The 60264-nt window shown below is 42.6% G+C and overlaps 2 protein-coding genes across 2 annotated transcripts; both read left to right on the top strand.

The window, feature by feature from the left end:
* The first annotated feature begins 3516 nt into the window (after nt 1–3516).
* On the top strand, nt 3517–17281 carry IBSP (integrin binding sialoprotein). Its single transcript, NM_001444466.1, has 7 exons — nt 3517–3588; nt 5953–6020; nt 6113–6163; nt 6270–6347; nt 10333–10398; nt 14742–14915; nt 16223–17281. Exons 2-7 carry the CDS (start codon nt 5967–5969, stop codon nt 16748–16750), a joined length of 951 nt encoding a protein of 316 aa, NP_001431395.1. The 5' UTR covers nt 3517–3588; nt 5953–5966; the 3' UTR covers nt 16751–17281.
* Nucleotides 17282–27151: 9870 nt separating this feature from the next.
* MEPE (matrix extracellular phosphoglycoprotein) lies at nt 27152–38949 on the top strand. Its single transcript, XM_021101771.2, has 4 exons — nt 27152–27205; nt 30717–30770; nt 31750–31842; nt 37213–38949. The coding sequence occupies exons 1-4, from the start codon at nt 27152–27154 to the stop codon at nt 38674–38676; spliced, it is 1665 nt and encodes a 554-aa protein (XP_020957430.2). The 3' UTR covers nt 38677–38949.
* Nucleotides 38950–60264: the final 21315 nt, after the last annotated feature.

Here is a 60264-nt window from a genome sequence, read left to right as displayed (position 1 = left end):
AACATGCCTCCCAGGGCTCCAGAGACACTGCCTATTCTGTTGTGCCATAGTGGGAACTCCTAACAATAATTTCTTAAATCCAGAAGCCATCTGGTCAGCATTCAACATTTCTCCAGTTGTTTCATGATTTCTCTAGATATGTCTTTGACGTCTTCTGAATCGACAGTTTCCTTTTCCTTCTTTCTTATTTTTCCTGCTAATAAGAGAGAAGCCAGGTCATAGGTCTGCTAAAGTTTCCCCCTTTGGGATTTGGCTGAATGCATCCCAGGGTGGTGTTTGACATAGTCTTCTGTTCCCTGACTTTTCTCTCATCTGGCAAATATAGAGGCTTCGTCAGATTCAAGTACTATTGCTTGGAAAGAATGCTTCACAGGTGATGGAGGCATGCAATGGTTGGTTCCTTGGCTTGAAAAATCCTCTTGTTTTTAAAAGATGGGTTAAATTGAAACCTCTTTGGAGTGAATTGGTTCACATACTGGTGGAACAAGTTTTCAGTCTTTTGATTCTCAGTTCTCTACTCCTTTTATTATATCACGTACTGTTAACGCCTTGCTGGGTGATTGTAACGTACCAATTCCTCTGTTAGGTGCTGCATGAGTTATGGCTGCACTGCTTTCAAAATTACTCAAGCCATACATCCAGAAATCATCTTATTCTTCTCCACTTCTCTTGCTTCTACGAAGGCCTATTACTGAAATCTATTTAGCATGGCTCTCGTTGGTTCCATCCTTTCCATCCCCACGGCTACTGCTTAGTTCAGACATTTATCACTGCTTTCCTGGACCATCGAAATAGCTGCTTGAAGCTCCCCTCCTCCATCACAACCTCGCCTTCCTCAACCCAGACAACAAGAGGTTTTTCCAAACTGCAGATCTATAAGTATTGTTTTTCTGCTTTAACCCTTTGAGATTGTCTCATTTCCAGGATGGAATCCATACACCCTAGTGCAACCTAAGCCCCTCCTTCATCTCGTCGTGCCCATCCGACCACTCTCCCCTGTTCCTGCTTCATTCCATCTATTGAATCACTAAAGTCTGCTGAATGGGCCAGCAAGGGGATATAGTGATTAAAAGCAGACTTTGGAAGCCGATTTGACTTTGACCCCTAGATTCCCCCACTTGCTAGCCATGCAAACCAGAGCATACGTACCCTCACTGTGCCTCACTTGCCTCACCTGTAGAATGGGGATAATCTCATAGAATTGTTTTCCATCTGTGAAGGAGGAGTGAAGAAGCACAAATGAAGAGCTAGCATGAGAACCCTCGGTGAATACTAGATGCTGTCAGTATGTTTTTTCATACATTTTCATATCCTTTAAACTCCTTCCCAAGAATGCTTTTCCTCTTCCGTCTTGATAACCTCTTCCCTGTCGATAACCCAGCAAATTGCTCTCCTGATGCCCAGTTCCACTGTGGTTTTGTCATTTAGAATTCTCGCACGGCACCTCTCAACCTTGTAGATGTTTTGATTGAGGTGCTCTAGGTCTGTCTATACAACTGTGAACATTGTAAAGACAGGTTCAAGATCCATCTTATGTTTGAGGCTCTACCTTGGAATATTTCGCTTTCCATTGTCCTCGGTCAACGGGAAGCTCAATAATTCAGTTTGATAAATTGAACTAAATTGATGGGCTCAATTTGAATTGCAAGAGCCTATTCAGCTTCCTTTTTATGAGTCTATATATATATATATATATATATATATATATATATGAGTCTATATATATATTTTATGAGTCTATATACATATATATATATATATATTTTTTGTCTTTTTGCATTTCTTGGGCCGCTCCCACGGCATATGGAGGTTCCCAGGCTAGGGGTCAAATTGGACCTGTAGCCACTGGCCTACACCACAGCCACAGCAACGCAGGATCCGAGCAGCGTCTGCAACCTACACCACAGCTCACGGCAACACCGGATCCTTAACCCACTGAGTGAGACCAGGGATCGAACCCACAACCTCATGGTTCCTGGTCGGATTCATTAACCACTGAGCCATGACGGGAACTCCATGAGTCTATATTTTCTAAGCAACGTTTCTGAAACAAAAGATGATTTATCCAAAGCATATAACAAGGTGACTGGCACACACAACTAAAAATAATATTTATTAACTTTGGGTTTCTCAGGAAGACATCCCAGTTAGAGGAAGAATTAAATGACTGGACAAGGAGAATATGCAAGCTATTAAGCTGTATTTCCCTGAAAATTAAAAAATCCATACTTTACACAGTAATATAAGATTGTAATAATAAGGGGAATTGGTGAGGGGAGAGCTTTCATATAATCTCTATGTACTGTCTCTGCAACATTTCTGCATATCTAAAGGTATTCCAAAAGACGGAGTTTATTTCTTTATTTTTGCTTTTTAGGGTTGCACCTGCAGCCTATGGAGGTTCCCAGGCTAGGGGTCAAATCAGAACTGTAGCCGCCAGCCTACGCCAGAGCCACAGCAACGCAGGATCTGAGCCACATCTGCGACCTACACCACAGCTCATAGCAATGCTAGATCCTTAACCCACTGAGCGAGGCCAGGGGTTGAACCTGCAACCTCATGGTTCCTAGTCAGATTCATTTCCACTGAGCCATGACGGGAACTCCCAGAGTTTATTTTTTTAAAACCTCAAAAAAAAAAAAAAAATCAGGACTTTTGTTATCAATCAGTTCCTTGTGGGTTTGGTTTTCATGAATCATTTCAATAACAATGGATCGCTTTTGCCAGCTTTAGTCATTTTTTTCTCCCTATAACCACAGGGAAAAAACTAAATGTGAAAACGGACAGAAAAGAGGTATACACAAGCCCAAGAAAGTACAAGGTGATATCATTTGCACAGCAGAAAAGGACCATATACATGGATAGTGTAAAGAGATTTATTTTACAAAGTAAAAGGTATATACATGTAGCACAGTAGCACAGTCCTCAAAATTTCTAACTTTTATACTCAGCAGTGTTTCAGGAAATACAGCCTATAAATTCTTACATTTAATTATACCAATTTTACTTTATGAGTCAGTGCAGCGTCGTTCAGGAAAAATATAAAATAATCGTCATTAAAATGTTCATTGTTTATCACCTCTTTTCTTTATTATTTAGTTTCTTCTTCCTTCCTTTCTTTTCAACTAAACTAATAATGTAGGATTGTATCTGATTCCAGTAAGCTTTCCTTCCTTTCAACATGGTAAAAATTTGTATAATTATGACCATTTTAAATGGTTAAATCTTTGGCTATTTATTTTAATTCAAATCCAGTATATTATTATACATATTCAGAACTCAAACTATTCATCTTCCTCTAAACCTTCAATTAAATTCCACAATGCAAACCTCTTGGCACTCAAACCACAGTTCATGTTTATTCAACTGAGCCAGTGTCTTGAAAATGTGTTGAAGTTTGGGGGTTTTCTGGTGAGAATCCACATTCTGACATCACCTTGGCCATGGCAGTGATTGGCTGTGGGAAGGCAAAGAAGAGTTTATAGCCCGCAGGAGCAAGTGAATGAGGGAGTGAGAGAGCAGAGGAAATACTCAATCTGTGTCCCTCACTCCTGGGAGCCTGCCTTCTCACTCCAGGACTGCAAAAGGGTAAGATTTAATACAACTTCATCATCTGAGAGTCAAACACATTGTATATCTCTGGACTTGGCTTTGAATTTTTTATTTAAATACAGATATTAACAGATTGTATAGAATGGCTATGTGATTTAACACTTGTTTATCATTGAACTAAGACCTCAGATTTTAGATTCTCTCCAAAGGGCTAAGTTTATTCACCTATGCGTGTAAACATGTCCTCCTTATTATGTTTATAAAGTAGAAAAGTATGCTTTCTACTTTGTATCTCTGCACCTCATAGGTAAATATTTGTTTACTCATTCTGATGCATTTTAAACAACCTGACTGAAATACTATTTTGCATTTACAAACCTGCCCCCGTGTGTGTTGATTCCTCCACCAATTATGCCTAATCTGTACCTGAGTTAGGAACAATATCTTCTCAGGATGCTCTATATTTGGTTTCAAAGTGTTAGTATCCTCAAGCTCTCAAATCGGAATGGGAAAATGTAAAGTACAAGGGAAATAAATAAGGGTGTTGGTTTATCATACTCTTCTCAGTAAAAACTTGCCCTTGGATTCTCAAAACGATCCTTTAAGAACGTTAGAACTGTTGTCTGGCTTAGTGGTGGGCACTCTAGAGGTCTTTGCTTTTTATGAATCACAGAGGAAATAAAATGAGATTTATGTAGGCAGACAATTGCCACCTACATGAATCACTCAATTCTTCTTATATTATTCTATGTTTTCTTCTTGTTTTTATGGTTTGTTACGGGAAATTTTACGCTCAGAATTCTTTCTACAGTCCTATGTATTTGTTATTGGCTCTTTAAGTTATTATTCCAACTCTTTTCATAAAGCTGCAGAGGAATAATCTTCCTGTTTGTTGGTGGGCTCCGTGATGGGCGGCCAAGTTCAAAAAGTATTGTTGGGAGCACCTCAACAGCAACAAAACTTCTTAAATAGATGGGTCCCCTTTAGGAGAAAGCCGCTTTATCCTTGTGTAGCCTTCAAGAACTTTTACTAAAATAGATGGGACTGTGAGCAAGCTTGCAGGCATCAAAATCAAAAGACCCACAGCCACACATGAAAAGCGAGTGAGGACCCATGCCAGGCTCTCCCGGCCTGAAGCTTACCCTGTGTCATGTTTATTTTAGTGTCAGATACTCAATAAGGATGTGATAGTCTTGGCTAGTGGTGATACAATACAGAATCTACCTTCAGATACAGTATATGATAGAGGTGTCATATATTTAAAATATTACTTTTCCAAGTGTGTTTATGGGGAAATTCCCATCACCATTGCCTAGTGCTTCTAAAATGTGGTCAAAGCTGTCACGCTATAGGAGAAAGCACTCTCAGTTCTATGTGTTTGTCAGTGCAAGTGCTGGGTGTTAGTGGCTTTCAGCTAAGCTTGTTCAACTTCTATTAAAATAGGCTTTTATCAAACAGAATAAAACAAAGATACGATTGGCTTTCATGATTGTTCTCCTTTACCTGTGAGGAATCCCAGGTGGAACTGAGATCTTTGCATGGCTACAGACCCCAGGACTGTTCACAAAATATTCCTATTCTGAGAGGTGCAGCTTCACTTCTTCCTTGAATCGATGTCTCCATCATGACTGTCCCCCTGTCCCAGGAGAGCCCCACATGCACCCATGACAATCTCCCCCATCAGTGATGGAAAGCTCACATGGAGCTGGAGAATAATATAACTTGAGGAAATGTGTCCCTCATATCCCAAGATGAACTCTGATCACTCTTCTCATAGCATCATCCTTAAATACGGATGTTGGGTCCTACGTGTTTTGAGGATGCTATTTTACATATCATGGATCTTTTCACACCCATAGAAAATATCAAATATCCTACGATATTCATGGGAAAATGACTCTTTGTCTCCATTTTACAAATGAACTTTTAGTTCAAAAGCTATATAGAAGCTAGAAAGGGGCTGTGGGATAACGGGCATAAAGGGAATCATTTGAATGTATTCAACTTTTGCTTAGTGTTTAATTACAAGCAAAACAAATAGGTCCCATACCTACAGCAACTGATGTTCTGTGTCAATCATATTAGGAGGCCTCCCTGCCCCGTGAAGCAGTGAAGCCCCTGGCAGTGATGGAATGGCCTTCCACTGACGAGTCAGAGTAGACAGGTTAAAACCAACTAGGAAACGCATCATTATTCAAATAGATGGATAATGGGTGAGGGCTGTCTTCTACCACTTAAACAGAAGAAACAATTTTAGAACAAAAGCAGAAATTTGGTCCCAGGTAGTCAAAATTGTAACTGGACAGAAATGAAAACAGATCGAATTCTTCACCTCCTCGTATGAGAAAAAACTTACACTCTTCGTTTTAGTCATTGACTTTATCACTTCATTCATTCCAGAAGCAATCCCCAAAATGAAGACAGCTTTCATTTTGCTCAGCATTTTGGGAATGGCCTGTGCTTTCTCGGTATGTTCTTTATTAAAAACCTATAGTTACTTCCATTTTTGCCTTTTTGCCTGAAAGAGAAGATGTAATAACTAAATGTGTTTATTAAACAGATGAAAAATTTCCATCGAAGAGCCAAGTTAGAGGATCCTGAAGAAAATGGGGTAATTCATTTTAGTACACATCCTTGGCCTGACTGCACTTATGCTAGATTTGTTGCACATGAAATATGAATATTTATGGCACATATCATTTATTGTGTTCATGCAGGTCTTTAAGTACAGGCCTCGATATTATCTGTACAAGCACGCCTACTTCTACCCTCCTCTAAAACGATTTCCAGTTCAGGTAAGTATGAAAAAAAGGAATTTTCCTTCTCCCCCATTGCAATTGAAAGGGAATCAAATTTGACTATAAAACACCTAAATTCAACTCTCACTGAAATTCAGCCAGAAAGACCGCTCACTGCAGTTCAGTTTTAATGTAATGATGTGAAATTCACTCCTAAGTTTTCCTGTAAAGTAGAGCTACACATGCAAAGAGTGAATGCACTTGGGACTGGTCTAGAATGATAGGATGAAAGAAAACCCTAGAGCACAGTGAGTTTGGGTATTTTGGTTAATTTACTAACAAAAAGAGTGGCAATTTTATCAGTTGGGACAATTAAGTCAGCGAGAGGGCCACTAATTGCCATATTGTATTGGATTCAATACTGTCACGTAGCTGTTTTTCATTCCATAATTTAGAGTTCCTTTAATTTGGGGGGGGGGGAAACTGACTTTGTAAACAACAGAAACTGTTTCTTAAAAAATGTTCTCGATAATCAATGGTTTGCAAAAGATTTCCTGAACCTTCGACCTGTGTAGTTCGCTCAAACAGTGTATCATACACTGGGACATAACTACAGTGAAAATAAGGCTCAAGACCTGCAGAGGAAGACGAGAAATTCATGAAGTAGACTAAAAGGCTTGTGAGAGAAACAAAACATCCTTAAAATTTGTAAACAAACAAACAAAAATAACTAAACACTAAAAATAAGAGTTTCTGGTTTTACTGACTTGCCTGTTAAAAGCGTTCTGAAAACTGAAGGGTACGGTGCTGATTATAAATAGACCACAAGCCAGAATTGTGCTATTTTCATTACTATACAGTTTGGGTTCAGGGCACCAATTATGTACCATTTGACCCAGCACTCCTGAGACACTGAAAGCAGTTAGGATACTGAAAACGATGCCTCAGCCCCGCGGCTTGGCACAGCATCCTGCCATATGTTGGGCTAACCCATCACCCCATCACTAACTCATACAATGATAGGAAATGATTATCTTAAAGTATTTCTAGCACCATAATAATTACGGGGAATGTGTGTGGCCACAGAAATATGAGCACAAATGATACAAGCGATGTGGGTTTTCAGAGTTGCCTTCTATTCTTTGGTTTGCCCATAAATAAACAGGGCTCATTTGAAACACTGCTGTCTTTCTCAGGCTACATGGAAAGGATAAGACATTTAAGCTTCTGACCGCCTCTTCCACTTTTCTAAAATATCGTATACTGGAACTTTTTATAGATATATGTATGGTCCAATTCAAATGTCCGTAGTGAAAAGATATTCAGAGAGGTTATATTTCTCTTTATTGATAAACCCCAAGCTCATAGATTTTTAAGCCGATCTTGAATATACAAAATTCCCTACAAATTATAGGCAGATAGGTCTATCTCAACCAATGTAGAATCTGGAAATAAGAGAGTTGTTTTAAAAGACAATCTGATGAAATATATCTCCTGACGCAACAGTCCTATCTAGTATTAATGATCTATTGTCCCACTTTATGAAGTTTGATTTCCAAGATTTTTCTCCTGACATGTCTATTTATAAGTTTCCATAGCTCTTTTTTTTTTTTTTTGTCTTTTTGTCTTTTTTTTTTTTTTTTTTTTTTTTTTTTATTTTCCCACTGTACAGCAAGGGGGTCAGGTCATCCTTAGATGTATACATTGCAGTTACAGTTTTTTCCCCCACCCTTTCTTCTGTTGCGACATGAGTATCTAGACATAGTTCTCAATGCTATTCAGCAGGATCTCCTTATAAATCTATTCTAGGTTGTGTCTGCCATAGCTCTTTATTATTATTTTCTTAAGTCTATTAAGTATTTAACAGTAAATACCTAATTTCCAACTGCCTAGATTATCACCCCAAAATGTATTAAGCTGATTGGTTTGAAAATGCATGTATTATTCAAACAAATCTGTGTTTATATATGATCATTTCTAAAATAGCAACTTGCATGAAATTGTTATATTGATTGCAAGGCTATGAATCTGTTGTAGCTTATCTGCTCGCTATAGAAGTGGACGTATAAATAAGCTTAACGCCCTAATCATTTTTAATTGAGGAAACTGGGTTTTTTATGGTTAAAATATTTGGTTAGTGTATGAATGCTTAGATGGCAGGCTTTATCTTCCATTTCTTTTATCAGACTCATCTCAGTTATAGTGAAACACACAGGGAAACTGCCCACATTTCCAGCTTTTTCTCTTGCTACAACCTTCATTTTCAGTACTATGCCTGGAATATATATTCGGGGATTGAATAAATGCAGTAGGGATAGAAGGTGGAAGGAGTATATGAAAACACTCCAGAAGAATCAATAGGACTTAGTGATAACTTGGTAGTAAGTTATCACTAAGGAAAGTAAACTTACTTGGCAGTAAGTAGTAAGGAAAGTAAACTTACTTGGTAGTAAGTTATCACAGGAACGAAAATAAAATGCCAAGGCTTCAAGGCATTTCATGCAGTTTTACAATTGTCCTTACTGCAGCTACGAACTGAAGAGTGACGTGATTGGAGCAGGACCAAAGCTAGAGATGAGGAAGCTTGTGAGAGGATTAAAACACTCCTACTGAGACAAAATACACTGCAGGAATATGCGGTCCTCTCCTATAATTTAACTAACAAATAGAAATAGTTCCAATAGAACCTTATGCTTCAGTCACCTCTGGGCTAGGGAAGGCACAACCCTTCAGGTCATGGCAGTGGAAGAGCAGGTATAATTATTTTCTTTTCCATCCAAGGTTATTCTTGGCTCAGGGGGACAAATAGTCCCTTTCCTTGGGTGGATAGCATGGCCGCCTGAAGAATGAGCCCAAGGAGAGCCTTGAGCAGGGTTGGGATATAAATACTCCCTCACGTCTGCTCTCCAACCCTAACCCTCTTCTGCAGCTATGTTTCCTAAGACCAGGGTACTTAACGGAGTCACCAAAGATCAATATGCAAGACAGAAAATGAGAGAATCTTTAGTTGGGTATCTCCTTGTGTATTTGGGGTCCATAAGGAGTGGTTGCAAAAAAAGAAGGAAATTCAATTTGGGTTAACATGGGGGCAGGGGGGAAATCTCCTCCACTATCTTAAAGGCTCAGAGAGCAGATGTTTGGACAGACACTTACTTTTAAACAGTAGCAAAGATAATTAGCATAGTTTTATTTTTATATACTGACTCCTTGGTTTGATTTATTCTCTCAAGATTGAGATTTTAGAGGAATGGTACTCATAAATTTCCTGAAGGAGTAAATTTTTCTCATATATAACTTCATGTAAATACATGTGCACACACACACATATATATGCATCGACTTCATTTTGGGGATTAGCTTTAATTCAATTAAAAGATTAAAAATCATATGCAAATTTAATTTCAAGGCAAATTCTAATGTAAATTCCCCAGGAGAGCTCATTATTTAAGAAACTCATCCATAAACAACTTATAATAAGCCTAGTCATCATTTCACTCATATTTTATAAAGAAAATAAAACAATGAGATCTGTTTTAGCCTAAGATTTGCCTTGAACTAGTTGGAGAAGTCACAGATTCCAACTTTATAAAATAATCCTCTCATTCCCTCACGGGTAAGCCAATCTGTGACTTGTTGCTCTGGGTTCTTTGCTTCTTTGCTTGTTTGCTTGTTTGTTGGTTTGTTTGCTTTTGTCACACCCATGGCATATGGAAACTCCCAGGCCAGGGATGGAATCCAAGCTGCAGCTGCAACCTGCGCCACAGCTGCAGCAATGCAGGGTACTTAACCTGCTGAGCCACAGTGACAACTCTGTTGCTATGGTTTTTCTATATAAAATGTTTCACCATATGGTCAATGCTTTCAGGGTCGAAAGTGGAGTATTTCAATGTACATATTGATCATTGTAAAATGCCCCTTTCTCTCTAACCTCGTTTTATGTGTGTCCAATCTGCTTGTATCTTTCTCGCAGTAGCGTAAAAACGATTCAAAGTAAATAATCTACATGTACATGTATATTCATAGGTGTATGTATTTTTTTTAGAGCAGTAGCGACTCCTCTGAAGAAAATGGAAATGGTGATAGCTCAGAAGAGGAGGAGGAAGAAGAGGTAAGGGGTTTCTGCAGACTTTCATAACAAACTAAATAGCCCAAAAAACACATAGGAAACTAGTCTCCTGCAGTCTAGACTCGGCAAACAGCACTGCCAGCTTACCAAATGCTCACTGTCTTCTATTTTTGACAAGGGGAAGGTTATTTAAATCAGAATTCACTAAAATGACTGTTTGAAAACACTATTACAGTTTGGGGTTAAAGTTACTTGTAAGTGGTTCACAAATATAAAAGTGCCTTTATTTTAAGTGGAAGAAATGTAAATTCTGATTAAAAAGGAAAGAAAGCACTCTTTATTATTTAGGTGGATAGAGCATGATGGTGGAAGACAAATATATAATAATCCCAAACTCAGGGCAATACTTATTTTAAGAACAGAACTTTAAAAATTCAATTTAATATGTGAGTAGCCTATGAAACCTAATTTTATATCCTCTACAGTATTACAATATTACTGCCTTTCTTGACTCACAAGGCAGGGTTTTTCTTTGTACCTGGAATTTCATATGTCTTTTGGCCCAGTAATAAAATTTGTATTTTCATGGAAATGCAAATACTCAGGATGTAGAAATACCTTCCTATATATAATATTACAAATTAGTGGCTAAAATTTATCCACATAACCTGGAAATTGCACTCACGTATTTATAACTGACACTCCTGCCCATGGAAACATAATAATTAGGTACATTTTTCCTGGACAGCCAATTATAGCCATCCACTGGTTTGGGCACTTTCTAAATTCAGATGTTCTTAGATGCTATTTATGAAGGGACAATGACAACCCCAAATGGATCATGGATAAAAGTCTGCCATCTTGAAAATAAAACGGTGTGGCAACTTTGAAAGTGACAGATAATTATTTGGATTTTTTTTTTAATCGTAAAAGTAACATTTTCAGTACTATGATTTACCCTAATAGCTTTTAAAGGACAACCCTATAAGAATGTCAAGCCAGTACCAGGAAAAATGCCACCTACTGAATCCCACAAAATTCTGCCTGCAGTTCCTTCCACATAGTAATCTCACACAAGAACTAAGCTAAGGTAATCCACTTAACTACAACCCTTTGCTGTACAATGATTGTAAAACCGCCTTGCCAGCTAGATTTCCCAGTTAGACTGCATGCCTTTTGGCCATGGTTCTTCATTTGTTGTGATGGTGGTTGGGAATGGAGGACGATCAAGACTCCTTTAGGACTCTGATGAAATCTCACATACTCAACCTTTTGCCAATAATCCCTGAACATGTAGGGGTCCTTCTAGAACTTATCTGCAACTTCCCCATGACCCAGGAGATGAGAGACCATAAGGTACAATCCCTGCTTTGAGGAGGAACCATGCTGGACCCCCTTTTGCACTTCCTCACACTGCCCAGCCCAGGTTCTCATACACACATGGTGCCCAGTCAGTATTTGGAGGTGTGGTTTGGAAACTTCAGAGGAATGAATGCTCCAAAGACCATTTATTCAAAATGATAACGGAAAACTGGATGAATAAAACTGAGTCTTCTCTCCAGAAGAGAGTTTAGAACTTCTTTTTTTTTTTTTTTCATTTCTTCCCTAAAATATCATTAGCAATGCAGATTAAATACAGAGTTTTTTAATACAGGGATGGTATTCCTATGAGAAGGTGTCCTGGCCTATTTTCTATTTGATGATCATACATTCTTTTGTCTCTCCTAGATTATCCAGTCTAATATTTAAAAAACATTTATTGAAATATAATGTACATAACACAATTATCATAAGTTTATAGGTGAACGAAATTTCAGGAATTGACCTCGCCAAGTGTTACCAGCACCCCTATACAAAAGCAGCACATGCCTTGTGCTCCGTTAATTCATAAACCGATCCCCGCCAAGGGCAGCTGCTATGTTGACTCCTAGCACAGAGTTTGTTTGGGGCTCTTTTTGTGTATTATGTATGTGGAATTAAGCAACGTAGACCCTTTTGCGTGTGTCCTCTTCCACTCTCAGCTCCAGAGGTTGGCTGTATAGTTCTGTAATTGTAGGTCGTTCATTCTCACGGTCAATATTTCCTGATGAGAAGGTACCGCGAGGTGTTATCCTTCTGCTGATGGGCACGAGGGCAGTGTTCGGGTTTAGGCCAGGACAAGGAGTAGGGCTGGCATCATTCTAGCACTCCTTTTGGCACACGTATGCATTTATTTCTAGAGGTCACTTTACCTAGACTTGAAATGTTTGCATCGAAAGGTCTGCTTATGTTCACCCTGAGAAGATGCCACCCACAGAGTCCCAAAGCCGACGTACTAATATCAACTCCCACTATCCGTCTACACGCGTTCCAGGGGCTCTACGTTCTCACCAGTGCGTGTGTCTTTCCGTCGCTTAACCATTCTAGTGGGTTAATAATATTTTTTAAGCAGAACCGATTGCTAATCTTTCTATTCAAAAAGATATTTGAGGCTTAATACCTGTCAAAAGATGGGCCCATTTTCCTTTTTAACGCTGCAGCAGGACAACCTCAAAGTACGAGGATGAGAGAGGGTGCTATGGGAGAGAACGTCAAAGCCTACGAGCTGGGAGCTTGGGTCTGTGGTCGTGACCCTGCTGCCAATGAACTGCCGTGTCTTTGACCTCACACGAGTCACTTATCCTACTGGACCAGGTGTTTCACCTGTGAAACAAGGATATAGGACACAACGTGTATCTTTCCCTGCTCTGAGATCTTTCCTCTGTCTCCCCAAAAGGATTAGTCTGTTGAACTAAAGCATATCAACATGAAAAAATAAATAAAGAGCCTGGTGTTAGCTTAGAGACTGTTTTGGGGTAGAGTCTAGGAGTCTCAAGAGTTCCTTGAAACAGTGGGATTTATAAATCTGATGAAACAAACATAGGTTGTTTTTTAGTCATACAGCAGGTGAAATCTGGATTTTGTTTGTTTGTTTCAAAGCCTTAAAATATGGGATGTTTAAAGTTATCCAACGTCACAATCTCTTTAAAAATACACTGAAGTAAGTTCAGTTTTTCAATATCCATTTAAAGTAAATAAATTCTCGGTGAAGCAAGCCCTGCCTTTCAATGTTAGCTATGAATTACATGGAGGGATTAATTTAATCAACAAATAACTGCCTTACAACACAGAGTAAAGGCAACAGAATAAAATGCTAATGATCATAAGAACTTTCATTTGAAGTGTGGTAATTCTTAAAAAAAAAAAAACTTCATACAATAACATAATATACTGCTAAGGATTTCTTAGAGTACCCAGTTTCTTCCTTGTCCAAAAAAATTGATTGTCCATCAAATGCCTGAAATGTTTGAATACTGCACATGGCACAGAACTGGTTTATATATTGGCAGATGGATTTTGAATTAAATGTATCTTTTTAAATTTAAATACTCCTGAAAGTAAATAAAATGCATGGACTTCTTTCTGGCAGTAAATGAGACAGGCAATCAATTTGAAGAGAAAGATTTCTATAAAAATTCCTTTTTGAAAAAAAAATTATCCTCCGTACAGTGTAGACAATTCACATAAATCCTAATCATCACCATAAATGTCATGGTGCCACCGAAAGGGCTTAGCTTTTTTTAGTTAGAAAAATACAGTTGCATCACTTACGGTGAGACTTTGAACACGTCATTTTACTTTTCCGAGCTCACTTCCGTTTTTTAAAGAGTGTGAATGGTAATTCTACCATACGAGGCTGCTATAAAGTAGAAAGTGCTCAGCTTATTTGTCAGCAAATACAGTAATTCATGTACTGTGATATCCTAGGAGTTACTCATAAGACTCGAAGAGCCTAAACCTTGTATGATATGATCCCATAGAGTCAGATATGCTGCAATTATTTTTATTTACTTGTTTGTTGGTCTTTGTAGGGCTGCACCTGTGGCATATGAAAATTCCCAGGCTAGGGGTTGAATTGGAGCTGCAGCTGCCAGCCTATGCCAGGGCCACAGCAATGCTGAATCTGAGCTACATCTGTGACCACACCACAGTTCACGGCAACACTAGATCCTTAATCCACTGAGTGAGGCCAGGGATTAAATCCCCATCTCTGGATACTAGTTGAGTTCTTAACCCATGGAGCCACAATGGGAATTCGCCAGATATGCTGAAATTATTACAACAAATATTTCTGAATTGATTAAATAGCATACAGAAATATCTAAGACACTCTCTTGAGTTCTGAAAAGTGAGACATCCAGACAGCATAAGAGGAAGCAGAATTGTCAACACTGGGTGGCAAGTTGGCTGAGGGATACAGGGTTTTGGTTTTGGTTTTTTTCTCCCAATAAAGGTTCATGACTCCAACAAATCTTGAACTGTCTCCTAGCTAAAATAACTTCTCTTGCTCTGGATACTGTCCCCAGGAGAATTCAAATGAAGAAGAAAACAACGAAGAGAATGAAGATTCCGATGGAAATGAAGACGAAGACTCCGAGGCCGAGAATATCACTCTTTCCACCACCACACTTGGCTACGGAGGGGACGTAACGCCGGGAACCGCGAGTATAGGTCTCGCTGCCCTCCAGCTTCCCAAGAAGGTAGCAATTCCTCCAAAAGGCTAAATCTGATCTCAGTTTGTCTTGCGTTCTTTTACAATCTCTATTGTACTCCATATTTAGAACAATTCCATGTTCCCGTGCTAATATAAGACAAAAATGTCCCAATGTTTCTCTCGTATTTTCAATTCTATTTTTCACATTTGTCTTTAGGACACCTGAAATTTATTTTTTTGTATACATTGTTTAGAAAGGATATTTCTAATTAGTTACCTTTATTAATCATCGATTTTTCCTCCAATGACTTCAGTATTTATTAACTATATTTATTCTCTCTTTCTGAACTTTGGGGGCTCCTCCACTGATCTGTCCCTTAATGCACTAATTGATCACTGTTTTAATTAGAAGATTTAGTGTAATATCTAATAAGACTATCCCCCTTACACTTCTTTTTGAAAAATTTCCTGACTTTATTTTTTTAAATATGAAGTTTAAAGTCACTTTGTCTATTATCATTGGTATTTCTATTAAAGTCATACTAATTGTATTTTCTAAATTTTTAAAATTTAATTTTATTGGAAGTTTACTTACAATGTTGTATTAGTGATCTCATTTCTTCACTGAAGTCTGAGGTTATGCTGACACGATACACAGAGTATTTTATATTATCTTCGCTAACTCAATGAAAACGTAAGAGCAGGTACCATATCCCTATTTACAAACAAGGAAGGGTCTTTTCCCAGGCAAGTTCATGGTCTTACACTGACTTTCAACACTATAACGGAAGACCAAGGACAAGCATCTTTCAGCAATGGATAAAACTCCCTGAGAGATACCATTGCATTTCTGGGAAGAGAATTCCAAGGCCGAAAATGTGAGTAGCAAAGGTACAGAAAGCATTCCCCACAGAGAATACATTTATCAGGTACCTTTTTTCCATCAAAACCCAATGATGAAGGTACTAATTCTGAATTTTTGAAACCCCTCACCCATTCTTTTATAAGTTCAATGAACTTCAATTCAAAATTTCATGTAGGGGCTCCCACTGTGGCTCAGCAGAAATGAACCCAACTAATATCCGTGAGGACTCAGCTTCGATCCCTGGCCTCACTCGGTGGGTTAAGGATCTGGCTTTGTGGTGAGGTATGGTGTGGGTTGGCAGCTGCAGCTTGGATTCAGCCCCTAACCCAGGAACTTCCATATGCTGCAGGTGTGGCCCTAAAAAGAAAAAAAAAAAAGATTACACATAGAACAAGGCTGTCAGCACAGCCTCTGTCGGGTGAAGCAATGACCTTAAGTGTTATGTTTTTCACACCTAGAGCTGAATCCTTTCAAAATTTTCCTTATAGGCTGGGGATATAGGAAAGAAGTCTGCAAAAGAGGAAGAAAGTGATGAAGACGAGGAGGAAGAGGAGGAGAATGAAGAAAATGAAGCAGAAGTGGATGACAACGAGCAAGGCACCAATGGTACCAGCACCAACAGCACAGAGGTGGACAGTGGCAATGGCCACAGTGGTGGGGACAATGGAGAAGAAGGCGACCAAGAGAGTGTCACTGAAGCCCAAGGAACCACCGTGGCTGGAGAGCAGGACAACGGTGGCGCCAAGACCACGACCTCTCCGAATGGTGGGCTTGAACCAACACCTCCACCCCAGGACATCTCTGGGACCACCCTGCCTCCGTCTGGGAAAACCACCACCCCTGAGTACGAGGGGGAGTATGAACAGACAGGCGCCCACGAGTATGACAACGGATACGAAATCTACGAAAGCGAGAATGGGGAACCTCGTGGGGACAGTTACCGAGCCTACGAGGATGAGTACAGCTACTACAAAGGGCGCAGCTACAACAGCTATGGGGGCCACGATTACTACTAGGTCCCTCGAAGGCCTGGACTGGAGCGATTGCATCCATTCTGGCATTTGTGTGTGTGGCTGCCATTTTCCAAGTTCAACTCAGGAAGGTGCAATATAACAAATGTGCGAATTACACAACGGGGAATGGTGCTCCTGTTCCAACGTGGTCTTCTGGACTTGCTTCTACAAGAAATGGGCTTCTTAGGGCTTGTCCCTGGTGTGTTACCAAAAGGTCGTAAAGCAGGGCCCTTTATCAAGGGGTAAACGAAGGCATGAAATTGTGGGCGCCGGAATATTTTGAGGCTGTAGTTCTATAAACGGTATTTTTAAGGTGTTTGCACCCACTGCTAAAACACACTCGTTGTGCAGGAGGTTCTTCCTGGAAGAGAGTTATTGGCATTCGTTACACCGCAATAAATGTGTAGTTGCTTAATCACGATACCTACCCGTCACTGTGTATTAGGTTGAAGTATCATCCTCATGTATTTTTATGTGACCTCCATGTATATTCTATCTATGGGTTTATCACAAATAAAGATGCAATCCTTCAAATGTGTCATAATTAAGAAGAAAAGGGAGAGATTTGGAATGGGAAAAGGCAGACCGTGGGAGGACCGTTGAGCTACGGGACGAAAGCTTATGTCCACGATGGTTTAAAATTCGAAAAGGCTATAGACATTGTCTCTTGGATAAATGAACATAAGTAAGATTTTTGGCAGGCCTGTGGGCAGTGTCAGCCATATATGTCAGGAGAATAAATGGCTTTTATTAGAGTTGCCAGATTTGACAAATGAAAATGTAAGATGCCCAGTTAAATTTGAATTTCAGATAAACCATGAATAATTTTTTAGTTTAAGTATTCTCCATGCTATATTTGGCCTTTGTGAAATATTTGGGACGTATTTATACTAAAGAAATGATTCATTACCTGAAATTCAAATTTAATCAAATGTCCGGTGTTCTATCTGGCAATCTTAACTCCATTTGATTTGGTTTTAAGTGAAATAGAGCTAGAAAATTCTTAAACAGGAGTTCCCGTTGTGTCTCAGTGGGTTAAGAACCCAACACAGGATTCATGAGGACATAGGTTTGATCCCTGGCTTCCATCAGTGGGTTAAGGATCCCGCATTGCCATAAGCTGTAGTGTAAGTCACAGATGTGGCTCAGATCCTGTGTTGCTGTGGCTGTGGTGTGGGCCTACGGCTGCAGCTCCAACTTGACCCCTAGGCTGGGAGCTTCCATATGCCACAGGTGCAGCCCCCAGAAGCAAAAAACATAACAAAACAAAACAAGCAAACAGAAAAGGCAGCCTGGCTCTAGAATCTGTTCTCTTGACTCCTCGCCTGTATTCATCCGGAATGCTATGTGCATTAGCACATATGCATCCGGAAGGGTGTGGAGCCACAAGTGGGCAGGACATCGCTGATGAGAGCATTGCTGAAAAACGAGCCTTGTCCTCTATCACGATTTCCTTAGAAGCAGCTGTTTTATGACTTGAATTGTAAGGGATAGTTTCAAAGCAAGGATGCTCTGATACTTCTGCGGGTGTACCTGTCTACACAGGCAGCTTGGCCTTGTGCAAAGAACACGAGCCCTGGGGTTAGGTGGACTTCAGTGATGGCTGTATCAAGAGTCAATGAATTTCCTTCCCTGATCTGTGTTCCTTCACCTGCTGCACACGGCACCCACGCAGAGTTGTTCAGAGTCCGACACGTCACGAGCTCCTCAGCTCATCACATCCCTCCTCTCCGGCCCCCTCCTTTCTCCGTCAACCCTCAGGTGCATCCGATTGTGATAGAATCCCCTGGCCACCAAAATTGTCTTTCGAGAACTCATAGCACAGTTTTTTTCTTGTCCTAATGCATCTTTGTAAGCAGAAGCTTTGGATGAGATTGAGGCCGTAGGAACGGTGTGATAAATATCATTTATTAGGTGATACCATCATCTTTAGCATTTATGTGTCACATACTAGACATATATACTATCTTAATATATCTTGGTATCACCAAATCTTCGATTTGGAAAGGATAGCTGAAGTCTCTGAAATTTATGGGGTTTTCCATTGTTTTGCTTTGCCTTTTTTTTTTTTTGCTTTTTAGGGCTGCCCCTGCAGCATATGGAAGTTCCCAGGCTAAGAGTCCAATCCGAGTCCAACCTACGCCACAGCCACAGCAACGTAGCCTCCCGCCACCTACACCACAGCTCATGCTCACACTGGATCCTTAACCCACTGAGCAAGGCCAGGGATCGAACCGCATCCTCATGGATACAAGTCGGGTTCTTAACCCACTGCACCGCAATGGGAACTCTTGTTTTGTTTGGCTGTTGACACGTAATGTGGGTGTCCACTCCCCACGATCCCATCTCAGGGATTCAAGCTAGTTTGCATCAGTCCCTGAGGGCAGAACGGTACCTGTCCGCCACCATTGTGCCAAGCATCTGAGCGTCTCCTTCCGACCAGCGGGGGTATTTAAAAGGAGACTCGTGGAGCTGCGGCGAGGTGTTACCTGACATAAGCAATGGCAGCAGAGAAAAGATGCACAGCCTTTGTCCAGACAGCAGCACAAACGGGTGGGCAGATGGTGAGGGCTGTGGACCAGCAACGACCCTGGGCCTAGGCGGAGGCATCATGAAGTTCCTGGATGATGCCTAAGGGGCTGACTGGAGAGGGCTGTGATTTAAACCAGCCCGGGGGCCCCCAGTCATGGCCTTCCCGGCCGACATCTCGGCCACATCATGCAGCATCTTCTGCACAGAGGCTCCCTCTTGAACTACTTTTCCTGCTTAGAACCACATGTCAGAGAGCCCGTCTTCTGCCCTTCCAGCTCACCAGCCTCCCCAGACTCTTGCTCCAAATTCCCTTCACCTTCCCCACCAGAAGCTCTGTTTTCTGGAATCCCTCACAGTGTCCAGCAATGGCCCATCTGGAAGAAACTTGATGAGAATCCAAATGATTAGAAAAGGAAGGGGAATATTTTCATTCCTCCCAGAGAAAGATAATCCTCCCTCCAAGAATGAATCAAATGACGCCTCTGAATGGAGAAAAGATAAAAAGTGAAATAAAGGGTTTCCACTGGAGCTCAGGGGGTTAAGGGCCTGACGTCATCTCCATGGGAATGCAGGTTCTATCCCTGGCCTTGCTCAGTGGCTTAGCTGGGTGAGCTGCCGTGTGGGTCGCAGGTGCGGCTCAGGTCCAGTGTGTTGCTGTGGTTGTGTTGTGGGCCTGCAGCTGCAGCTCCGATTTGACCCTTGACCTGGGAACTTCCATATGCCAGAGGCATGGCTTAAAAAAGAAAAAAAGACGGACAAACAGCCCTAGCTGGTCATCAGGGAACTCCTGCAACCTCCTCATCTGAACGTCCCAATGAGAGGTCAAAGCAAAGACCTCACAGCTGAGCCAAGTCACCCACAAACCTTAGGAGAAAATAACCTGGGGTTTTAAACCACTGCGTTTGGAGGTAGCTTGTTGCCGAGCAATAGATACCTGGAGCAGGACCAAGAAGCAGAGAGAAAATCTGGGTTCCTGACAATTAAGACAGTCATGAGAGAAAAGCTAAAATAAAATGATAACAATGCAGATAAACACAAATTTAAAGCTAAAACTTGAGAAGACTGGATAGGCCCCCGTTAGGTAAGAAAATAGTGTGTGTCCAATAGAATGAATAACTAGCTGCTGTATACCACCATGCTCTGCTACTCTCTCCTTCTTTATTGGGGGGCTTTTAAGGGCCACACCCACGACACATGGAAGTTCCCAGGCTAGGGGTCAAGTCAGCTATAGCGCTGGCCCACAGCCACAGCAACACCAGATCCTTAACCCCCCGAGAGAGGCCAGGGATGGAACCCGCATCCTCTTAGATACTTGTCGGGTTTATTCCCCTGAGCCACAGCGGGAACTCCCACACCTCTCTTTTTTTTTAATTTTTAAAATTTTTATTAACATATGGTCGATTTGCAAGGTTGTGCCAATTTCTGACCTACGGCAAAATATGTGCTCTCTTAAGAGAATACTTGGTGGCACACAACAAAACAGCACCCACCAAAAAGGGCCATTTGAAAATGAGAGGTATTTCCCCCTTGAGATCACACAATAAACTTTTACAGCTACTTCCAGAATGTTACCGTGTCCCAAAGGAAAGGGCGGGTATCATTATAATTACACGTTAACTACATCCTCTGAATTACATTCTAAGGTGTAATAAGACATCTTTCTCATATAAAAATAAAAGCAAATTATATTGACATGTCTTCTCTTTGCTAGTAATAGCTGATGGGTAAACAAACAGCCTAGAGGAATGAACACAGTCAGGCTTACGCGCCTCTGTGACCCTTCGTGGTTCTGTATCGGGCTGAAATGTTTATGTACTTCTGTTGAAATTCCCAAACACTACGAGAAAAAAAAAAATGACAAAAACTAAAAATAAACATAATGGCGGGGTAAATGTGAAAGATGGTTGTAAGTGACATTTTAAAAAGTGACCTTTTTAAACTTAGGATGAATATTGATACTCACGAATGAACATATTGAAAACAGACATGTTTTCTTCTGCTAAAAACAGGGCGAGCCCCAACACACCCTCGATTCTGGAGAGAGGTGGGGAATGAATACTTCTATGAGTGCCTGAAGTCTTGACACGTCTTTAAGGGTCCATATGGTAAGGAGGAGATTGTTCACCAAGGACCCCAATTCCTCTCCTGATTCAGGAGGCAAAATGCTGTCTGTCTGCTGTGTATATAAACTAGAAAGTAGGGAGTTATTGCAGTTAGTTAGAACCTGTGGAAATGTATATATTATGTTTACTGCTAGCTGCTCATTATGATGCAAAGAGATGCGTTACCTGGTAGGCGTCAGAATAAGTTGGGGACCAAGATGCCAGAGGATAAAAAGAGTTCCGACAACCCTAAGTTTTAAAAAGAGAGACAAAAGCACTTGGACCTAGAGCGCAAGTACAGAGAAGATGGAGGGAAGGTTCTAGAAATAGATGGGGAAGCAAAACAAGACAAAACAAAAACACGAAATGACACGCCTGGATGACGTGTCAGGAGCTGGGATGGACAGGGTCGGTTCCTAGTTAGCTCACATTTTAATTATTCTCATCAACCAAAGGTAAAAAATGAAAGAACCAGCATGAGGTGAAACAGGTTTCATGGATGTTGTCACTGAAAAATATCTTTGAGGAGAAACTCTATGTGTCCATGTGGCCCAGGAAAGCCAGGCTAAGAGCATCACTGGTGAAGATATGTGTTCCTGAACCATGAACCAAGAACCAAAAGAAAGTTTGTGTCCATTTCCTGTTCTTCTCTATTGCTTCCTAAGTCTGGGTTTTTTTTTTTTGTTTGTTTGCTTTTACCTTTTTTTTTTTTTTTTTCACTTTTTTAGGGCTGTACCCTTGGCATATTGAGATGCCCAGGCGAGGGGTCAAATCGGAGCTACAGCTGCTGGCCTACACCACAGCCACACCAATGCAGGATCCAAGCCACGTTTGAACCTACACCACAGCTCATGGCAATGCCAGATCCTTAACCCACTGAGCAAGGCCAGGGATCAAATCCACAACCTCACGGTTACTAGTTGGATTCGTTTCCGCTGCGCCACGATGGGAACTCCCTAAGTCTGTTTTATTTGGTTTTGTTTTCCAATTAAATAGAAATAGTGTGAGAATAAACGACCTTTTTTTGTTTGTTTGTTTTTAACAGAACCCTGGTTTTTAACCTTTGGCTATTGGTTCCTAAGAAATGAGAAGTTCCCGTCGTGGAGCAGTGGTTAACGAATCCGACTAGGAACCATGAGGTTGCGGGTTCGGTCCCTGCCCTTGCTCAGTGGGTTAACGATCCGGCGTTGCCGTGAGCTGTGGTGTAGGTTGCAGACGCGGCTCGGATCCTGCGTTGCTGTGGCTCTGGCGTAGGCCGGTGGCTACAGCTCCGATTCAACCCCTAGCCTGGGAACCTCCATATGCCGCGGGAGCGGCCCAAGAACCAAGAAATAGCAACAACAACAAAAGACAAAAAGACAAAAAAAAAAAAAAAAAAAAAAAAGAAATGTTATAGCAAAACTCTTTATTACACAAAAACATTTAGGAAACTTACACTGTTTTTGAAGTTCAAGCTCAACCCAGGGGATATGTTTCAAGAGGGTAGAAGCAACACCTCTACTTGACAGAACCTTGGCAAATGGTTTGCAAGTGGTTCTTTTCTCCACAGTTCCTTCTCTGCAAACTGTCAGCCAGAATAGATTCTTTTTTTTTTCCTTTTTTTTTTGCTTTAGTCAATTGTAGGTTCCAAATTTAAAGCTCAAGTTGCATTTTTACTTTCTGAACTTTAAATTCGTTTTCGCTTTGGGAGCATATATATTTAGTTACTGCCAGTTTCCTCCCCGGTAGGACTGGTAGCTAAATCAAATTTTAATATTCCATGCATTTTTTTTCTCTGTAGAACACAGGTTCATCAAGATAGAATTAAACACTTTCCCATGACTTAAATGAAGGTGAAATTTCTTGCACACTAAAATTCTTTGAAAAGAGGGAAAAGCAAAGAGAAAGCACATTTGAGAAATATCTGAAACCATAAAATAATACTAAGAGAACTGGAGCTGCAGCTGCAGGCCTATGCCACAGCCACAGCAATGCGGGATCCGAGCCATGTCTGCAAGATGACACCACAGCTCACCGCAATGCCAGATCCTTAATCCATTGAGCGAAGCCAGGGGTTGAACCTGCGTTCTCATGGATACGAGTTGGGTTCATTACAGCTGAGCCACAACAGGAACTCCTCAAACCTCACTCTGGAGACAGATTTCCTAAGTACAAATTCTAACATAAAAATACTAGCTAGATATATAAGCAAGTCACTTAACTGCTTTATGTTTCATCACTAAAATTGAGGTGATAATAACAGTACTTACATGGGAGTTCCCGTCGTGGCGCAGTGGTTAACGAATCCGACTAGGAACCATGAGGTTGCGGGTTCGGTCCCTGCCCTTGCTCAGTGGTTAACGATCCGGCGTTGCCGTGAGCTGTGGTGTAGGTTGCAGACACGGCTCGGATCCCGCGTTGCTGTGGCTCTGGCGTAGGCTGGTGGCTATAGCTCCGATTAGACCCCTAGCCTGGGAACCTCCATATGCCGCGGGAGCGGCCCAAGAAATAGCAACAACAACAACAACAACAACAAAAGACAAAAAAAAAAAAAAAAACAGTACTTACAGGTGTTTTAATGCTGTTGTAAACATTAAATGGGTTAATGTACCACACTTAGAATAGTACCTGGATCGTTGTATTCACTCAATCAAAGTTTAGCTTATCAGTGTGCTCCCCATTTTCAGATGGAGAAATTGAGGCTCACAGACGTTCAATTCAGTTGCTTAAGCATCTGACCACAGTAACCAAGTTGTAGAGCCAGTATTTGAACTCAGGTGTGTTTGACTCCAAAGATACCCAAGCTACATCACTTCATTGTCAATGAAAAATCCATACTTAGGGAGTTCCCACTGTGGCTCAGCAGATTAAGAACCTGACAGAGTGTCCATGAGGATGCAGGTTTGATCCCTGGCCTTGTTCAGTGGGTTAAGAATCTGGAGTTGCCAAAAGCTGAAATTAGGTCACAGATGCAGCTTGGATCCGGCATGGCGGTGGCTAAATGTCTATCGACAGATGAACAGATTAAGATGTGGTACATATACACCATGGACTACTACTCGGCCACAAAAAATAAACTAATGCCATTTGCAGCAAAATAGGTGGAATGAGAGCTTCTCAAACTAAGTGAAGTAAGCCAGAAAGAAAACACAGATACCATATGATAGCACTTATTTGTGGAATCTAAAATATGGCACAATCCTCTCAACAAAACAGAAGCAGGTCACAGCCAAGGGGAACAGACTCATGTTTACTCAGGGGACAGGGGAGGCAGTGGGATGGACAGGTAGTGTGGGGGTTTTGGATGCAAACTGTTATATTTCAAACGGATGGGCGATGGGGCCCCACTGTACAGTACAGGGAACTGTGCGTGATTGGGTCACTTTGCTGTACAGCAGAAATTGAAGAAACACTGTAAATCAACTATACTTAAAAAAAATGTGGTCACATTAGGGTACTAAAAAAATAAAATATTACCAACCCCCCCCCCAAATATTGCTGGATTTCATTCAGGCAAAAGGGAAATGATAGACTTTCTACACAAAAGGGTATTTATAAACTTGCGACTTAGTCAGCCCTAATTAATAGTTCTGAAATCATTCTTAATTATTTGACAACACAATCTACCAAGCTGAGGTATTTATATTTTCTGTTTATCCCACTTTCTGGAACATTTGATAGCAGCTTTTCACCACAAAAACATTTTTAGATTAAAATTACTTTGCCCCCTGTGGTTATCTGTGGGCACTGGTAACAAATTGTTTGCTAGGGCCAAGTGAGCCAGTGCTGATTGGCCATCGGGAACTCGAACAAACTTTAAATTTCAGCAAAATGCCCAGAGGCTGCTAATCCTGCCGAAGCAGCCAGGTATTCTGAAGGCCAGAGATCCCAGGTAATCTGGCTCTCTTGATGTTCTTGGTAGCAAACAGCTTTATAACATAGTTTATCTTTTTAAGATGCATGCCATGTGGGTAGGGGGGTGGCTTTAGAAAATAAAAGCATGATGCAAGTATTCTCTATTGAGCACACCTGGGTACTATTCCGTGCTCTGTTTTGTGTAAGGAAAGTGTGTTCCCAAGCTCTAGAAATGATCAACTAACACTAAAGGATTGGTAGCAGCTTCCTCTCTGATATGACGACGAATGGGATTGAGCTACACAATAGCTCAGCAACTTCATTTTCGCTCTATACCTCTGCTGGCAACGCAGAACGAGGATAATGTGTCGTATTTATACCCTCAAACCTCGTCCTTGCTGATATTTCTACTCATCAGCACTAAGTCATTTGATGGCTGACTTGTTCTGTCCTGATCTCTAAAATGCTTGGAAGCTGAATTGTGGTTAGCATGAAGGTCCTTAAGATTGTATTAATTTAGAAGAGATAGATATAAAAAATTGGGTCACTTTCCTATACAGTGAAAATTGACAGAACATTATAAATCAACTATAATAAAAAAAATTTTAAAAGAACGAGGGTGCTACACTCTCCCCCTTAAAAAAAAAAAAAAAAAGAAGAGAATAACCCAGGATTTTAGAATACATTTAAAAGTTATCTTCATTTCTCCAAATAAAAATGTTTAACTCGAAATAGTTAGACTGCAAGTATTTAGATTATTTTTCCTCGAAGGATATTCTCTCAGGTAATGTGGAAGAGTGGTGTAAATTTTCACTTCTCATGTTGGTTGCTGTGTGTCTGTGTGGTAGTGAGCAAAGTACGTAATATCAAAATCAACAGGGTAGAAATCCAAGGTTATATGCCAATGTTCTTTTTCAATCTAATGGCAACTTGATTTAAATGAATGTGCTAGATCCTCTTAGTATATTTACCAAAGTATAAACGTGTTCCTTTGGCCCTGACTGTTGGTGTTTTAAACATCATTTTGTTGATCCCACTCTCATAATATGATTTACATTTAAATCAACTACATGCAGCTTTTTCTGTAATACCATGAAAGAATAGAAACTTATTCAAGGTAGCCAGGAGTCTGGCCCTAAAGCTCCATTGCCTGAGACTAATCCTGGTTCTGCGCCTTAAGACCTGGGAATTCTGGGACAAGTTGTTTGACTCTGTGTCTATTTCCTAATCTATAAAACAGAAATAGGAATGCCTCCTAACTCCGCAGGGTCCCTGTGAGGCTCAGTTAACCAAATACACATCAAATGCTTACAGCAGGGCTTGGCTCATTTCAGATTTCCATGAATGTTAGCTATTCATGTAAGTAGTGCATCAATTACTACTCTCCAGCCCCCAGGCGGCTCCCACCTCATCTGCACCGCCCATGAATACAAGGATATCTATTCGGGCATTAGGCCAGGAGTGAATAAGCTTTCATTCCTCACAGCAGAGTCTGCTACCCTGGCAGATTCATTTAAAGAGTCTGTTATGAGTTGCTATATTAACTGAGTTATGTAAATGAGTTCTATAAATAACTGAATTATGAAAGAATTCAATGAAATGGTCTCTCTAAAGACAAAAAGGGAAATTTGGGCTGACAATAGAATAAACAAATATGTCCATAAAATCCATTTCTATTTGACTTCATTGTTTTAATAATATTGGACAATTTTCATTTTCACCTTGAAATAATTAGACATGAAATTTCTTAAAGTTTCTACACTTGGATATAAAGTATGCATAGTTTGGTTTTTTTTTTTAAACAAAAGGGAATGGACTGCTAAGGGGAAGGATGTGTGTATAGACTTTTGTGTTTTATTTAGAGTTACGGCTGCAGTGCATAACTGGCAATGTTTTAGGGAAAAACATAATTGTCTTTTCACAGAGATTCTCAAAGATGCGAATCGTCTGTTTGGGACTCTTCCTTTTCAGTCTGACCTGGGCGGCACCAGTAAGCATTTATGAATTCAGTTACACATTATATAATCGCTTGCTCTCTGTATCTATTTTTCTTTTAAACAATGTCTTTTAAAATGAGTAGCCTTTACCTAATTCACTTACAATAAAGTACCAAAGAGGAAGCATTTAGCACTTGACACAAATGTCTGTCACCAAGGAGGCCCCAACAAACATGTGAGAAGAATTAAAAGATGCCCACATGTTGCCTTTAGAGAAACACCAGAAAGAATATTTCGGTTTGTTTTATTTTTAAATTTATTTTTATTAAAGCGCAGTTGATTTCCACTATGGTATCAATTTCTGCGGCACAGCATAGTGACCCAGTTATATTTTGTCATAGTCTTTTTTCTCACGCTATCTTCCGTCATGTTCTATCCCATGAGATTGGATATAGTGCCCTGTGCTATACAGAAGGACCTTGATGGACAGGGAGTTTGGGGTGGGTAGATGCAGAAAGACTATTTTTGAGAAAACCAATTTGATTGAGAAAATCAATCAGCTCATGCTAACAAGCAACTGTTCAGGTCCCCAAATGCTAATATGTCAAAAGAAGGTGTCAATATTTTACTGAAAACTGAAAGAATCAACTAGAATGCTCAATGAAGCAACTAGACTTTATAACTACAAGACAGCACAACAAGACTCGAGCTTTTCTGTAATTCTTGCAGCACCCCAACCCTGTGAGAGCCTGCTAGTGAATTTCTCTTCATCTGCGAGGTTAAGATGGGAAAAGTCCCCTTAAGCTTCGCCCAAATCGAGCTCCAGTTTCCCTTCGTGACTTTTCTTTCCTCTGACTCTCCCGGATGAGCACTCAGGATGCAACTAACTCATCTGGTGAAAGTGCTGACTGTTCACCACTATTTTCTGTAAAGGAGACACCGTGCTAACTAGAAAATGCCTGCAAAACATCTTAACCTTTGCCACTGGAGGACCGTGGAAACGAGCGGTCATTCCGTTGTCACACAGGTCCTGAGAGAGTGGGTAACCAACTGGGGAACCCAGTGACAGGGAGGAACTATGCCAACCAGTGAGGACAGCAGAAATTGAGCAAAGTGGAGTTCCCGCTGCGGCTCAGCAGCTTAAGAACCCAGCTAGGATCCATGAGAATGTGGTTCCATCCCTGGCCTCGCTCAGTGGTTAAGGATCCAATGTTGGCATGAGTTGTGGTGTAGGTCCCAGATGTGGCTCAGCTCTGGCATCGCCATGAGCTGTGGTGTAGGCCAGCAGCCTGGGAACTTCCACATCCCGCGGCTGTGGCCCTAAAAAGGAAAAATAGAAAGCAAGAAATGAAGGCAAGCAAGTCCCTTCTCAGCACACGTGCTCTCCCAGTCCTGTGGGAGGCTAAAAATAGACACGCCCGGGCCACTGCACACAACCCACTCAGCTCCGCCAGGGCCCCAGAGGCCGGTGCTTAGACATGGTGTGGACAGAGTGGGTCCTGCTGACCCAGCTCCATCCCGCCAGCTGAGGACGAGTCTATTTCGAGCCACACACCCCGAAGAAGAGCTAGAGTGGCACTCTTCTGACCATTTTCCAGTAAAGGCGCTCTGTCAACATCCCTCAGGGACCCCTGGTCCAGAGAGGGTGCCAGCCTTCTTCCCCCCAAGAGAAACACCGTCTCCGCTTTCGGGCCACATTCAAGGGCTGGAGAACGGCCACTCAGGGGCGGGGGCTGAAGGAGTGGGGGTGCTGATTCCAAATGAGAGAGGTCTGGTGAGGACGCAGAGACAAAGGTGGAATTACAGATGCCCAAACGTGATGTTCTCTTCCAGACACAGGTTCTATTTGAGCACCTGCTTAAATTATTTAGTAGCAGATATGTGGTATCTACATCCCAAGTCACTTCCATATGTTTTGGAATTAGAATCCAAATTCACTCTGTCGGGGGGAGAAAGCTTTTCCTCAACCCTCTTTGGGTCCCTGGCTGGGTCTGAAAATTAAAACTGACAGCTGAACAGGAGATATATACATATATTATTAAAATTTTACAGGTACATGGAAGTCTTCACAAGGACGTGAGGACATGAAGAAGGGACCAGAGCTGGAAGCTCTTATGCCTTTTAGACAAAGAAACGATACATTTGTGAAGAATTGATAAGACAAAGGGGTTTGGGTGAAGGATCGTCTAACTAGGACTAGGAAGTCCTTATCTTCCTTAACCAGGAAGATTAGGGTTACTTTAACAAGATCTGTGGGCAGATTTTTTTCTGCCGTCTCTGGACTGGTAAGAGGCTGTCTCCAGTAAAAGGAGACCCTGGGCTTCCTTCTCCTTCACCCTCCAGTCTCAGGGCAGACCTCCCGGCAGCCTAACCCAGACTGAAGTCGGATGGCCGAGGAGCTTGGAGAATGTGGCTTGTAGGGGGGGAATCCACCCTGGAGAGAACAGGAGAAGCTTAGCCCCTGAAAGCAAGCAGGCTGGTTACCAATATTGTATTGCGAGGAAATGCAGAATTTTAAGATTTTCTCAGGCAGAACACCCTCTAGGTGGACAGAGCTTCTTGATTTCATCATTCCGTTGAGGGAACCAAATCTCTCTCTGGTCCCACCGACAGCATCCGGATGCCTGCTTCCGCCTGTGCATTCAGATACGGCCAGCGCCACCCACTGGTTCCTCTTGTCGCATCTGAGATAACCTAGGAATTTCAAAACGAAATAAGGAAATAAAGAAAAATAAATAAGAAAATGCGGAGAACGCAGGAAGGTCACGTCTCGTCCTTCCCTGGCAAGCCTGCCCCAGGATTGCAGGTTCTCCTCTGCTCGCTCTCCTGTGACACCTAAATTGCATCCCCAGAGCCTGAAATGAGCCACCTGCATCTACCCCTTTTTAGTTTCTGAACATTCTCTGTTCTGTAGCTACCTCTTACCCCCCCAGCCAGGTCCCTTCAAGATATTTTGATGCTTCCATGTCAGATCAAGAGAGAGCCTTTGTCACAATCTGCAGGCTACCTTGGTTCCCTTTCCCTGAAGGACACAACGGCCCAGGCGCCTAGCAACAATCGAGTCCCAGCCTCAGGTGTGTTCCTTCCTGGAGGCGCAGGGCTGTGGTTTCACTCTTGCGGGACCATCGGGAGCATCACTTCTTAACTCCAATAGCAAAGCACGGAACCTGTGCAATCAGGGCACGTGCAACCCCCATCGCTGGGCTCTGGTTTTGGCTCACTGATACTGAACACGCCTGGTGTGCCCGTAAAACCTTTTTCAGGGGATGCCAATGACATCCAAGCTTTTTCACCTGCAGTGCCACCCCATCCTCTGGCGCTCGAAGGTGGCTCTGTAGCGAAGAGTGCCCTGTCCCCTCCAGGGAAGGAACAGTGGCCTCAGGATTCCTTCAATTCGGGAACAGATGCGACTCGTGCTTCCGTCTTCTTTTGGTTAGAATGATTTTCCACATTGACTAATACACCCCAGGGAGAGAAAAATAAAGGACATGTTTATTGTTTGACGAAATGAATGAAAGAAGAAATGTTTGCCGTGAAGTTTTATTTCTTGTTTCCTCCTTTCAGACCTTTCAACCACAGGCTGAGAAAGCGAAGCACGACTGTGTGGAAAAACAGAGGGTAAACAGAATTATTCTTCTCAAACACACCCCTTCCAACTCTGTCAAGAGAAAAGTCAATAGGAGGAAAATTTTCACTGTCAAAATGTTCTTGTGTACCTAGGACGGAGATGGAAAATTAAACAACATAATTTTGGCCCTTGTATTCACATCCTGTGTGAAGAAAAGAGAAAAGCCTTCTGAATGGGAATTTGTCTCTCTTTGATGTGATTTCTTCCTTCAGAGGCATGAGTAAAAATTCTAGTTATTATTATTAGCAATAATAATATTGCTATTAGAAAGCCATATTTTCCCACCCATGCACGCGAGAGCAAAGTGATAAGTGAGGAGGGAAACAAAGGGAAGTGAATTAAGGAGCCTTCATGGGGAATTCTGCGCCCTTGGCGATGGTTTTCCATGTGCATCCAGAAAGTTAAACAAGAACCCTGAGTTTTTCAGGTCACCCAATTGCAGCCTGCTTCTGCCTACCACGGTTCCTCCTGGCAGTCTCAGAAAAGTCTGTCCTAAAACCCAACAATCTTCTGTTCTCTATCGCAGCTGAAAATGACAAAGGCAAAAACCACACACTTAGGAGCCCGAAGGTTCCACTGTGAGGTTTGCCAATTTGACGTCAGCGTGAATCCTGCAAAATCTGCCTTCCTCCTCATCCCCTGTCCCCTCCCACTTGAGCAAATTTCTCAGGGCTCCATATCCACTGAAATTTGCTGATAAACTTGATACACTCCAGGAGAGAGAGCAGTTTGACCGTCATTCTCAGGGAAAACAGATTTCCAGACAGCAAGAAAAGAGAAGAGCCAGCTGCTATCCTCGGGAGCTGGCTGACCCGCGCCCCCCTGTGGTTATCAGAAGTACTACCATTTGTCAGATGCAGAAAGTGGACTTAAAAAGTTAAAAATATTCTTGCACAACCAAAAAGAGAGAGAAGCAAAACTTCCTAGGAGGAGAGAAACCCATCTTAATATAATGTTGTGTTTTTGTAGATCACCTACAAGGGCCACCATGAGAAACACGGGTATTATATTTTTAAGTACGTTTACACATCATCTGGGAGGAAAAATCAAACTGGCATGAAGGTAAGCGCCATCCTAGGGATTCTCATCATGAGCTAAACGCTGGATTAACTCCGGGACAAAGTGCAGGGGGGACAACATTTATATCCACCTGTTCTGGGCTTTCTGCATGTGGCTGGTGCTTTGCCCCCTCCCCCAGGGTCCCAGGCTCCTGGGGTGTCTCTGCTATGGAACCCTGTGCCCGGTCTTCCTGGCACTGATGGGCACTGATGGGCCCCTGTGTGCCCGGGACCTGGCATGCAGGTGTGGTGCGGTGCCCTGGACAGGCATGAGTTTTTCATGTTATTGCTTCTGAGTCAAATCTGATCCTTTAGAAGGAGGTTTTCTGGATGTCTTCTACCTTCTGTGCTCACGAAGGGGGAGCGATTAGACGGAAATCATTCGGCCCTAAAATGGGACACACTTTAGTGTCCCTTAAATTCACTCCACAGATGACGACATCTGTGTCAGGATTCTCGGAAGAGAAACAAGAAGGGCCTTTTCATTGGAATAAAACAATCTTTCTTTTCACTCAGTCCTTTTTGTAGATTCATTGGCCAAAGAGCCAGAAATAGTTTCAAATGCCATCAGCAAAAGGACTGTTTGCTTTCTCCAAATCTGGCTTCATTCCCCATGAAAGTAGTAGTTCCCCTTCAGAATGTTACTTTGTTCTGTAGACTCAGCTCTTAGGCTCATTGCCTTTTAAACTTACTGGTTGTAACAAATAGGTGTTAAGCTCATTCTATTGTGCAAGATACTCTGTGAGACAAAGTGACTGAGAAAATGTTTTCTCTCCAGGATTTTAGAGTTGGGAAATAAAAAAAGGCATTTACAAAAATGATCACAGGAGTTCCTCTTGTGGCTCAGCAGTAGCAAACCCAACTAGGATCTGTGAGGATGTGGGTTCGATCCCTGGCCTCCCTCAGTGGGTTAAGGCTCTGGCGTTGCCGTGAGCTGTGGTGTAGGTTGCAGATGCAGCTCAGATCTGGTGTGATTGTGGCTGTGGTGTAGGCTGTCAGCTACAGCTCCGGTTGGACTCCTAGCCTGGGAACCTCCATGTGCTGCAGGTGTGGCCCTAATATATATATATATATATATATATATATATATATATATATTTTGCAGGCACAGCTTGGATCTGGCATTGCTGTGGCTGCAGTGTAGGCCGGTGGCTACAGCTCTAATTGGACCCCTAGCCTGGGGTCCAATTATATATATATAATATACATAATATATAATTATATACATAATAATATATATAATAACCTGAGACAGAATGTGCAAAATGCTCTGTGAGTGATAACAAAAAAAAAAAGAAAAAAAAAGAAAAATCGTGCTTCAGGGCTTGGAGGAGAAAAGATTAGTTCTTAGTCTGGTGTTCAAGGAAAGCTATGTGACATGGAAATAACTGAGCTAGGCCTAGGAGGCTGAGAAAGCTTTGAGCAAACGGTTGAGTGGGAGAGGCTGTTCTCATGAAGAGAATAATAAGAGCCAAGGCACAGAGTTAGGAAAGCAGATCAGCCAATTGATGTTTTGACTCTACGACCGTCACACAGTCAACATGCAAGCAGAAGTCATTTGACATAAGCAAGTGCAAAAAACGACGGACCATCACATACCACATTTTAAAAGTTGTTTCATGTTTTTATTTATGAAAGAAATGTACTCAGTCTTTCAAGAAATGTGCACAGCACATTAGTATACGTGCTACTGTTTTAAAAGCAGCAAAAGCACCGAAGAGAAAACAGAACTTCCCACTTCAGAATAGGAAGGAAAGGAAAAAATTAATTAAGCCATTAATTTTTGTTTCTTTATTTGTCTTTTTAGGGCTGCACCCACAACATATGGAAGTTCCCAGGCTAGGGGTCTAATTAGAGCTGTAGCCACCGGCCTATACTGCAGCCACAGCAATGCCAGATCCAAGTTGTGTCTGCAGCCTACACCACAGCTCCCAGCAATGCCAGATGAGCAAGGCCAGGGATCAAACCTGTGTCCTCATGGGTCCTAGTCAGATTTGTTTCCACTGAGCCATGATAGGAACTCTGGAAAGGGAAAAAATTAAGGGATTATTATAATGCATTTGTCTAACTCAAAAGAGACCAGTGAGCAAATGAACTTAGTTGTAACGGAAAATATAAATGTCTACGGACAACTTTCCAAGATTTAATGTCTTAAAATGTCATGTGTGGAGTTCCCAAGTGGCACAGTGGGTTAAGGGTCTGGCATTAGCACTGCAGTGGCTTGGGTTGCTTCTGCGCACGGGTTCGACCCCTGGCCTGAGAACTTCCACATGCTGTGGGTGCAGTCAAAAAAAAAAAAAAAAAAAAAAGTCGAATGTTTCTTTTTCATTCAGAAATAATTCACTCTAAAATTTTTCTATTTTCTATTTCCTCATGAGAAACTCTTTCCTAGTTTCAGGATCCACCTGCCAGTTTGGAAGATCAATGAATCATGATAACTCCCCCAAATAAGTCATTTAAGTTATGTCTTAAAGATAGCACATGTTGCAAGATTATGTACGGCATATTAGCCAGCTTTGTGAAAATAGAGGAGACTTCTGTAAACAGTTTGTATCTTGAGGTTGAAACATGAGCTGATGAAACAGCTCCCCACTGCTTCCAACATTATTCAGCTCCATGGACATGGCAGCCTCCCCCTGACTGTTCTTCATCACCACAATTCCTCCTGCATCTCTGATTTTCATGTGGTTAATCTCCTGCTCATGCACCTTCACTAGCTCTGCATCCCCTACAAAATAAAACCATATCCTTGTCCCTGGAGTCCCGGGTTTTACAAAGCACATGTCTGTGCAAACCCTTGAATATGACCTCTCGGCAGCCCCTCTCACCTTGCCCCCCCCACACACACCCCCTGTAGGACTATTGCCTCTGCCACTTAAGAAGTCCTCAGAGATTGATCAGAACAGGTTGCAACCAGCCCAGCTTCTTCCATAGCCCAATGCCTCAATAAAATCTCTTATTTTGATTTCATGTTACCCACCAGTTCCCAGGCCTAGGTCGTGGGGGTGTAAATTTTTGCTCCCTCTACAAGTTTGAGGTGGAGGAAAAGCATGTTGTTTATCCTGCCTAGAATTGCTCGGTGTCTCAAGAGTGCCAACCCGTGGGCTAATAAAAGGGGAAAGGAAATTAATTTAAATCTGATCCATTTAAACTTAAGGTTCTCTCATCATTGAAATAGTTCTTTAAGTATGTCCTTCAGTTTCTTTTGGATAAAAAGGCTCAGGTCCTTCCTTCTCCCTTAAGGTGGCATGCACACACAGCAGGGAGCAGGGCGTGGGTTATGCCATCCACCACATGCCATGGGCACAAACGTGGCTGGCGCCAGAGTGGGGAGGAAGACATGGGGTCCTCAGACATGGACCGGAAAACGTTGCGTGACCACTTGTGTACCACTGCCCCCTGCTGGAAGCCTAAGGCAATGTTGGCTCCAATAGCTTAGGACCAAACAGCCCAGTCTGGGGAGGGGCAGGGGCAGCAGTGACCCAGCCTCTCTTGGTGCCCATGGACACTACAGATCCGTCTTTGTTTGTGCATAACTCACATTTGTTCCTAGTACACATGCTCCATCTGCATTGCTCCTTTTTAAAAGTTTATTTTTTTTTTAAATAACAATTCCGTTTACTATTTCTCATGATTCCCTGGGTACACTGTACAATCCCTGAGTTCCAGGAGGCAAGCACAGAAGCTTCCAGGCTTCCTAGACCCACTCTCACTCCACCATTGGCCCACTGGGCAAAGCACATCACAAGCCGGCCCAGGTTCAAGGAGGTGGAGAAACCAGAAATGGACCTTACTTTTGGTAGGGGAAGGATGCATTGCTTTTTAAGAGCCACTTCATTCCCTCTGGAAAGTTCCTGGGCACTCTCAGAGAAACAGTGAGTGGCCTGGGCCACTTCCATCCCAGCCCCTCTTTCTTCTTGACCACATTGTTCTAGCTCCTTGCACGTTGGCTGCACTTCAGGTTGGCAGCGTGCAGCCTATGAGGCACCATGTTTACAGACCTTCCCCCCAAAAGGGATCCACTGAGCTACTCTTCTCTCCTTTCTCTTTTCCATCTCATTATTCTCTCAGGGACTTTTCTTGTCTAGACCTCCCATTATTTCAATGTGTGATCAAGAAGAGTAATTCTCGAAAGGTGGTTACAGATCAGCAGCATCAATGTCAGCTGGAAACTTGTCATAAAGGCACATGCCAGATCCCCATCCCCAGTCCACGGAATCAGAAACTCTGGCCAGTGGGGAGAGTTCGTTTTAGGAAGCCTTCCAAATAGTTCTGACCAGTGCTAAATTTGAGAACTATTGATCTGGACTATCACATTTGGTTTATTACATGAAAAAAGAAGAAGACAATAAAAATTAATGAATCCGTTTTCAGACAACAGCTAGGGTCACCAACACTTGGGGCAAAATCCTTTGTTTGGATGTCAGAAGCTGAGTATTCCCTGGATTCTTCTGCTTATGTTTTTTTTTTTTTTTTTTTCTGTTAAAAAAAAGGAAGAGAGGAAAATATTTACACCCTTGAGGACCAAGGCAAAAGCTGAGAGAAGGGGCGGTGGGGGAGGAGAAAGAATGAGAACGTAATCACACTTGAAAGATGAAATCCAGGGAGTTCCCGGCAGAGCAGAAACTAATCCGACTAGGAACCATGAGGTTGTGGGTTCGATCCCTGCCCTTGCTCAGTCAGTGGGTTAAGGATCTGGCGTTGCCGTGAGCTGTGGTGTAGGTTGCAGACGCGGCTCAGATCCCGCGTTGCTGTGGCTCTGCTGTAGGCCGGTGGCTGCAGTTCCCATTGGACCCCTAGCCTGGGAACCTCCACATGCTGTGGATGTGGCCCTAAAAAATCCAGAAAGCAAGAAAGAAAGAGAGAGAGGGAAGGAGGTAGGGAGGAAGGAAGGAAGGAAGGAAGAAAGAAACTCCATTTCCCTTACCCTGGCTCACTAGTCACAAGACAAGGATCATACTCTGTCCTCCTGAAATTCAGTATCAGGCCCTAATCTGTATTTCCAAATTTATTTCTCTCTTTAGGATTCTCTTCTTTAGGATTTCTCTACTCCAACCTTGTAATTTTATTTATTTTTCAAATGTTTCCTATTTCCAAACATTTGAATATGCCACTTATTCTTAAGATAGCCTCACGATTTTCCTTCCATATATTTGAATCTTACCCACCCTTCAATCCTTGCTCCTTCTTCCTTCTCCATGAACCCTGCTTTGCCATTCCAGAATTATCTCTACCATCAAACCCCTACTGAGTTAATAGTCTTTTTATGAAGTATACAGCGGGGTTGTTTTAAATTATTAGTATTGCCTAAGAATGATTACATTTTAAAAGTTGAACATAAAATAATGACTTTATGTGGAAAATTACACCTTAGCAGGAAGAAAAAAATAAAGGCGATATTGCTCTTCCCCATTCTGGCAAGAGAGAAGCACCTACAGAAAACACTGGCCAGGAAAAAGGGAAAAACTTGTCGCTTCCTGGAAACAGTGAAAATAACAAAAGCACTAAAGCCCAAAATCTTATTGGAAATAGAAAGACAATGAATGAAGACCAGAGTATTGGAAACAAAGAAAATGCCCCAAATGACCTAAAGATGGCCATTTATCCTAAATCCTCTGAGAACCACAAGGCCGAAGACAGAAACAGCGCTCTCAGCAAACTACAGGACCAAGAAGAGTATGGCGCAGCTCTCATCAGAAATCACATGCAACATGCAATGGAGCCAGGGGCTGTGATTGAGCTCTTGGGGGAAGAAAACAAAGAGAACAAACCCAGGAATGTTCTAAGCAAAATTCCAGCAGCTGCCAACTATGCGAAAGCCCCATCGAATATTAAGAAGAATCATCCAAGAGATTCCCAACCCCAGAATATTCCAGCAAAAAGCAGAAGTCCCCACCGTCTCCAACACAACACCAACTACCTAAAACAGCTCCCCAAAGTCAAAAAAGTCCCCAGTGATTTCGAAGGCAGTGGTTACCCAGATCTTCAAGGGAGGGGGGACAATGATATTTCTCCTTTCAGTGGAGATGGCCCCCCTTTTAAGGACCTTTCTGGTAAAGGAGAAGCTACTGGTCCTGATCGAGAAGGTACAGACATTCAAACAGAGTTTTCCAGCCCAAGTGAAGCTGAGACCATTCATCCTGATGCAAGAGGGCCAGGGTCTAATGAGATCCCAGAGAAGGAAGGGAATGGCAGAGATACCATTGGAACCAGGGGTAAAACAGCCAAAGAGGCAAATGGTGCCGACGTGAGCCTGGTGGAGGGCGGCAATGGCATCACAGGGAGCACTGATTTCAAGAAACTCCCTGGGAAAGAAGGAAACAGAGTGGGTGGCAGCAGCCAAAATGCTCATCAAGGGAAAATAGAGTTTCATTACCCTCATGCACCCTCAAAAGATAAACGAAAAGGTGGCAGCAGTGATGGAGCTGAAAGTACGAATTATAATGAAATTCCCAAATACGGCAAAGGCAGCAGTAGGAAAGGTCCGGGACCTTCTGACAGGAGTCAAGTGACCTCGAGTGAAAAACAAAGCTTTCCCAGTAAGGGCAAAGGTCAGGGTCAGCTCACTCCTTCTCGCGGTCTTGATAACAACATCAAAAATGAAATGGGTTCCCATAGCGACCCCAACAATGAGGGGACCATAATAACACATGGCAGAAAAAATCACGATGTACACTACAGACAAAATAATTATACGCGGAGTAAGGGTATGTCACAAAGGAAAGGCTCCTGGGGGTACAGAAAGCCCCCTTCCAACAGGAGGTTTCACCCCCCGAGAAAGCATGACAGCAGTGAATCCTCTGACAGTGGCAGTTCCAGTGAGAGCGATGGTGACTAGACACTCCCAGCGGGATACAGGTTGAATACTTGGTCACCTGTGACTTGTGGTGTAAAGTGGAGCCACCTGATCGCATTGGATGGAGAACAGAGCCGGGAATTTAGTCAAGAAACCCCACCTCCTGGGAGAACGGATGCTACTTCACTGGCTATAGCATGAAATCCTATTCAAAATCATGGTACTTTATAAAATTCTGTTCAAAGTTATGCCGCTTTTTTAAAGAAAAAAATTCATTAAGAATTCATGGAATAGGTAACATTTGAAGAGGTATCATCTAAAAATAGGTTATGGGTGTCACAAAAGCCTTCCTTTGTTGTTTGCTCTGTCAGCCTGAAAAACATTCTCTCTCATAGGATAATCTGTAATTAAATGATCTATCAGAAAGTCTGTTGTCTGCGTTGCTTCATTTCAGATGCAAGGAGACTAGTTCTGCCTCTAACAAAGGCAGTGTTCGGAAATTAATCCACTGGATAAAGCCTCCCTTCATCCCACTCTGCTTAAGCCAGTGTTTCCTTTTTCCTCCGGAGTCCTCTTCTCCCATAAAGACATCCTGCTTCACGTCCTTCTGCCCTCTTTCCTAAGTTGCATGTTTATAACTTCTTATGAGGCAAATTTTATTTCCTGAAGCAACTTTCCTTGTTATCCCTTTTAATTCTACCTCCTTCTAGACAAAGAGGGGGATGGGCTGGAGGGAGAGAAACAGGGAGAATCTGAGAAGGAGAAGCACAAATGCAAAGCCAAGACAAAGATGTACTTTCGTAGATAATAGTCATTGATTGAGCCCAAATCACCTCAGGCTTATTCCTTTTTTCTGACCTTTAGTGTAGATGCTTTTCCAGTTAACAGCCTTGTAACACCATTCTGGAAATTAGCCCTGAGCCTCCTGGTCAGAGAGGGGAGCAGGGTTCTGGAAGGCTTTTTCTCTTTTTTGGTAAGAGAGCTTATATAGTTAAAACCACCCTTCCTCTTTTCTTGCTTTATTTTTTGTTTAATATCAACATGACACCTGGAGGCGCAGCAGCCATTTTGTGACCATGAAGCACGGATGCTAGATAACAGAAAATATACACATTGGTCTCTGCCCCCAGTTCCTGACACAGAGCTCTTAAAAACCTTGTAATTTACTTAGTAATAAGAGCCCATTGGGGCATCTTTTGTTCTAATATTTGGTTTTGACCCAGTTCCTTGGCACAGAGCTCCTAAAACCCTTGTGACTTCCTAAGTGATCAGAGCACCTGGAGCATCTCTGTTCTAACAAGGTGTCTCTGCATGGGCTCCTGGACAGCGGCTGGTCACCAGAAAGTCCCAGCCAGGATTAGAAGCTTGGGACTTTCAACCCCACCCCCACCATTCTCCAAGGAGGAGCGGGGGCTGGACATGGAGTTTACAGTTGATTTTGCCTGTGTGATGAAGCCTCCATAGAAATCCCAAAAGTATGGAGTTCAGAGCACTTCCAGGTGTGTGGACTTACGGAGGGGCTAGGAGAGCAGCTCACCTGCAGAGGGCATGGACGCTCCCGTCCCTCCCACGCGACCTGCCCTGTGCACCTCTTCTATCTGGATGTTCTTCTGTAACCCCTTCCATATCCTTTTACAGAAGACTGGTAAACAGTAATAAACTGTGTTTCTCAATTCTGTGAGCCACTCTAGTAAACGGATGGAACCCCAGGAGGGGGTCTTGGGAACTTCTGATCTATAGGCAAGAGGTCAGAAGCACAAATGACAACTTGGACTTGAAATTGGCATTTGAAGTGGGAGAGGGGAGCAGTCTTATGAGGCTCAGCCCATAATCTGTGGGATCTGAAGCTACCTCTGGGTAGATAGTGTCAGAAACGAGTTCTCATTGTGCCTCAGTAGTAACGAATCTGACTAGTATCCATGAGGAGGCGGGTTTGATTTCTGGTCTTGCTCAGCTGGTTAAGGATCCGATGTTGCCATGAGCGGTGGTGTAAATTACAGACACAGCTCAGATCCCACGGTGCTGTGACTGTGGCTGGCTGCTACAGCTCCGATTCGACCCCCAACCTGGGAACCTCCATATGCTGTGGCTGTGGCCCTAAAAGAAAAGAAAGAAATGAGTTAAAATTGTGGGACACTCAGCTGGTGTCACAGACGTGCTTGGTGTGGGGGAAAAAAACCCCACACATCTAATGTCAGAAGTGGAATGTGATAGCAGGGTGAAAGTAAACGAGATAGACAGAAGTAGGTTTTCTAATACAAAAGAATCACAGAGGTGCTTCTGAACCAGCCCCATCAGCCTCCTGCCCTCACGATTCTCGGTGAAGCAGCTATTATTATTTTTTTGGTTATTGATAGGTGAATTGAATTCCTGGTGGATACGCGTCTCCATTGCTGACAGTCTTCCCAAAGAGAAGGGCTAAGAGAAGAAGAGTGAGAGAGACAGAGACTAGAGTGAGAAAAGCGTGAATTATTTCTCTTGTCTCTTTGACATCCAAGTTCCCACCCAGCAGAAACCATGGCTGGCACTTTCTGTACCAAACCTCGATCCCTGAGTTGAATAATCGGTACAACGCAAGTGCATACGAGTCAATATCTTCCAAAAATTTAAACTCCCATGCTGGGTAGACAGAAAGTGTTTTTCATAAATAAAAGCTGTAAGCTATGGAATACATCAGATACACACAAAAAATAATGGCTAACCTGTGCCATTGTCTGTTAAACCCTCTAATCTACACATCCACCCTATGATACCTACTGGTAGTAGCAGCAGTATCCCCATTTACAGATGAGGACACTGAGGCACAGAACTGTTTGTAAATGATCCATCTAGTAAGCTAGGAGTTGTGTCCAAGCAGTCAGGCTCCAGTCTCTGCTCTTAAATACTCACTGTACTACCATGTGGCACAGAGACAGACATAATACATAATACTCACTATATATGAATGTGTGTGTGTATAGAGACACATATACGTGGAGAGTGTGTATATATATTTATGCACATATGTGAATTTATGTGTATACATGTATCATATAAAATATGTAATATCCATGTATCAAGAGAGAGAGAAAAGCTGAAAGAAATGCCGCTGAGAACCTGAAAACAAGCAGTATCTTTTCTCCTTCATTTCTTCTCCATCTTCTAGGTATAACAGAAACAAGTACTAACAGAAAGACTTTAACATGTCACCTAATAAATTAGTCACCATCAGAATTCCAGGATAAATTATTCCTAGTACTTTGCTTTTTGTTTGTTTGTTTGTTTGGGGGGAATTTTTTGGCTGTGCCTGCGGCATATGGAAGTTCCTGGGCCAGGAGTCGAACCTACACCACAGCAGCGATCAGAGCTCCTGCAGTGACAATACCAGATCCTTAACTGGCTGAGCCACATGAAACTCCTTATTTGCTTTTTAAAAACAAAACACAAATTTAACACATACACATGCACACATCCACACAACTGGAGGCAACAAATGACATGAAGAAAAGGCTATGAGCCCTTAAACGGCAGATAAAAGAATTGAAATCAATCTGCTAGTTACGGCTCAGATTATATCAGACTTTTACCTGTGGATGGTCTGATCGCATGAAAAAACATTTGGTGTTTAAAGGGAAAAAAATGAGCTGAGAGGGAAAATGAACATTTTCTTTGGAGGATTACAGGCGGGACCTTCCAAAAGTCGCCTGTCCTAGTCGGTTACCCAGCGGGGAAACTGCACATTTCTGTTGTCTGGTCAGAGTTTGCTTCCTCTCTCCAAGCCTCAGTGCTCATGTGTGTTTATTCAAAACACGGACAAGGTTTGATTTTTTTCAGCCATTTAAGGGAAACTCTGAAAGCTTCAACATCTATGACGCACTGCTAAGAGATGATGCAGGCCTGGAGGGATGAGTTCAAAACAGAAGGGCCAGAGATCCCAGGGCACAGCCTGCAGTCAGGGAGTGGATCTGTGCTTCCTCCAAACCCAGGTTTCAGCCATCACTTTTAATGTTCAAAATAAACATAGATTTCCAAAATAGGGCAGAAAATTTCAGCCTCTCTAGGCTGCCTTACATGCAATCACGGAACTGGGCATAGGCTGCCCCCTGGTGTCCAAAGAGAGAAGATGACTCCAGGCTCTGGAATTTATTTCCACTCTGGCTACTCGCTCCAACCTCACCCGTTTAGACTTCTTAGCTTGTAAATATCTACCTTGATTTTATAGCCCTAATTAAGTTGTTTTTGGCAACTCCAACCCGTCAAAATACCTGATTCTTTTTGGCATAACATTCAGCTCCGTTGAGGAACATTTACTGAATGAACAAAATTCCCTGGGAATCAAAAGAAGAAAGAGATGCTCCTGGCGCTTATCAAGGCTGTCATTTACTCAAGAAGAAAGCTATGCCAGGAGTTCCCGTCGTGGCACAGTGGTTAACGAATCCGACTAGGAACCATGAGGTTGCTGGTTCGATCCCTGCCCTTGCTCAGTGGGTAACCGATCAGGCGTTGCCGTGACCTGTGGTGTAGGTTGCAGATGCGGCTCGGATCCTGCGTTGCTGTGGCTCTGGCCTAGGCTGGCGGCTACAGCTCCAATTAGACCCCTAGCCTGGGAACCTCCATATGCTGCGGGAGCAGCCCAAAAAATGGCAAAAAAATACAAAAAAAAAAAAAAAAAGAAAGAAAGAAAGCTATGCCAAATATATAAGGCAGACTGTGGTAAGTTCAATAATAGAAATACAACTAAAGTGATTATGGGAGTTCTGAAGAAAGATAAATTCTAGCTGAACAGGAAAGAGCAAAGATACAGTAAAAAAAAATTTTCCTTGAGGTATTACGCATTCAGAGGAGCTGCAGACAGTAAGATCCAACAGGCGGATGACGGCTTGATAGTCAAGGGCCTTCAAGGATACTGTATGTATTTTAGAGCTTAAGAAAGATCACTCCAGCCACACAGGGAGGTGGTTGGTGAGATGGGATGGGGGGAGTTGGAAGGCAGAAAACTGGCTTGAGGGACTGCCAAAGGGTGACGGCCACCATCCAGAAGAAAGAACCTTGTCTCCTCACCCCGTCTTCAGGAGTCTTGCTCATTTTGAACCAAGTCGGCCCTCAAGACGACTGGTTTCTAAGCCCCTATGAAGACTGCACTTCAAAAACAACTTCTAACAAGGTGAATGTTGCTAGTCAAGTATTGAAACCTAAAATCAAGATTGTGCGAGATAGCCCACAGGAAAAGGAGAAGAAATAGGTGGGTTTGCGTGAAAGTCATGGAATGGGGAATCAGGAGCAGGAGAGGAAGAGGAGGAAGTAAAAGCTTAGAAAAAACTTAACAAGGAAATCTGGAAAGAAAGGAGAACAGCACTCCAATACAGTTTCAAGGCCAGAAACCCCGAGGAGAATAAAGCAAAAATGAGGAGTGGATTCACCCCAACAGCTTCAAGAAAATCAACATGAACATATAGGCGGTTTGGACCTTTTGGTTTCGTCCGTTAGGATCGCAAGTGAACAGTTGTATTAAGTGAATAATAGTTTATAAATTCAGGGCGATGGTTTGAGACTAGCAGATACACTGCCTGGTTAGAAATATGGTGACTGCTATAGAGTGGACCTTTGAACAAAGTGGATCTGAATTGCCCGGATCCACTTATACACAGGGCTGGTTTTTGTTTTTTGTTTTTCAATACACACAGCACGACCTTATTCAGGATAGGCTGAATCCGTGCAAGAGGATTCGCAAGGGCCAAAAACAAAGCTTTACGAGGATTTTCAGCTGCCCAGAGAGGTCGGTCCCCCTAACCTTTGTGAACGGCATCTGATTTTTAGGTAGTTTGTTACCATTGTTAGGTTAATAGATTAGTAATGGAATTTAAACAATTTTAACTTAATAATTTTTTATTTAAGACAGTAAGATAGAGACGCTCCTAAAAGCTCTCCCAGAGACAAAGAATAAGGAATTTAAAGGAAACTGATAATGACAATAATAAGAACCAGATAAAGAGGCCTTGAAACTATAAGATCAGAAAAACAATTTTATGACTATAAATCAGAACGTTTCTGTGAAGCAGTCTTTTCCGGAAACACAAATCCTGAAAACTCTTAAAACCTGAGTATATTATTAACCATAAAAGAAACTGGAAAATGGTATGGAGGAATTACCTCTCAAAAAACCCTCGGGGCAATAAAGTTTTCTTTATTTTATTTTTTTTTTCTTGCCTTATCACTGTCCCTTCATGGTCCGCCAGCTGAAACTGACAGTACTAACAACCTGAGCCTAGCCAGAACACAGACGGGGACTTGAACCCACATGCCAGGACTTGAATCCAGCCTAAACCCAGGCTGGGACTTAAACCAATGGTTTTATTTTACTTTATTTTTTGTCTTTTCTAGGGCCACTCCCACGGCATATGGAGGTTCCCAGGCTAAGGGTCTAATCAGAGTTGTAGCCTCCAGCCTACACCATAGCCACAGCAATACAGGATCCTTAACCCACAGAGCGAGGCCAGGGATCAAACTCGCAACCTCATGGTTCCCAGTTGGATTCGTTAACCACTGAGCCACGACGAGAACTCCGCAATATGGTTTTATTAGTGTGTCCTTTCAAAATTTCAACAAACAGATAATTGGCATGATACATGCAGTTTTGCAAACAGTGGGAAAGATGGAAAGCTGCTCATTTCATTTTGTGAAGCTAAGATGGCCTTGAGAGCAGACTCTTAAAAACAGAGAATAGGCGTTCCCATCATGGCACAGAGGAAACGAATCGATGAGGAACCATGAGGCTGCAGTTCGATCCCTGGCCTCGCTCAGTGGGTTAAGGATCTGGTGTTGCCCTGAGCTGTGGTGCAGGTCGCAGATGCAGCTCGGATTCCACATTGCTGTGGCTGTGGTGTAGGCCGGCAGCAACAGCTCCGATTAGATCCTTAGCCTGGGAACCTCCATATGCCTCAGGTGCGGCCCTAAAAGGACATGAGACCAAAAAAAAAAAAAAAAAAAAAAAAAAAAGAGAGAGAGAGACAAAATAAGAAAACCAAACATCACTTATGCACAAAGATTGAAAAAATATAAAACAAATTTAATTGCAAAAGTACTTTTTAAAGAGTCATTCAGTATTAACAAAAAGAATTTAACCCAGGACATTCATAAATCCAGTCCTACAATACATCATCAGTCCTATAGAACATCTCATCAGTAGCTCATCTCCCATAAAAAAATAAACGAGCTTCATTCATTCAACAAATACTTGGGTTGAGTTGACGTTCAGTTGACTGTCTCCTGTGTGCCAGATAACATCACACGTGCTAGAGATGCCCTCCTCAAGCTTGTATTTGATCAGAGAAAGACAGTAAATAAAAAGGAAAAATAGAGTAGGTTAGATAGTGATAAATGCTATGGGGGAAAAAAAATAAACAGGAAAACATCATAATAAGAATTGCTGCTTTAAGTGGGATGACCAGAGAAGGTTGCATGGCGATGGCATTGGGACAGAATCCTGAGACAGGTAAGGGAGCCACCACATGGGTGTCCAGGGAGAATTTACAGCACGTGCCAAAGCCCCGAGGCAGCATCCTGCCTGGTGCACTGAGGACAGCAGGAACGCCAGCATGCTTGGAGTGGATGTGCAGGGGATTATGGTAGCAGCGTTGGAGGAAAAAACGACAGAAGCTTGTAGGCTGAGGAGTTAGGTGGAAGCCAAACTCTGCTCCAGGTTGTGAGCAAAAAGTGCAGGGCCTGGCTACTGGGGCAGACAAGAGCAGGTAGTCCAGGAAACGTGGAAGCTGAGTGAGGTCTGAGGCTGTCGTGCTGATCCGGGGAGGAACAAGTGGCCCGCCTTCCGTGTGTGCGATGCTGCTCTAGCCGACAGGACGTACCGATGCTTTGGACAGGAGGGTTTCAAAGGCAGAAAAGGGACACAAGCAACTTTAAATTTTTGGCCTGAGCAACTGGAAGAATGAAGAATATTATTCTTGTTTTCCCCTTTTTAAATGATTTTTATTTTTCCCCCGTGGCTGGTTTACCATGTTCCGTCAACTTTCTACTGCACAGCAAGGTGACCCAGTCACACATACATGTATACATTCTTTTTCCCGCATTATCAGGCTCCATCATAAGTGACTAGATAGAGTTCCCAGTGCGACACAGCAGGATCTCATTGCTTATCCATTCTCAAGGCAATAACTTGCAACCATGAACCCCAAATTCCCAGGCCATCCCACCCCCCCCCGGCAACCTCAAGTCTGTTCTCCAAGTCCCACAATGTCATTCTTGAACACTCGAGATCCACTTCTGATTTTTAAATTATTAGTAAACAAGAAATATCAGAAAAGGATATACTCGTAGCTCCGACGAAGAATAGATATGTTAGAACAGCCAATATCATGAATAATGGTGAAATACCAGGGGCATTCAGAGTTAATTCTAAAAAAGAAAACAAAATGTTTTAAAAATACACGATTTGGGGATTTGGGGATGTAGGGAAAGCAAAGAGACAGTCAGTTCATGACGGTGGCACGTGGTACCCAAGGAAGGAGGGACAGGGAGGGGAACAGAAGGGACTCGGGCTTCCATCTGGTTTACAGATAGAAAACGTGTGCGTCTGTGCCCTCTGGTGGGCACAGGCTGGTGGTACAGGGCTTTGTTATATGCTCTGCTGTTTCTGACTTACAGACATTTTGTCCAAAATAAAAATGGTGTCATGAAAAATATATACAAAAACAAAAAGCAAACAAGAGTTTATAACAGAGAAAAGCTGAGAACTCACTAAACAGCCTTCGATACTAGACGGAACAAATGAGGGTAGAAATAGAGAATTCAATTTTTTTTTTTTTTTTTGTCTTTTCAAGGGCTGCACTCACAGCATATGGAAGTTCTCAGGCTAAGGGTCAAAGTGGAGCTATAGCTACCAGCCACAGCCACAGCCACAGCCACGCCAGAGCCAGATCTGAGCTGTGTCTGCGACCAACACCCCAGCTCACAGCAACGCCGGAACCTTAACCCACTGAGCAAGGCCAGGGATGGCACCTCATCCTCATGGATCCTGGTCGGGTTCATTACCTCTGAGCCACAACAGGAACTCCTCTTAATTGAAACTTTTAATGAGTTGAATATATTTATTAATGTGGTGAAAGGACAGAGTAGGCTAACGGAACGGGGTCCTCAGCAGAAGAAAACAATGTGACACCAATTTTCTTAAAATACATACAAACATATACTTAGAAAAAGGACTGCAAGGGACAATGGGGTTGCACCTGTGGCAGTTCCCTTGGATCTCTCTATATTCTTTGTAAATTTATGTTCTTTTCTTTTATAACCTGAAAGCCGTAAACATTATTTTGAGAACGAAAGGCACACAACTTGACTCAAGGCGACTCTTACGTGTTTCCGGTAAGTGACAGACAAACAAGCAAGCGTAAACTTAGGTCAGGCTATATAATCCCTGTAAGACCATATGCTGGAGAGTCGGAGGACGGATTCCTGTCCAGTGGCAGCAGGGAGGCTGGGAGGTCCCGGGAGCTCTAACACCCTCTTCCCCATCCTCATCCAGCCCTCCGATCTCCCACCCCTTGTTATAAAGCACGTGAGCCCAACTGCAGAACCTTCCCCCAAGGGGCTGGTTTCCATCACTCACCTGACACTGGACAGCTCACGAAGGTGTAGGAGGACACTGCAGACTCGTGGATTGCTGCCCACAAGTTCTACGGACTGAAAATTCAAATAACAAGGGACAGGAGTTCCCTGGTGGCTCATCAGGTTGAGGATCTGGCATGGCCACTGCTCTGGTTGGAGTCACTGCGATGGCACAGGTTTGATCCCTGGCCCCAGGAATGTCCGCATGCCACAGGCACAGCCGCAAACAAGAACAATAAAACAAAAAGCAGAGGACAAGCTCCCAGCATCCAACCCTTTGGGGAACAAACAGCAAACACATCGCAAATCAGCCCTTGGTGACCCTTTGCTCCTTTGCCCTTTCAACTTTTGCTCCTTCGGTTCCTTCTTTGTTTCCTTGCCACGCTTTCTGTTCTGTCTTTTGCAGAGACATAGGCTGCAGTCATATCCTGTTAGAATGACCGATTTGTACGTGACCACGGCCACCAGACGACGTTCCACGTTGTGGTGAACTGGGGACACCCCACCTACATACTGGGAACAAGCTTTGTGTTGCAAGAATGTGCCTAAAGGTCCATATGTATGAAGGATGTCTTGCAAATTCACTTTACATCGTATTTTCACTATTTGCTGATGGAGACAATCCACAAGGCACACTCTCTCTCCATCGCAGACCAAAAGTGCCCCCAGAGGGCCAGGAGCACAGACGAAGATCTGGACCGGCCAGAGACCTAGAGGAAAACTAGGAGGCAGATCTGAGGGTCTTTGGGAAGATGCCCACACTAGTGATTTCAAACTCTGGTTTGTAGTAAAATCACTTGAGGAACCTGTTAAAGAGGAAAATCCGGAGTTCCTGTCGTGGCTCAGTGGTTAACGAATCCGACTAGGAACCATGAGGTTGCGGGTTCGATCCCTGGCCTTGCTCAGTGGGTGAAGGATCCAGCATTGCCGTGAGCTGTGGTGTAGGTTGCAGATGCGGCTCGGATCCTGTGTTGCTGTGGCTGTGACGTAGGCCGGTGGCTATGGCTCCAATTGGACCCCTAGCATGGGAAACCTCCACATGCCACAGGAGCAGCCCAAGAAATGGCAAAAAAGGCCAAAAAAAAAAAAAAAAAAAATTGAAAATCCCCAGGCCCTGTCCATGGCCTTACATCACAACTACTACTCTGTCTATTCACGAATGCGGTGTTTCTGAGATCGGCTCCAGACCGCCTGCATCGGGCCACCTCTTTTCTAAATACAGGGATTGCTTTCTGCACATAATGCATCTGGGGTGTCAGCACACATAGACATACCTCATTCTTTTTAAGTGCTTGCGTTAGAATTTCAATGTTGGGATTTACTGTCATTTTGCCAAGCCCTGTTGATGAACATTTAAGTAGTTTTTAGTTAATCGTTACTAACACCAGTATTATACTAAACGTTTTTTGTGTCTTTGGGTTTAGCAGTAGGGTAACCTCCGGCCGTGCTAAACCCATTTTAAGTTTCAGAGCTATGAAGATGCAACACCAAGCTGCATGTTCTTGAGGCCAGGTTCTTAGAGCAAGTAAGTAAATACTGTACCTTAAATACATTTGGCAGAGCTCCCGTTGTGGCAAGTTAAGAACCCAACTAGTATCCATGAAGATGCAGGTTCAATCCCTGGCCTCGTTCAGGGGGTTAAGGATCCTGCGTTGCTGTGACTGCTGTAGCTCCAATTCGACCTCTAGCCTGGGAACCACCATATGCCAAGGAAAATAAATAAACAAATAAATAGATAAGTAAATAAATTTGGCTACATAACACTTCATCCTACACACAGCAGGACCCCAGAACAGTTCATTCCAAACTCTGGTTGTAAACTAAGTCCAACAGAGGCATCTGAAGATCTTTAAAATAAAGCAGAGCCTCGAAAGCCCCAACTCCAAAGATTCTTATTTCAGCTTAGGTGGCCCCTGGAATCCAAAGTCCAGGAACACTTTCAGGTAAGAGCAATGCACAAACACTAGCGCTCAGGTCATGCTAATGCACAGCCAGGATGAAAAATGCCTGCATGGAGCCCCCTGTTAAAGAGCTTCTAAAAGTGAAAAGCAGGAAACAGTCACTAGAGGGCAACCTCATTCACTTTTTTTATTTTAGCACTGAAATAAAATTAAGCACAGCCCTTGAGAGAATCTTTTTTTTTTTTTTCCCATTTACAATTAAATTTGGAGATGATATCTCCCTATAGGAAGTTATTTTTTTTAATACACAAGCAGGTGCCTCTCTTTTATAATGCCCATATCCCATTACTTTTGAACTCCGTAATCAAAAACAAGGACTCTCGTTTGAATAATTGTTCCCCTGGAAACTAAATCCAGCTTTTGTTTGCACACATTTCTCCTATAAAATCCCCAATTTCCTGTTTCCTAATATAATAGCTGGAATTTATCTTAACTGGAAAAATATCTCTTTTCTTGTCTACTTTCTTACTAACGTCTGGGTCTCATTAAAACTGAAGACCAGCTGTGCTAGGTTTTGTGAGGCTAACCCCCCCCGCACCCCCCCCCCGTGACCTGAACACAGACATTCTTTTTCTAACTTGGCCTAGAGAGGTGTTTAGAGTCTTGAAAGGAAATTCGACGTTATCTAATCCAATACTCAGCTAAAGCAGATCACTTTCTTTTATCCCTAATAGCTGATCATTTTGCCACTGCGTAAATAGTTTCCTTGGCAGGAATGCACCACCTTGCACGTCTGGTTCTAGACCAGAAAACAATTCATTTTTTCCCACCAGACATCTTTCAAATTAAACCTTTTTCAGTGACCTTTCATGTGACCTATCACCATGCTTGTCACCTCCAATGAGTTGGGCACGAAGACCACAAGCCATCTGTACATCTCAGCACACAGTGTGGCGGTTACCTCCTTGATTCTGGCCACTCACTCCCATTAATATCCTCTAAGACTGCGATAGACTCCTTAGCATCTACAAAATGCCTGTGTCGGTGCTTGGCCCAACATCCAGCCTGAATTAATTAATATCGGTTTACTTTCTTCTTACTTAATTTCTAATTATAAAGGGGCTACCCTCCCTCCTTCTGCTTTTTGTTTTGCTTGTTGCTGGCTCTATAAGAATTATTTTTGCATTTCACACCATATTATATATTTTCTGACTCAAAATGTATAATGAAATAATACAATTTTATCAAGGTTTTTTGTACTCCTGGTTTTTTAAGATGCAAATTTATCATTACCTTTAGATATTCATCTCAGCTGTTTGTAAGACTTTTGAACAGGATGGAGGCTAGGTCAGTGCACTGTTGCATGATGGTGTAGGCTCTCCTGTGCTCTTCGGCATGTCCTAATCCATAAGACCAGCAATACTATTCAAGTCAGAAAATGACAAAACTGGAGTTCCCGTCGTGGCGCAGTGGTTAACGAATCCGACTAGGAACCATGAGGTTGCGGGTTCGGTCCCTGGCCTTGCTCAGTGGGTTAACGATCCGGCGTTGCCGTGAGCTGTGGTGTAGGTTGCAGACGCGGCTCGGATCCCGCGTTGCTGTGGCTCTGGCGTAGGCCAGTGGCTACAGCTCCAATTCGACCCCTAGCCTGGGAACCTCCATATGCCGCGGGAGCAGCCCAAGAAATAGCAAAAAAAGACAAAAAAAAAAAAAAAGAAAATGACAAAATTATACAAAAATGCAATAATGTAGATTTTTAAAAAATACGTTCCCTCTCACTCTTCCTTTTCAGCACCATACCAGAAGTCCTTACTAATGCAATAATGTAGCAAAAAATGGGGGAAAAGTATACACATTGGGAAGGAAGACATAAAATTGCTTTTGTTCATAGGTGACATGGTTGTCTTTACAGAAAACCCAAAAGACTCAAGAAAACCCAAAAGACTCAAGAAAAAGTCTCCTGTAACTAATAAGTGGTGATTGCAAGGTTGCGGGATACAAGTTAATATATAAAAATCAATCTCTTTCTTGTATGTTGACAATGAACATGTGGCATTTGAAATCAAAAACGCAATGTCATTTACATTAAATTAAAATTAAGTACTTAGTGTAAATCGAACAAAATATGTACAAGATCTATATGAGAAAAACTACGAAACTCTGATGAATAAAATCAAAGAAGAATTCAAGGAGAAATATCCCATATTCTTGGGTATGAAGAGTCAACACTGTCAAGATGCCAGTTCTTCCCAACTTGGTCTATAGATCCGATGCACTCTCAGTCAAAATCTTAGCAAGATCTTTTATGAATATTGACAAACTGATTCAGAAGTTTATCTGAAGAGGCAGAAAGATCCAGAATAGTGAACACAATACTGAAAAAGGACAAAAGTTGGAGGACTGACCACTTGACTTCAAGACTTCCCATGAAGCTTCAGAAGTCAAGACAGTGTGGTATTGGCGAAGGACTAGACAAAGAGAGCAATGGAGCAGAAGAGAGAGCTCAGAAATGGAGCCCCATAAATACAGTCAACTGATCTTTGACGGAGGAACAAAAACAAAACAATGTAGCAAAGACAGTCTCTTCAACAGGTGGGACTAGAAAATGGAACATCCACAGGCCACAAAGTTGAATCTAGATACAGACTTTACACCCTTCACAAAAATTAACTCGAAATGAACCACAGGCCTAAATGTAAACTGCAAAACTATAAAACCCCTAGCAGATCCCATAGGAGAAAACTTAGATGACCTTGGGTATGACAATAACTTTTTAGATACATCAAAGACACAATCCATGGACAAAATTATTGATAGCTGGACCTCATTAACGTTAAAAACTTAGGATATGTTAACGACAATGTCAAGAGAACCAGAAGACAAGCCTCATAGACCAGGAGAAAATATTTGCGAAAGAAACTTATCCAGGAGTTGCCACTGTAGCACAGCGGGTTAAGAATCCAACTGCTCTTTGGATAGAACATGATGGAAGATTAGAAAAAGAATGTGTTTATATATACAATGCTTCGATGTCTGGCAGAGGTCTGTCCACACCTTGCTAGGACTGTAGAGTCTTACCGTGAAAACAATGTAGTGTTTCGTCTGTTGAACCCTTATCTCCATTGTGATGGGCACAGAACCCTTATCTCCATTGTGATGGGCACAGAACCCTTATCTCCATTGTGATGGGCACAGAACCCTTATCTCCATTGTGATGGGCACAGAACCCTTATCTCCATTGTGATGGGCACAGAAGGGAGGGCTTTCCGGGGGGGATTAAGTATGAGGGCAGAGTCCTGTGAATAGAATTTAGTGCCCTTGTAAACAGGACCCCGGAGAGCACTGCTGCCCTCTGCTATGTGAAGTTATAGGAAGACGGCTGTTGGCGAACAGAAACCAGCTCTCAACTGACACTGAACCGACACTGAACCCGCAGGTGCCTTGGTCTTGGACTCCCCATCCTTCAGAACTGTGAGAAACACATGTTATTTAAACCACCCAGCCTATGGTACTTTCGTGATAGCTGCCCAAGCAGCTAAGACAGTGATTCTCATACACTGACTCCTAGAGTGGCCTCAAGACTGTTTGCAACAAAACGTTGTCATTCAAGTTTCATCAATGAACACGACCACTTCTGGGGAAAACTCTCAAAGAGTGTGCTGTAATTAGAATTTAAAAATGTCTAAAGGAAGTTCCTGCTACGGCGCAGTGGGTTAAGGATTCACTGTTGTCTCTGGGGAGGCTTGGGTTGCTTGGGACGTGTGTGTTCCATCCCCAGCCCGGCACAGTTGGTTAAGGATCCGGCATTGCTGCGACTTGAATTTGATCCCCAGCCCATGAACTTCCATGTGCCAGAGGTGTGGCCAAAAAAATAAATAAATAAAAATAAATAAAACTGTAAAGATCAGGGGTTCCTGTTGTGGCACAGTGGAAATGAACCCAACTTGTATCTATGAGGACACTGGTTCGATCCCTGGCCTCACTTGGTGGGTCAAGGATCCGGCATTGCCATGAGCTGTGATTAAGTCACACTCGGCATTGCTGTGGCTATGATGTAGGCCCACTACTACAGCTCTGATTAGACCCCTGGCTTGGGAACTTCCATTTGCCTTGGGTGCAGCCCTAAAAAGAAAGGAAAAAAAAAATGTAAAGATCTACAGATAGAAAGGACAGCTACATGATTTGCAAAGCCCAGTACAAATGAAAATGCAAGGCCTCTCATTCAGAAAGCAGGGGGAAAGTGCTAATAATGATACTAAATTACACTACATATAATTAAATTATATCTGCCCAAGGGCGTGCTGTATTGTCCCATCAGACGTTACTTACGAAATACACATTCAAAGGTAATTTTTAAGAATTTCAGGATGGCAACAGCAGAGCATTAAACCAAGCGTGTTGTCGCTTCGGAGGATGTGGTCTGTGTGAGAGCACGGGCCACCCACCCACCCACCCACGGAGCCAGCCCTGCAAGAGAGGACTGCTACTCAGAGACCACCAGACTCCGCCGATGCGTGTAAAAGTTACAGACTTGGTTCTCTGTGATAATCTACGTGGGAAAAGAATCTGAAAGAGAAGAGATGTGAGTACCTGCAAAACTGAACGACTTTGTTGTTTGGCAGGAATTATCACCACCTCGTAAATCAACTATACGTCGATAAAACGTCTAAAACAAAGTTACAGACGTTGTAACACCTCTTCTTCTTGCTGCACCAACTTCTTATATTTTAACAGGTGTTTCCCTATAGACAAAAGAGGAAGAAGCATGTCTGGACGAGACCAGGGGCATTAGGGCGGCGTGGCCGCGGGCAGAGAAGAAGGTGATTTAGGACCATCGAGAAGAGGTGAGCTTGGTGGGCCAAGCGTGTGAGCCGTCTTCAGGGGGAGGGGGCTGAGAAGCAGGGGAGCTCCTGGAGATTGTTCCTTCCTGGCCAGCGTCCTGAGGCCAGTACGTCCAGGACATGGCGACTTAACTCAAGTTCACACCAAACATCCATCCCCCTGTAAGTGGGTTTCAGCAAACATCCTAAAGCCCACCTTAGATAAAACTTCCTGCAAACACACCGTGGGATAGAATTAGCCCCATCCCCCCACCCAGTCCCAGCTCATTTCCTGTCTCTTCTGGCTGCTGTGTCTAATGAGCAGACAGTCCCCCGAACCCTGCTTATTAAACAACCTGAGGTTAATTTATATTCTTCTCATGTTCTAGGTGTTTACCAAAAGGCACATTGGTAATTTCTTGGTATACCAGCTCTGAAACTAAATTAATTCCCCGCAGCAGGTTCCTCTGAGAGCTGTCTTATCTTTTCAATGATGATTTTCTCCCTGTCACAAAACCACTTAGTAATTTGTAAATTCTATATTCTATTTTCTTTTCTTTTCTTTTTTTTTTTTGCGTTTTAGGGCTGCACTCATAGCATATGGAAGTTCCCAGGCTAGGGGTCCAATCAGAGCTGCAGCTGCTGGCCACAGCCACAGCCACAGCAACACCAGATCCTTAACCCACTGAAGGAGGCCAGGGACTGAACCTGCATCCTCACAGATACTAGTTGGGTTTGTTACCACTGAGCTACGACGGGAACTCCTGTAACTCCTGTATTCCTTATTTTAGCACCAGGCATGGAACTGATTGCATATGGACTAGAGCTCAACTATATATCATAATGGAGAAGAATCTGCAAAAGTTGTATATAAATATGCCCACCAGGCTCAAACCAGGCCAATTTCAAGTGTAATCTTAACCTGGATGCACTTTCCTAATTATTCTGGGAGAGGATAATTTACGATGTTACTCAAATCTGGTATATACAAATGGTGAGAGTGTTGGAATGAGGTTACTATATTTCTATTCCATTAATTTCTCTGCCCATTTCTAGTACATCACAGATTTCCTTAAAGCATTTCGAAATACTTTCTGGAATTCTTGAAAAATTTTCAAAACAAAGCAAACTTGAGTTGATACTAACTATTTCATAGGATAAGAGAAAGTGGGGATATCATAAAATCAATTTTTAAGATATCAGGTATTCTTTCCACTTCCACAGAAGTCTTCTGTCGCTGTGCTAATTTTTGTACTTAAATAGTTGAATTTATATGCCACAATTTGCTCACATACTAGTTTCTTATAAACTTGCCACCCAATGTTTTTAAAACAAATTCTTCAATACTACTTTTCTTATAAACTTTCTACATAATGTTTTTAAAATACATGATCTTGGCTATGTGAGCATGGAATTTCAGGGAAATAACCATTTGAATTGAGGCTGGACCAGCTATATCACTTTACAACTAGGGTAAGCCTAGAGAACAATATTTATTGTCAGGGCAATAGCAATTGCTAAAATAAAATGTATATGATAACGATGAAATTTTAGAATGACCCTGAAGAGGAAACTCTTAGAGAAATGAGTTGAACTTTCCATGAAGCATCTCAGACAGAGGAGAAGAGGGCAAATTAGTGAAGGAAGAAGTTAGAACAGTAAGGATTGAAATTTCCCCAAAGGGAGCATGAGGTAAAGGATTTTCCAGTCACACTGAAAATAGAACTTGCTGACCAGGTCATGCTCACATCAGACAGTGCACAACTGGAAAAAAGAAATTTTAAAAAGCATTATTTATTTTTAACGGCACAAGTTGGAATATTTCCAAACTACATGTGGGAAGTGCCTGCCTGCCCTTGACCGTCATAGCCCTCCTTTTCCTCTCTTGTGTCTCTCATTCCTCTACCGACACTCACATGCCAACCTAAAGGCAGAAACAAATAGCCTCAAAAACCCCCTAGAAGCAGAGGAGACTGCTGGTTGCCAGGGGCCGGAGAAGCGAGGGGTTGATTTTTGATGGGTGTACAGTTTCAGGCACACAGGATGGGAGCTGGGTATACAACCTATAGTTATCAACTCTGTAACATACATTTAAAAATGGGTTAAAAGGCTAGATCTCATGTTAAGTAGTCCTACCACATTTTTTAAAGGTAGGAAGAAAGCACTTGGCTGCGTTGAATTCCAGCCATGTTTGCGCCTTTAATTTATGTAACTGATTCAGGGGGTCCAGGGATTTGTCCCTGGTAAGTCTTTCTTTTTTAAATGAACTGGAACATCTGCGTTCCTAATTTAATGCAGAATCCCTATGCCTTTCTGACCTTTAGGGTCTGGTGTTATTTCTGAGATGTCTATAACTTGGTATTTGTCATGTAATCCATTTACCAAACATCCTCATACCTTTTCATATGGAGTTCCCTGGCCAGGGATCAGCTGTGGCAGTGCCAGACCCTTTACCCACTGTGCCAGGCTGGGGATCGAACCTGCGTCCCAGTGCTCCCAAGACGCCAACGATCCCACTGTGCCACGGCAGGAACTCCAGCATCCTCCTTCTTTAGAACGGGGCCGTCAGCCTTCCCCGATACAATGAGTGATTTTGAGTATATCCCTAACAGTGGGAGTTGGACCGTATGACTCTTCATTTGGAGGGCCCTAGCATGGCAGGCTGGTACCTGGAACAAGGTAGACGTCACCCCATTTCCCAAGAAGGACGCTGACTTTGCAGCTAGACCTCTGAAGAATCACCTACAGCATCAGGGCACAGCCCCTTCCTAAGGACAAGAAAATGCTGAGAAGGCTCGTTTCCTTTGTAGATACCCTGACATTCCGTCTTTGAACGTCCCTGGCCTGGTGGCATCCATACAGAGAGGTGTTCAAAGTTGTACAAAATACCCTTGAATGATTTAGAGGCAGCTCTGAAGGAGGGAAACACACACCCTACCCACCATCCAGCCTAAATGACTCACTGTAGCCTTTAGGGCGGTACTTTGCATCTTGCTGTCACTCAGTGAAGCCAAACTGAATCCCCAGTTCCATGTATTTCCCATTTTAAGAAGCAGCCCTGCCTTACTTCTGGTCCTCGACCTCTTCATTCATCAACCACAACCCTATAAATCCCCGATTCCATCCTCTCTATCGGCCTGATTACGATTTCTCTGGGAGGCAGTGCCCGTGTGGCTGTACTTGGCAAACTTTTTTGCCTCCAGCACAAAGTAAGCATTATGTTTCACCCCATGACTCAGTCCACTTACAAACACACAAGTGCCAAAGTCTCACAAAGCAGTATTAATGTGGGAGGTACTCTGGTCATTTTTATTTTCCTCCTTAAAATTACAATGTGGTCATCCATCACATTGGCCTCAGGACACCATCGTGCACTGCGACCTGCAGCTTGAAGAACAAAGAATAGAGGCTGAGAGCAGCTGTGGGCGTTGAGTCCGAGTCAGAGATAAGAGCCAAGCGATGCTGAACAAGCAGGTCGGCTTCTGAAGGCGTCAGTGTGCTCGCCTTTTAGACAGAAATGACAATAGTCACTCACCTAGAAAGACTGTTGCGGGGGAGTCTGTAAATAACGCCCCCAAAGCCCTTTGTTCAGCACACGGTACAGAGTAAGCGTGAGTAACCCTTAGTCTTACAAGTCACTCCTTGAATTCCTTCGAGAAATTTGGAGAAAAAGGAGGTGTGCCCGTAAAGAGAATACTTGTATTTTGCTCACTGTGCACCTAATTAGCTTCTATAATTTTATACCCTTATTTCATTTCATAACTTTACGTGCCCATAAATCTTGTCTTATTAGCCATGTGCCAACTCTACGTGGGGGCTGCTCACGAAGCGATTCTTCTACCACCTGTAACACCAAGCACAGAGCTGAGGGTCAAGTTCTATAACGTTCTCATCCAGGTCCACTTTTGCAAACAACTTTTTTATAAAATATAAAAGAAAAGGACACCAAAAAATAGATTGGAGAAGAGGGAACACTATTTGCAGCGTGGTCGTAATTCCTCCAACCATGGCCAACGTTTATCTTGAAAGACTTCGTTTGCATTCCTGCCATATGGACCTTTTCCCAAACAGTAACTTAAAATAAATATGAGAACCCCAAATCATAGAATCGTGGTGTTTTTGAGAAGTGCCACTTAGAGTGAAAATGTCTTATGAAAACAACCACTCTTTACTGGCTTTGCCCTCGGCAGTCAGGAAGCGGTATTCCAAACCAAGGTGGGAAAACAGTGAGATCCAGTTCCTTAAGGTTACAAAACTCTCTGCGGCTGTCCTCAGAAGGCTCACAAGGGCTCCTCCCAAAGGGAAGCATTTGACCCTGTAGGAGGCCTCAAATGCATTTTTCATAGAAGTACCTTAAACATGCAATAATAAAAACTGGTGGTAAAAGAGAGCTGATCCAAGTAACACCAGAAAGAGTAAAATGAACAGTTAGTCGTTGAACACCTAAACCAAAAACTGCAGGGAACGCAAAGAGGTCAGGTGTTCAAGACGCTAACATCGTCTTGGGCAACCAAGACAAACACACATGTACACGTCCTTAGCAAGATGAGTTAAATGTTACGTTGAGACAAACTGAGAGCTAGCAGAGAGGCAGGTACAGCTGTTTGCACAAGGCATGGTCACTTGTTCAAGAGGGGAAAAGATGGCAGAGGGGTGTCGATGATGACGGAGAGCCTTCTCGAGTGAAGTGGAAGACTTGACACCACCTACCCTCCGCAGCCACCCTTGTGGGAAAGGATTGGCACGACCTGGCTACGCCAAGAGAAGACCCCGCCAGGAGAGGCTAGTTAAAGGGTTGCTGAGGAGGTTGAGTTCATTACGAACGCAACCCTTGGCTGGACCCGGGACATAACAGGGCAAAGGAATGTTTCCAAAATTCTGATGACTTCTGTTGTTTACAAATTGGAAGCGAATGATATACTTTACAGTCTGTGGATGCCACCCTGGCACCCGTTGAGGGTGCACACAATTCCCTCCCTTTCTAAATGTAGTCCTTGTGTGTTTAGGATTTGGGGTTAGACACATGTTAAAATATGACACAAGTCTTTCCTGAGGGATGGCTCTGAAAACCCGGTTGTAATTATGTAAACACTGCAAAATGTTACAAAGGAAGTGAGAGGTGTACGTATTAAAATGAACACTGCCATTACCAATGGTACCCAAATATAATTTAAATCTATTCTAAGAAAAAGTTCGAGATTTATTCCAGTCATTTCTGCCAGACTTTGCTCTCACTTCATGCTAGAATTTTTAAAAAGCAGAAATGTCTTAAAGGAAGATTTGTGTTTTATATTCTCCAGGAAGATGGTTTG

Source organism: Sus scrofa, chromosome 8 (assembly GCF_054392235.1).
Source record: "Sus scrofa isolate SSC_HxYL_T2T_F1_AM1 chromosome 8, Sscrofa_HxYL_maternal_Yorkshire_Landrace_v2.0, whole genome shotgun sequence".
In the NCBI taxonomy this organism is placed as follows: domain Eukaryota; kingdom Metazoa; phylum Chordata; class Mammalia; order Artiodactyla; family Suidae; genus Sus; species Sus scrofa.
The sequence above is the reverse complement of the archived record's forward strand: the minus strand, read 5'-3'. Positions and strand labels throughout refer to the sequence as shown.

What these genes read in the sequence shown, in the direction of transcription:
- IBSP (NM_001444466.1), top strand. Translation starts at nt 5,967, where the DNA reads ATGAAGACAGCTTTCATTTTGCTCAGCATTTTGGGAATGGCCTGTGCT. An exon ending in AGGATCCTGAAGAAAATGGG is followed by an intron (nt 6,164 to 6,269) that starts GTAATTCATTTT and finishes GTGTTCATGCAG; the next exon opens with GTCTTTAAGTACAGGCCTCG. An exon ending in TAAAACGATTTCCAGTTCAG is followed by an intron (nt 6,348 to 10,332) that starts GTAAGTATGAAA and finishes TATTTTTTTTAG; the next exon opens with AGCAGTAGCGACTCCTCTGA.
- MEPE (XM_021101771.2), top strand. Translation starts at nt 27,152, where the DNA reads ATGCGAATCGTCTGTTTGGGACTCTTCCTTTTCAGTCTGACCTGGGCG. An exon ending in GTCTGACCTGGGCGGCACCA is followed by an intron (nt 27,206 to 30,716) that starts GTAAGCATTTAT and finishes TCCTCCTTTCAG; the next exon opens with ACCTTTCAACCACAGGCTGA. An exon ending in ACTGTGTGGAAAAACAGAGG is followed by an intron (nt 30,771 to 31,749) that starts GTAAACAGAATT and finishes GTGTTTTTGTAG; the next exon opens with ATCACCTACAAGGGCCACCA.